The 72,089-nt window shown below is 36.3% G+C and overlaps 1 pseudogene across 1 annotated transcript; it reads right to left on the bottom strand.

Annotated features, from left to right (window-relative positions):
• Positions 1–55,527: 55,527 nt before the first annotated feature.
• Positions 55,528–60,231, bottom strand: LOC147498938 (putative aconitate hydratase, cytoplasmic; annotated as a pseudogene). Its single transcript, XR_015195649.1, has 13 exons — positions 60,094–60,231; positions 59,869–59,921; positions 59,489–59,633; positions 59,273–59,400; positions 58,991–59,047; positions 58,796–58,875; positions 58,637–58,712; positions 57,936–58,122; positions 57,743–57,810; positions 57,540–57,658; positions 57,298–57,419; positions 56,466–56,564; positions 55,528–56,012 (listed from the first exon to the last, which is right to left on the bottom strand). The product of XR_015195649.1 is annotated as a putative aconitate hydratase, cytoplasmic (transcript).
• Between the last annotated feature and the right edge of the window lie 11,858 nt (positions 60,232–72,089).

Here is a 72,089-nt window from a genome sequence, read left to right as displayed (position 1 = left end):
ATTCATATCTCAACTATCTATACATCTCACTAGCAAATACATAAGCTAATATATGCATAATAATCAATCATCTAAAAAATAAACATATAACAATGAGTAATACTATGAAATATAATAGCAGGTCCGTTTAAAAAACTTCGGAATAGCGTCCTTAAGTAGGTCCTCACATAAATGTCAAGACAAAACCACTCTGATTTTTCCACTCAAGTTTATTTTGCTCCAAAGGTCGCGGTGGGCACACTTTACCTTACAATCTCAATGACAACAAGGAAGCCGGTCGATCAAACACATCTCGCCACTTACTATCACACTAACCTATTCCCTAATTGAGCTAGAGGTCTTTATTAGGTATTATCATGGGATTAGGAGATGGTTTAAGAAGGAAGGAAATGGATATTCAAAAGGACAAGTCCGAGATAATAGAGTCTTCATATTATGTAACTTAGAAAAAACCTTGTTATTTCCTTTTGCTTCTATACTTTGTTTCCATCCTTAGCCATATTTTTTTTTTTTTTCTTTTCTTTGGCTTTTGACTCCTTTTATTCTATTTTTTGGAGTTTTATTTATTTCTATATATATATATATATATATATATATATATATATATATATATATATATATATATATTTTTTTTTTTTTTCCTTTTCCTTGATGGAAACTTCTTTTCTTTTCCTCAAGCAACTAACTAATTTTTGTTTACACGTGTTTTCTCTTCTTCTTTCTTCACTCATTCTATTCTCGGACTTATTCTAAATTGGGTAGGTTGATTTATTCTTTTTTTATTTTGTTTTTGTTTTTTGTAATGGGTAAAGGAATTGTGGTTTATGGAAGGCTAAAGAAAGGCTCGAGGGGCTTACTAGCGGAAAATAATTCATAGGTTTGAATTTCTGGCTATATCGATCCAAAGAGGGCCTAAATTCTAAGCTTAGGATATGGCATAGTGATCAAGCAAGTGGGCGTGTGATTTCTCTATCCGGATTTTACTTCTCCCTTGTGTCATTTCTCAAATGTTTTATTTCATATAAGGCTTTAGGCTATATTCTCCACGATTTATAGAATAAGTACTCTAGCCTAGATTTCAAAACTTACTACTAACAATCATAGATACTCATGTAATAAATTTATAGATAGATGCAAAGATTATTACCTACATATTAACCTAAGTTTCTAACAATTATTCTCGATGCAAAAGCTATGTGAGACATCTAAATTGTTAAGAGCATAGAAAGAAAAACAATACCAATATTCCTAAGTGTATAGCATACTTTTTTATTTATATTTTTGAATTTTTGAAATTTTAACTAGAAAAAAACAAGTGCATATTATACATATCTATATCCTAACATGTCTTAATTACCGCGTTTTTATGGCCCCCCAAACAAGAAGCATGTTTTGTCCTCAAAGCATTTAAATAAAGAGGGTAGGAAAATACTATTGAGCGCGTGAAATTCGGAACATCTGCAAAACAAGGTTAAAACATACAAATATAGTAATATATAAAAAAAAGCGGACGAACTCTATAAGAGTTCCACCCATTATGGGGTTAATGTAATGAAATTGCTTGGGACATAAGCGCATTAATTAACTTAACTAAAACTTACCTGCACCCCCCCAAAGCATTTACTCGTCATCCTCCTCTTCTATATGAGGTTCTTTCGATCCCGCCATGCCATAACAACTTGCCACGCCTTCCGTCGTGTATCATCAACTAGTGCTAACCTCTCTGAGTGTTACTTGGTCCGATGGGGTGTAAGGGGGCAACCAAATGTGGTTGCACCTGCCATCCCGCCAAGTCATGGCTCGGAATGATCTTACCACCACGATTGGTGGGTCTCATGGTTTCGACCCTTTCCCAACTGCGGTAATATTATGTGAGAATATGGGTAGGCAAGCGCCGCATAACGCGGGCAACCAAGACAGGCATAAGAAGGTACTTATGCCTCAAGGTATGGCCTCTCGCTTCAGAAAGTAGCAACTAAAACTTCGGGGAATGTCATACCGACGACGTCCCTCGCCTAAAGCAAAGAAAACGTCACCGGCGGTATTATTGGCAGAAGTAAACTGCCGTTCCCCTAGAATGTTCATCATGATGAACAACATGGTTATGCCTACATTCAGCGATAGGCTACTCAGGGCGATGTTATATTGGTCTTGGTCCATGATAAAAACACCCCTCCCCATAATACTCATGGAAATAGGCATATTCATATAGGTATGAGTTATCCGTCATATATCCTCACGCGGCATAGGGTCGGTAATGGCAATCCCGAAACCAAAAGCTATCAAGTGCTTACTGAATTCCATAGTCGTCCCATCAATAGTAAGGAAAAATTTTGTTCTCCTTCTTGGGTACAAAAAAAGTAATATTATTATAGAAGAATTCAGTTAGCTTAGGTGAAAAGAATCGCCATCACTCACCGAAGATGCCGCCATCCTAATCGCACGATCCGCCATGAACGATGCTCCATAGGTATCGGTTCCCATCAAGTCTTCAAATGACTGTTCAGGAATCACTATAGGAGGTGTCATCTCAAAACTACTCTGTAGAACAGCTGCGAAAACCTGGAAGAAACCTCAGAAAATTGGAATTTCCTGTGCTTACGGGAGGAGGAGCGGGCGCTGCATTATAGAGGCCTTGGGGATGCGCGCTCGTTTTGGAATTACAGATGTTTAGGCCAGTCGCTGCTCTGCTTGGAAGCCTTGAAAGCTTCAGATTTTTCGATTCTGATGTTGTAGGGCGAAGTCGCTGCTTGGGCGGCTGGCGCTCGACAAAAAAATTTATGGCAAGTGTATAGGGCGGCAGCGCTTCGTAAAATCAAGTGTTTACAAGAAAAACAAGCGTAAAAAGCTTGGAGTGAAAGGTGAGATGATTGTGGGGGTGTAGTATGGGTTGTGAGTGTAGAATGATGGAAGTTTAAATAGGTTCTGGGTTTCCAAAATGAATCGGCAAGTTGCCAAATTGTTTTAAAGGCAATTTCGGAAATAGAAAACTCGCCAAACCCGCGAAACTAACCATAGTTTTGATTTCCTAACAACCCTGGTATCTTTTTAAACTTGGTTTAGAATATTAACTTCTAAACTCTCCTACATATCATGCTACCACTACAAAAAATCATAGATATGCCGATATCGGGCCTAATTTTCAACTTTGACTCCAAGACAACCTTACGAAAGATGATCAAAATAAATTATATTAAAATAATATGAAATCCAAGCAATCTAAAACAAACAACTTAATATTTAAATCTAACTACTGAAATAAAATTCCACTAACAAAACAATAAAAACAATGAAATAACAGACAATAACCGATGGTGAACACCTAGGCGTGTGAAGAAGATGGTCCCCTGGGATGGAGACCGGTTACGTGGTGAAGAATGGCTTGAGCCATCTGGCCTTCTTGGCGACGCTCATGCCTCTCGGACTTCGAGAGAGACAGACTCATCCACGAAAGTGGCATCGCGTCGTAGCATCTCTATCCGAACAAGCTACTGTGCTTCCATCCTCGATCTTGAGTATCGCATCTTGGGCTTGGTGATTCGGTGGATAATCTCCAAGTTAGACAAGATATCTTCCTCGACCCTTTTTCGAGCATTTCAACTCTCGTCACGAAAAGTTCGTTTTGCTTATTTCGGTACAATTTGTCTATGTCGGATATCTTCACAGATCACGATAACCGCATCGCAAAACCGGTTTGCGGCGATTATCATTCGTTCTAAATTAGAAGTATGACTATCGAAATTATCCTCAACCAACCATGTCATATCTTCCCCTTCATTATGCGACTCAACTTCATTCTCTGCAGACAACGGCCAAGTCTCTTGGATGCATTCCTTATAAATACTTGCATTAGAATGCAATTTGATCTTAATAAGAGCAGATTTAGCGGCATGCTCTAAATGAAACATAATCTTAGTGATCAATACGGGAAGAGGCGCCATGCTCTTTCCCACTCCTCTAATCACATTCAAAATTAAATCGAGGATGCAGAAATTACACTCATTCGTTTGCAAAATCCAGAGAACGTGCAGACACTGAAGTCCGATGTCGCTGACTTTGTCTTTCCCGAGGACGTTCCTACCAATCCACTGAGCTACAGCCAGTTGATTGGTTCTCGAATCGTCTGGCGCGCAATGAGATCGTGTGTATTCACCCTCTATGACCGTATCTTTCATCAAAGGGGAACTCCAGTATCTTTGGGATTCCGAATGGTCGTATCTAGGTTGGTTACAAAAAAGTGATTCCTAATAGTTCACCAACAACTCTGCCGTTACTTCCCTCCTCGTTCTGCTATCCTAATGAAAATCCTATTTCCCTCCAATTCTCGTTTCTTATAAAACTGTTCTACCAAATCATAGTGATAGAACTCATCACATTCGAATCACCACGTCTATTCCAATCCTCTTAATCATATTGGCGTCGTGGAAATGGTGCTTGAAATGGTCGGCCTCAAACGTGCTCCGGCAACATTCTTCGTCGTGGCGCCATTGAAGTTTGAACCGATTTGGGGTTTGTAGATGGTGGTGGATGCAAGTTTGATGAAAACCAACTAAACACAACGGTGGTGGTTATGGTAGGTAACGGTGGCAGGTTTGAAGACTTGAATTGGTGGGTGTTTTTTCTTGGTGGAAACGGTTGGAGATTGTGTTGGTGTTTCACAAAAGCGGCGTGGGTGGTCTTTCTATTTTGATGTATTCTATTTATTTTTATTTTTTTTTTTTTGGTTGCTAGGGTTTAATTTAAATTAGTGAAAGGCGGTTTGAGAAGATGAAGTCGCGATTATGTTTTGGAGGATGGGCGCCGTAGCGGCGCGTAGGTGCTTGGCCAGCCAGTTGGAGCCAAGCCAATTCGATTTTCGACTTTTAAATCGATTTTAGCGAACTTCAAACTAAATTTCCCTTCCGTTATCGGTCCGATTTTTGCGAATGAGATATGGAAATGATCAGGAGAATTTCCAATCCAATGATCCATAAACTACTCTATTCCGACCGTGGGTGACATATAAGATAGTGGAAAACGCCTCGAAGTCGCGTGCATGGCGTAAGTTATCTTAACGAATGAACACTAAATTAGATGGCGTCAACCCCAATGAACTATATTAATGGACCTAAGCAACACAAAATAGAAAGTTCGAGCAATCCGGATGGAAAGACTGATTTCCCACCCCAAACAAATTTTTAAACACAAAATTTGTTTTAACATGGGTTGTTTAAAGTTGATTCCCAAGACTTGTTGGATTGCTAGTTCTCTGGGTTTAGATATATATCTATATCTAAAAATGAAAACAATTATTATTATTATTATTATTATTATTATTATTATTATATATATATATATATATATATATATATATATATATTTTTATTTTTTTTTTTTTTATTTTATTATTATTATTATTATTATTATTTTTTTATTTTTTTTTTGGAAAAACAATAAGCAAATAAAGACATAATTCACAACATAGAAAAACATGACTCAAAATCCGAGAAAAACATGCAAGAGTGGAAAGCGTGAACTATGTGAACCGTGGACTTAGGATCCGGTACTTACAGCCACACTCCCATAGGGAGGGCCGGTTACCTTAATGGTACACTTACCATTAAATGGAAGTGAAAGGAAGTACATCAATGACAAGGTCATTCCTCATATATAGGGTCCCTGTAAAAAGGACTTCCTCTATATCGGGGGCGAGAAGTTCGTGAAAATGTTTTAATCGTTGACCGTTAACTTGAAAGGTGCTTGTTGTCCTTTGGATTTACCAAGGTAATTGCCCGTAAGGGGTGACTTTGACGATAACGAGAAAAGGACCCGGACCAAGCGGGTTTTAGTTTCCACAGGAAAATATGTAGGCGGGGAGTTGTAAAGCAAAACCTTTTGTCTGTTGAGTAGAAGTTCGCTCCACTCCTACCCTCAAAGACTTTTATTGTTTTCTAAGTCTAAGAATCACCTTAAATTAACGAGAGCTTTACTTAAATGTTACGCTAATAAAGACGCTAATTTAAATAACAAGATATAATAAATAACAAGATAAAATATAAACTAAGGTTAATCTACAAAAAGCTACCAAAATACGCATTGTTTGAATCTAGATAACTAAATGGGAATTGAATCCACCTCTAATCCAACTTAACAACCTAGCTGTGAAACAGATTCAATTCTCACGCTCTTACTGTGAAATTTCGAAGTTCTAATCCCTAGTGTTCACGGCATTCCTACCGGATACTAATCCAGATGTGAGGTCATTCCACCCATTCTCATGGCTTAAACACTCCACCTTCTGTGAGTGGAATAGATTCTACAACCAATTCTATACTAACCACTAAGTTTTCATCAAGGCTTCATCAACCCCTCTAATGGAGGTTTTAGCCTTGAGTCATTAAACTAACATTTCCCATTGAATCTAAACTAAACATAATATAAGAAATCGAGATTTACTTACTTAAACAATAATGAATCTAATTTAATGGCTGGAATGAAATAAGAACAAGAATTGAAATTAGATCTAGAATGGAAATGACCAAATTCAAATTGACAAACTAACTATTTTATTTATCTAATCAATCGCAGAACAATGATTCAAAGATTTAATCTAAAACAGAATTGAAATGGAACTAAAACTTAATTAATTAATAAAACTAGATCTAGAATTCTATATATATAATTTAGGGTCTAACTAGCTACCATTAACAAATAGCTAAGCTTTTGTTTTTATACATCCGTGATCCAAAAATCGTGCGTGGGCTTGGAGCCATGTTTTGGGCCGTAGAATCAGCCCAAAACCCAATTCTTTCAAATCAAAAGGCCTCTTCAAACTGCAGTTGGCTTCAGCAGACTTTTCGTCCACTTCTACTCCTCTGATTGGGTCAAGGCTTGGTCCATTGGAAAGCTCTTTCCGAGCCGGTCGTTTTGACATAAGGTAGGCCCAATTCAAGGTTTGAGTCCAAAGATATGGTCTTTGGAAGTTCTCTTATCTTTGTCTTCATTGTTTACCTTGCGTGGACTTTGACTTTTCATCTTTTGACCAGGCTTTACAAAGGCTTTGTCTTTTTTGAATCTTGGCTTTTAATCACTGAACTCCTTAGTAACCAACCATTGCTCCTTTATCTCATCAAAAGTGCACATTCCTCACATTAATTGACTTTGAAGCCCGAAATACATAAAACACGTGTCGGTATTATTTTTTACTTATTACTCACATAATTGGTCTAAAAAAGTATGACTGCTAAGGGGTTAAAACTACAGTTTTGGGCTCTTATCAACCACCCCAAACAGCATTTTGCTTGTCCTCAAGCAAATATGAGAAATTAGCATAAGTGACCAAAAATGGAGTTCTATCTCTACTGCCTCACTGAGTGACGATTGCATTGACCATATGCAACAAGGCCTTAAACCACTAGGAATTCCCTAGTGGGCCGAAGTTATAGCCTAAGGAGAGTTTTCCATTGAAGGTACTCACAAACTTCATCTATACTTACAAATCGACTAAGAAATAAAACTATTGTTTTCTCATTCATATCTCAACTATCTATACATCTCACTATGAAATACATAAGCTAATATATGCATAATAATCAATCATCTAAAATAAACATATAACAATGAGTAATACTATGAAATATAATAGCAGGTCCGTTTCTAAAAACTTCGAATAAGCGTCCTTAAGTAGGTCCTCACATAAATGTCAAGACAAAACCACTCTGATTTTTCCACTCAAGTTTTCACGCCCAATGCGGTGGAGCAAGCACCACTTTTACCTTCTGATCTCAATGACAACAAGGAAAGCCTGAGCCCATCAAACACATCTGCCACTTACTATCACACTAACCTATTCCTAATTGAGCTAGGTCTTTATTAGGTATTGCGGGGATTAGGAGATGGTTTAAGAAGGAAGGAAATGGATATTCAAAGGACAAGTCCGAGATAATAGAGTCTTCATATTATGTAACTTAGAAAACCTTGTTATTTCCTTTTGCTTCTATACTTTGTTTCCATCCTTAGCCATATTTTTTTTTTTTCTTTTCTTTGGCTTTTGACTCTTTTATTCTATTTTGGAGTTTTTATTTATTTCTATATATATATATATATATATATATATATATATATATATATATATATATATATATATTTTTTTTTTTTTTTTCCTGGATGGAAACTTCTTTTCTTTTTCTCAAGCAACTAACTAATTTTTTGTTTACCACGGTTTTTCTCTTCTTCTTTTCTTCACTCATTCTATTCTCGACTTATTCTAAATTGGGTAGGTTGATTTATTCTTTTTTATTTTGTTTTTTTTTTTTTGTAACGAGGGGGTAAAGGAATTGTGGTTTATGGAAGGCTAAAAGAAAGGCTCGAGGGGCTTACTAGCGGAAAAATAATTCATAGGTTTGAATTTCTCGCTATATCGATCCAAAAGAGGGCCTAAATTCTCGCTTAGGATATGGCATAGTGATCAAGCAAGTGGACGTGTGATTTCTATCCGATTTTACTTCTCCTTGTGTCATTTCTCAAATGTTTCGCTCATATAAGGCTTTAGGCTATATTCTCACAGATTTATAGAATAAGTACTCTAGCCTAGATTTCAAAACTTACTACTAACAATCATAGATACTCATGTAATAAATTTATAGATAGATGCAAAGATTATTACCTACATATTAACCTAAGTTTCTAACAATTATTCCATGCAAAGCTATGTGAGACATCTAAATTGTTAAGAGCATAGAGAAAGAAAACAATACCAATATTCCTAAGTGTATAGCATACTTTTTTATTTATATTTTTGAATTTTTGAAATTTTAACTAGAAAACAAGTGCATATTATACATATCTATATCCTAACAGATGTCTTAATTACACGTGTTTTATGGCCCCCCAAACAAGAAGCATGTTTTGTCCTCAAAGCATTTAAATAAAGAGGGTAGGAAAATACTATTAGCCGCGTGGAAATTCGAACATCCGCAAAACAAGGTTAAAACATACAAATATAGTAATATAAAAAAGACGCAACTCTATAAGAGTTCCACCCATTATGGGGTTAACAAAATGAAATTGCTTGGGACATAAAAGCGGATTACACTAACTTAACTAAAAACTTACCTGCACCCCAGCATTTTACTCGCCATCCTCCTCTTTCTATATGAGGTTCTTTTTCGCGATCCCCGCCATGCCATAACAACTTGCCACGCCTTCCGTGCGTGTATCATCAACTAGTGCTAACCTCTAGTGTTACTTGGTCCGATGGGGTGTAAGGGGCAACCAAATGTGGTTGCACGCCATCCCGCCAAGTCATGGCTCGAATGATCTTACCACATCGATTGGTGGGTCTCATGGTTTCGACCCTTTCCCCGATCCTCGTGTACGGTAATCTGACGTATGGGTAGGCAAATAATGCGTAAACCAAGACAGCATAAGAAGGTACTTATGCCTTCAAGGTATGGCCCCTCGCCTCGACGGTAGCAACTAAAACTCGAGAATGTCATACCGACGACGTCCCTCGCCTAAAAGCAAGGAAAACGCCACCAGCGTATTATTGGCGGCGTAAACCGCCGTTCTCTAGAATGTTCATCATGATGAACAACATGGTCAGCCCTACATTCAAATATAGGCTACTGCATGCATGTTATATTGGTCTTGGTCCATGATACGAAACACCCTCCCCATAATACTCATGGAAATAGGCATATTCATATAGGTATGAGTTATCCATCATATATCCTCACGGTGCATAGTGGTCGGGGTAATGGCAATCCCAAAACCAAAGCTATCAAGTGCTTACCTAATTCCATAGTCGTCCCATCAATAGTAAGGGAAAATTTTGTTCTCCTTCTTGGGTACAAAAAAGTAATATTATTATAGAAGAATTCAGTTAGCTTAGGTGAAAAAGAATCGTCATCACTCACCGTAAGATGCCGCCATCCCCATCGCCGCGATCCGCTCGCGAACGATGCTCCATAGGTATCGGTTCCCATCAAGTCTTCAAATGACTGCTCGGGAATCACTATAGGAGGTGTCATCTCAAAACTACTCAGTAGAACAGCTGCGAAAACCTGGAAGAAACCTCGAAAAATTGGAATTTCCGTGCTTACGGGGAGGAGAGCGCCAGCTTCGTATATAGGCGAAATCGCTTCGTAGGGTTTTGGAATTACACAGTGTTTGGCGCAGGTCGCTTTTGCTTGAAGCGCTGGCGCTTCGTGAGATTTTTCGATTTACGTTGTTGTAGAGGAGTCGCTCTGCTTGAAGCCTCGACAAAAAAATTTATGGAGCGTTGTATGGAAGCGCGGTAATCGTTCGTAGAATAAAACGCTGTGTTTACAAGAAAAACAAAGCGAAAAAAAGCTTGGAGTGAAAGGTGAGAGATGATTGTGGGGTGTAGTATGGGTTGTGAGTGTAGAATGATGGAAGTTTAAATAGGTTCCGGGTTTCCAAAATGAATCGGCAAGTTGCCAAATTGTTTTAAGGCAATTTCGAGGAAATAGAAAACTGCCAAACCCAAAACGGAAACTAACCATAGTTTTGATTTCCTAACAACCACGGTATCTTTTAAACTTGGTTTAGAATATTAACTTCTAAACTCTCCTACATATCATGCTACCACTACAAAAAATCATAGATATGCCGATATCGGCCTAATTTTCAACTTTGACTCCAAGACAACCTTACGAAAAGATGATCAAAATAAATTATATTAAAATAATATGAAATCCAAGCAATCTAAAACAAACAACTTAATATTTAAATCTAACTACTGAAATAAAATTCCACACTAACAAAACAATAAAAAAAAAATGAAATAACAGATTACCACCGATGGTGAACACCTAGGCGTGTGAAGAAGATGGTCCCCTGGGATGGAGACCGTTACGTGGTGAAGAATGGCTTGAGCCATCCGCCACGGGCGACGACGCCATGCCTCTCGGACTCACGGTGAGACGGACTCATCCACGAAAGTGGCATCGTCGTAGCATCATCTCTATCCCAACAAGCTACCTTCCATCTCGGTCTTGAAGTATCGCATCTTGGGCTTGGTGATTCCGTGGATAATCTCCAAGTTAGACAAGATATCTTCCTCGACCCTTTCGAAAGCATTTCAACTCGGCCCCCAAAGTTCGTTTGCTTATTTCAAGTACAATTTGTCTATGTCGGATATCTTCACAGATCACGATAACCGCGATCGCAAACCGGTTTTGCACATTATCATTCGCTCTAAATTAGAAGTATGACTATCGAAATTATCCTCAACCAACCATGTCATATCTTCCCTTCATTATGCGACTCAACTTCATTCTCTCGCGGACAACGGCCAAGTCTCTTGGATGCATTCCTTATAAATACTTGCATTAGAATGCAATTTGATCTTAATAAGAGCAGATTTAGCGGCGACTCTAAATGAGAGCATAATCTTAGTGATCAATACGGAAGAGCGCCATGCTCTTTCCCACTCCTCTAATCACATTCAAAATTAAATCGAGGATGCAGAAATTACACTCATTCGTTTGCAAAATCCGAGAGAACGCGGACACGAAGTCGATGTCGCCGACTTTGTCTTTCCCGGGGCGTTCCTACCAATCCACCGAGACCCGGTTGATTGGTTCTCAATGGTCGTCCCGCTTAACGAATGAGATATCGTATTGTATTCACCCTCTATGACCGTATCTTTTCATCAAAGCGGGAACTCCAAAGATCTTTGATTCCCGAATGGTCGTATCTAGGTTGGTTACGGCGTGATTCCTAATAGTTCACCAACAACCGCCTCCGTTACTTCCTCCTCGTTCTCTATTATCCTAATGAAAATCCTATTTCCTCCAATTCTCGTTTCTTATAAAACTGTTCTACCAAATCATAGTGATAGAACTCATCATCGAATACCACCGGTCTATTCCAATCCCTCTTAATCATATTGGCGTCGTAAAATGGTGCGAAATGGTCGGCCTCAAACGCGTTCTCGGCCGACATTCTTCGTCATAAGCGCCATTGAAGTTTGAACCGATTTGGGGTTTGTAGATGGTGGTGGATGCAAGTTTGATGAAAACCAACTAAACAACGGTGGTGGTTATGGTAGGTACGGTGGCAGGTTTGAAGACTTGAATTGGTGGGTGTTTTCTTGGTGGAAACGGTTGGAGATTGTGTTGGTGTTTCCTGAAAGGGCGGTGGGTGGTCTTTCTATTTTGATGTATTCTATTTATTTTATTTTTTTATTTTTTGGTTGCTAGGGTTTAATTTAAATTAGTGAAAGGCGGTTTGAGAAGATGAAGTCGCGATTATGTTTTGGAGGATGGGATGGGCGCGCTGGTAGGTCTTGTAGCGAGTTGGGCCCAAGCCCATTCGATTTTTCGACTTTAAAATCGATTTTTAAATTAACTTCAAACTAAATTTCCCGCTTATTATCGGTCCGATTTTTTGCGAATGAGATATGGAAATGATCAGGAGAGAATTTCCAATCCAATGATCCATAAACTACTCTATTCCGACCGTGGGTGACATATAAGATAGTGGAAAACGCCTCGAAGTGCGTGCATGGCGTAAGTTATCGCGAAACGAATGAACACTAAATTAGATGGCGTCAACCCCAATGAACTATATTAATGGACCTAAGCAACACAAATAGAAAGTTCGAAAGCAATCCGGATGGAAAGATCGATTTCCCACCCCAAAACAAATTTTTTAAACACAAAATTTGTTTTAACATGGGTTGTTTAAAAGTCGATTCCCAAGACTTGTTGGATTGCTAGTTCTCACGGGTTTAGATATATATCTATATCTAAAAATGAAAACAATTATTATTATTATTATTATTATTATTATTATTATTATATATATATATATATATATATATATATATATATATATTTTATTTTTTTATTTTTTTTTATTTTATTATTATTATTATTATTATTATTATTTTTTTATTTTTTTTTTTTGGAAAAACAATAAGCAAATAAAGACATAATTCACAACATAGAGAAACATGACTCAAAAATCCGAGAAAACATGCAAGAGTGGAAAACGTGAACTATGTGAACCGTGGACTTAGGATCCGGTACTACCACCACACTCCATAGGAGGGGGCCGGTTACCTTAATGGTACACTTACCATTAAATGGAAGTGAAAGGAAGTACATCAATGACAAGGGTCATTCCTCATATATAGGGTCCTGTAAAAGGACTTCCTCTATATCGAGGGGGCCGGTTAAGTGAAAATGTTTTAATCGTTGACCGTTAACTTGAAAGATAATCATTGTCCTTGGGATTTACCAAGGTAATTGCCCCGTGGGGGTGACTTGATAACGAAAAGGACCGGACCACGGGTTTTAGTTTCCACAGGAAAATATGTAGACGGGAGTTGTAAAGCAAAACCTTTTGTCCGACCACAAACTCTTTGGCGTGAGATGTGCTTATCATGAACACGCTTTCATGTTAGCTTTATAATCCTTCAGCGAGATCGTAAGAATCGCTACGGATTTCTTCAAGCTCATTTAATTGTAACTTCGTTTGACACCACTTCATCAATATTAAAGTTAAGGCTTTTATAGCCCACGAGCCGCACGGTGCTCTAATTCAACGGGCAAATGACATGGTTTCCCAAATACAAGTCTAAAGGGAGACATACCTATAGGAGTTTTGAAAGCAGTTCTATACGCCATAAGGCATCCGATAGGCGCTTGCCCAGTCTTTCCTATCGGGGTTTCTTGTTGTTTCTAAAATCTTTTGATTTCCCTATTAGAAACTTCTACTTGGCGTAGTTTGTGGATGATAAGGAGTTGCTACTTTGTGTGTAACTCCATACTTTTTCACTAGGGATGCAACAACTCATTTGCAAAATGTGTTCCACCATCACTAATGATGGCTTTAGGAATGCCAAACCGACGAAAATATATTCTTTAATAAAAATACAACGGTCTTATGGTCATTGCTACGCAAGCTAGGGCCTCTATCCATTTAGACCGCGTAGTCCACGGCAACTAGAATATAAATATAACCGTGGGAAGCGGGGAAAGGGCCCATGAAATCAATACCCCAAACATCAAAAATTTCTACTATCAAGATTGGATTTAATGGCATCATATTACGCTTTCTCGTGGATTAAGCCCCCAGTTGTTGGCAACGGATACACGCCTTGCAATGCACTTGGGCATCCTTAAAAGGGTAGGCCAATAAAATCCACATTGAAGAACTTTAAGGCTGTTTTTCATTCCACTAAAGTGGCCACCACACTCTTTGTCATGGTAGAGCGATAGAACTTCATTATATTCCCAATCGGGAATGTAACGACGAATAATCGATCCGCACAATACTTAAAAAGGTAGGGCTCATCCCAAAGTGGTATAACTTGACTCGGCCAAGAACTTCTTACGTTCATTTCTTGACCAATTTTAAGGCATAACATCAGCCGCTAAATAATTTCACGATGTCCGCATACCATGGTGATGAAAAAATAGCATCTGACGATGCTCATCGGAAAAGAGTCCCGTATGGACTCATAATCACTACTATCGTCATTTGTAAGTCTAGATAAGTGGTCGGCAACTTCGTTTTCGACCCTCTTTGTCCTTTATTTCTAATGTGAACTCTTGCGGAGAAGAATCCATCGGATTAATCTGCTTAGCATCCTTCTTTGCAAGAAGGTACCTAAGGCTGCATGGTCCGTGTAAACTAAAGTTTTAGAACCAACAAAATAAGGATGAAACTTATCTAAAACATAAATGACAGCTAAGAATTCTTTTTTCAGTAGTTGTATAATTCCGTTGGCGTCGTTTAATGTTTTACTAGCATAATAAATAACGGTGGACTTATTATCTAGTTTACGTCCCAAAGACGACACCAATTGCATAGTCACTAGCATCACACATGAGTTCGAAAGGTTTAGACCAATCGAGGTCTGTATAATAGGTGCGATGGTTAGAGCTTTTTAAGGTTTCAAAAGCCTGTTTACGGTTAAAATTAAAATCAAAGATTGCATCCTTCAAAAGCGGGTTAGTTAAAGGCCTAGCTATTTTGAAAAATCTTTAATGAAACGCTATAAAACCCCGCATGGCCTAGAAATGCTCTAATCTCACGGACCGGTCCGTGGTTTAGGTAGAGGCTATCTTATCTAGTTTGGCTTTATCTACTTGATGCCATCACTAGATACAATATGACCTAGTACTATGCCCTTTTGACCATGAAATGACACTTTTCCCAATTTAAAAGCGAGGCTCTTTTCTTCACACCGCGTCAAGACCTTAGACCGGGTTAGACAAGCATTCTCAAAAGGAGTCTCCATAGATAGAAAAATCATCCATGAACACTTCCATAAAGCTTCTACCATGTCACTAAATATATGAAGCATATATCATTTGGAAGGTACCGGGGGCATTACAAAGGCAAAAGGCATTCATTTATAGGCATATGTTTGAAGGGACATGTGAAGGTTGTCTTTTCTTGGTCATCAATATCAATAATAATCTGAAAATAGCCGGAGTAGCCATCCGTAAAACAATAAAAGGCATGACCAGCTAGGCGTTCTAGCATCCGATCTATAAATGGTAAGGAAAGTGATCCTTTAGGTGTCATAGCATTTAAACGTCTCAGAATCAATACTGATTCTCCATTTCATAGGACCTTGGTGACAACATAGTCACCCTTCCCGTTCACGCACCATGGTAACTCCCGATTTCTTAGGAACTACATGAATGGGACTTACCCATTCGCTATCGGAGATTGGGTATATAATACCGCGATCGAAAGTCATCGCGAAGACTTCTTCCCAACCACCTTTTCATGGCGGGGTTCAAGCGGCCGGCCGAGGTTCACGAAGAAGTCTTCGCGTTATCCTCCAAATGGATCTGATGCAGTGCAAACATTAGGTCAATTCCCTTAATGTCGGCTAGGGACCAACCAATCGCAGACCGATGTTCCCTAATCACCCTTATTAAACATGTCTCTTCATCCTTAGTTAACAGAGAAGATATAATTATCGGGTGACTACCATCCGGATCAAGTTGAATATATTTTAACTCCGGGAAGAGGTTTAAGACACGGTGTGGGCGGAATGTCCGTTGATGTTTCATAAGTGTCCTTATCTTGCGTAATGAAGACTTGCTTAGGTAGCAAGTCTTAAGTATCGATATATGGAGCAACCCGACGGGTCTACAATTGGTGTGGACTCGGGGATGGTGTTGACTTCCTCTAAGTAGGAGAGTCATTTACAAAATCAAGTTCCAAAAGAAAGGAATTTGTACATATTGTTTTCGGAAATGTATTGTTAAAATAATCTTGAGCTAAACTCTCGATCATGCTAACCTCCCCATCTACGCATCGAATCGGTAATCGCTGTTTCATCATTTTAAAACATTTACCTCGGCGGAAAAGATGGCCAAAAGATAAGGACATCTTTCCATCGCGACAATTTATAAAGCGTTGGCGCCAAGAAGAAGGCGCCCTAAGATGATCGGTCTGAGTCATTAGCGACTTACGTATCGAGGATAACAAAATCGCCGGGATAGTAGAAATCCACGAACCTTAACAAGCACGTTTTCCACTACACCTTTAGGATACTTAATTGACACGCTCGCTAATTGCAACGCGTTATTTTTGTAGGTTGCATTTCCTGTGACCCATTTGTTTATACAAGTAATACGGGGAGTAAGTTAACACTTCGCCCGTGTCTAATAAAGGCGGTCGTCGTGTGGGAATCTCCTAAGGTGCATTTTGATGGGGCGACCGGGGGGTCCTTGTACTTAACAATTCCATTATTTTCGGATAAAGTTGGGAACCGCTCAAAGTTAAAAAGCGTCTTTAGGTATGTTGGTCTTACACCTAGTAGTGCACAACTCTTTAAGAAACTTAAGCGTGGTTAGGTAGCTTTTAATAGCTTCGAAAAAGGAAGGTTTATCGTTAGATTCTTGAAAACGCGTTCCTAATTTCCTCAAAGTTTGTATCCCCGTTAGCATGGCTAATTTTTGAGGAACGGTGGTTTCGGCTCTATATTTCGCATATGGCTCTACTTGCTGTGTAACCTTGGCTTTTCGGTTTCTTTGGTTTTGATTTAACCGGTACCTCTACCGTGGTAGGCTCCTCGGTTTCTATTAGCGTATCTAGTTCGATATCTTGTGTAGAGAGTCTTGATGGGGTAAACTATAGGCGTAGTTACTTTGTTATCAACCACTCTTCCGAGCGGAGTAGTGATGGCATTTAGGTCACCTACGTTGTAGTGTCCGTACTAGAATTACCGTTTACCTCAAAGCGGTTTGTGTTTGCTGTTTTAGGGTTTGGTATCGCTTGTCACGGAAACACGCCTTTTGGTTGGGCTTTAAGCTTGGGGCTAACTTGTTGTATGCCCCGATTTATGGATTGTAAAATCTGTTGGTTTGATTGAGTCATTGTCCGGAAAAGTTGTTGGGTAACTTGTATAAAGGCGTCGATACGATCGGTTGTGTAGGTGTAGTAGTCCGCGGTGGTGCGACCGAACTATCTCTCGTTGATTATTTATGGGTGGGTTGTGATAGTTATTATTATTAACCGTAACGATACCTCTATTGGTATTATAATTATTATAATTATTCGACCTTGTGCTTGACCTTGTCGTGGTTAAAACTTGGTTGTTATAATTATTATAATTCCCTTGACCTTGTCCTTGTCCTTGTCCTTGCCTAGGTGGAGCTTGGTTATAATTGTTTGCTTGCCTAACGCTTTTGATTATTATACCACGGAGGTGTTACTTGTTGATTATTTCTCCAACTTAAGTTGGGATGTTGTCTCAAGGGCGTTAGGAATAGGATAGTTATTAATAGAGTAAACATTATCTTGTTCTCGTGGTTGTTGTTCATAAGCTAGAGGACAATAATCGTCGAGGTGCTCGGACTCAAACAGAAATTACATGGGTTGGAGTTTACATTCATGACGGGGATAGGCTTTTGTTGAGCGAAATAGCCTCTACTTTTTAGTTAGAGATTCGATTAAATTTTTAAGTTACGGATCGGTTTTCTTCTCAAACATACCGTGACCTTGACCGTTGAAGAAGAACTAGGCGGCGGGGATATCATCACTACCCCCAATTATTATTCCGTTTAGTTTGGTCTTCTAAAATTTGTAAGCCTCAGAGGCTCCTTTACTTAGGAAACTACCCCCATTCATTATGTCAAGGACTTCTTTATGGTGGTGTAGAAGACCTTTGAAAAGGCACCTAACTAACGGTGTCTTTAGCTAAGTTATGATGTGGACACTCTATAAGGAGATCGGTGAAACGATTCCATGCCTCGAAAAATGATTCATGAGGATTACGTGGAAAAATGAATCTTGGAAAGCATCTCATCCGTCTTTAGGGGTGGGTAAAAATGTTCCATAAACAAACAACAAGTTTAGCCCACGAGTCCACGAAATTAGGCTTGGTTAACCAACGAAGACGCCGCCTTTATCGGGCTAATGTGAAAGGGAATACCCTCGGTTTAATTTGTTCCGCACCTACCGTAGGATGATGGAATGTTGTAAGGACTTGTTCAATCCTACGCGATAATGGCGATAAGGTTTTTCATGGTCTAACCCATGAAAAACGGGTAACAAATTAAATATGTTTGGGGGATTCAAAATCCCCCATCGGGTCTAAAAACGATGCACGATTTAGGGCTATCGCCAAGGCTTTGTAAAAAAGTCGGAGAGAGGAGTCTCTTTCTTCCCCATTATGTCGGTGGTGTGTGTGAAATAGTAGCTAGAGGTGTAGTGTGTGGTATACTAGATAGACTTGTTTGTTGCCGTGTAATTACGTTTGTTGTTTTGTTCGACCCGGACCTTAATCTCATGCAAGACTAAGTTGAGCTTAACTAAACATGCAACACTCCAAACAATTCTCGATATACTAGTAGAAAACCTCTAACCGGAAATCACGGGTATGGAAGAAAGGAATACCTGATTAGTCCTTGCTTCGCTTATGAATAGCGTCTTGTGTACGGCGTGTTCGGTGTATATAAGAGATTAGAACACTGAAAAACTTGACAACTCGAAGTTGAATCAAACCCGGTGGAAATCCGAAATTTCAGCTAAAGCGCTGGCGCTGGCGCTATCCGTCTCAAGCGAGTCGCTCGATTAAAAGTCGAAGTTCGATGTTTGGAGCGGTCGCGCTTGGTATGGTATGGGCGCTGGCGATTGGTAGATGAAATTCCAAGTAACTTAGCGCTGGTCGCTCTCTCTTGAAGCTGGCGTATTTTTTTTCTCTCGAATTTGTCAAAGCTGAAATGGGCAACCACGCGATGAAACAAACAAGGGTGGGTGGGTTTAATGGGACTTAAAATGACTACTTCTACTATGAAAACAATGCTAAAGTGCAACTAAGATAAGATGGCCATTTGATAAATGTAAAATGAATAGTTTACCTACGAAAAGAACGATGAATTCAAAACATAAGTAAACTAAAACTGCTGGTTTTATCTCAATTATCAAAGCTTCTACTCTCGATGCGAATTGCACTAAGTGGAGTAGGAAGTTCGTTCCACTCCTAGTTCCCTAGCATGGATTGTTTTCTAAGTCTAAGAAATCAGTCTTAAGTCTAATGAGAGCTTTACGAAATGTTATGCTAATAAGACGCGTTAATTTAAATAACAAGATAAAATATAAACTAAGGTTAATCTACGAAAGCTACGGAAATACGATTGTTTGAATCTAGATAACGAAATAGAGGGGAATTGAATCCACCTCGAATCCAACTTAACAACCTAGCGTAGAATGTTGTATCTCAATTCTCACGTTCTTACGGCGAGAATTTTGAGTTCTAATCCCTAGTGTTCATGGCATTCCTACCGGATACTAACTAGCATGTGAGGTCGTCCACCCATTCTCATGGCGAAACACGACCTTCTAGAGTGGAATAGATTCTACAACCAATTCTATACTAACCACTAAGTTTTCATCAAGGCTTCATCAACCCCTCTAATGGAGGTTTTAGCCTTGAGTCATCAAACTAACATTTCCCATTGAATCTAAACTAAACATAATATAAGAAATTGAGATTTACTTACTTAAACAATAATGAATCTAATTTAATGGCTGGAATGAAATAAGAATAAGAATTGAAATTAGATCTAGAATGGAAATGACCAAATTCGAAATTGACAAACTAACTATTTTATTTATCTAATCAATCAGGAACAATGATTCAAAGATTTAATCTAAAAGCGAGAATTGAAATGGAACTAAAACTTAATTAATTAATAAAACTAGATCTAGAATTCTATATATTAATTTAGGTCTAACTAGCTACCATTAACAAAGAGCTAAGCTTTTGTTTTTATACATCCAGATCCAAAAATCGTGCATGGGCTTGGAGCCATGTTTTGGGCCAGAGAATCAGGCCCAAAACCCAATTCTTCGATCAAAAAAGGCCTCTTCACCGTAGTTGGCTTCAGCAGACTTTTCGTCCACTTCTACTCCTTTGATTGGGTCAAGGCTTGGTCCATTGGAAAGCTCTTTCCGAGCCGGTCGTTTTGACATAAGGTAGGCCCAATTCCAAGGTCTGAGTCCAAAATATGGTCTTCGGAAGTTCTCACATTTTGTGCAATGTTTTACGCCTGCGTGGACTTTGACTTTTCATCTTTTGACCAGGCTTTTACAAGGCTTTGTCTTCTTGAATCTTGGCCTTTAATCACCGGCGAACTCCTTAGTAACCAACCATTGCTCCTTTATCTCATCAAAGTGGCACATTCCTGCACATAATTGACTTTGAAGCCTGAAATACATAAAAACACGTGATCAGTATTAACTCTTACTTATTACTCACATAATTGGTCTAAAAGTATGACTGTTAAGGGGTTAAAACTACAGTTTTGGGCTCTTATCAGTTGTAAATTTATCCTCTATTCCAAACTTTTTTCGAAACAATTTTTTGACAGGTTAAAATATGTTCGATTGAGTTGAGTTTTTGTAAGGAGCTTCTCCACCATGAGAAGAACATTGTCATAGAAAATCAGGCCTCAATTCATATGATAAGTCCACTTTTGGTGGTGGAGTTAATTTGGAGTCATTCTAAGGTGGAGTTCATTTGGAGTCGATCCCTTGATCTCTCCACGCTCTATATTTTATCCTCTCCACACCCCGTTCCAAGTTGTGGCATATACACCCCATTAGTTAGGGTGCATTATTGTCAACTGTTACATCGACAATCTGCTTGCTCTTATTCTTTGTTTCTCTTCTCGATCTTTTCTCCCACTCCAATGGTTTATTATTATGCATATATATCCTCTAGCTTTATCTCTATCACCAATCGCTATAACAAACCCGCTTTTGTTACGTTGCATTAGAAAACTTGAAGGAATAAATAGGCCAAGTAAACTACAAACTTTATGCAAATACACACAATATATAAATTCAATTTTTAAGTCCACAATTTTTTTTGGATTCGTTTACAATGTGGCTCTGAGAATGAGGAGGAATAGAGCCACATTCTTTATGAGCACATTATGCCCACATTTTCGACATACAAATGAATTAAGGTATGGTTTTTGGTGGAGATGATCTCCCCGCCATAAAGATATATTATTCTCACAAGAAATCATTATATTTGGATATGTCTAACCATGTAAAATTAGTGTTCATTTTTGCACTTTTTATCTAACGGTCCAAAATTTTTGTCAGCATGTTAAATATTAGACTTCTTTGAATGAGCTGAATTTTTGTGAGTATGTTCTTCATAGTGGGGAGATCATATCTACAACAATTTAGCCCTTAATTCAACTTTTAAGTCCACAATTTTGTTTGGATTTGTTTACAATGTGGCTCTAAGAATGTACATCTATCCCTCCTCCCCCCATATATAAAAGGGTTAATTTGTTCAAACCCCCCACTTTTGTCACCACTTTATAATAAACCCCCCCACATTTGTAAACATCACGAGATCCCCTCCGCTCTGTCTAACTTCTATCCAAGTTCCGATGGTATTTCACCTAATACCAAAAGTACCCCTCAGTAATGTACATTGACTAAATTACTCTTGAAGATTTCTTTTGTCGTTTTCTCACTTTATTACATAAACTATCCTTTAAAATAGCGGGAAAACTATTTGGGTTTTTATTATAGTAAAACTCTCTAATTTTATTGAACCCTAGTACTTAACCTCTGTCTGACGATTCAACACTCTCTGTTGACGACATTCTCAATTCTTCTCTCCAACTTCGATTCAACGACAAGTGAAGTTCGATCTACTAATTCCACTCTATTTTTCTCTCTCTTTGCAGTACGATTCAACGGCAAGTGAAGTAAGTTTGTTGTAAACCAATTTTCCCTTGTATGTTTCTATTTTTATGTTTTTGATACATGAAAGTATGATATTTTTTACTTTGATTTGTATAGTTTGCTGTAAATGTAGGGTGTTTACACAATATTGGGGGTTTACACAAATTAACCCTTTGTATTATTGTAGAAATTGTAGAGTATGGTTTCAGGACTTAAAGATTTCATTATGGAGGATAGCTTAGAGTAGATTCAAAGAAGGGTGTGAAAGTGTACAATTACGTGGGTGGGGATGTAGTTGATTCTTCATTATTGGATGTTGATCTTGCAAACTTGATGGACATGATTGCATGGATCAAGTTCCAGGTCCTACTAATCCTGTAATTGAAATAGAGTGGGTTGATGGTGAAAATGTAAGAAAAATAACTTTTGATGGGGATTTGTTATACATGTGGGTGCATGCAAAGCCTGATAGGCGTAGTTATACTCATTTGTATTTGAAGTTGACTGAAATGATAACTATGAGTAGTGATAGTGATGGGGAGAGTTTCCACAATGATAGTAGCCCCTCAAGTGGTAATGAGAGTGAAAGGGGTTTCTGGGGTGATAATGAAGAAGACTTGTATAATATGGTAGAAGAAGAAGAGGAAGGGGAAGGGGATGAAAGTGTGGGAAGCATGCCTATACATGAGGGTAGAACATACATAATGGGAGAAGTGTTTGACTTAGATGAGTGGCCTGAGGTGGAAGTATATGACAAACTTGACAAGTTGACCAATAATAGTTCCCAAAGGCCCAAACTTTTAACATAGTAGAAGAAGAGGAAGGGGAAGGGGATGAAAGTGGGGGAAGCATGCCTATGCATGAGGGTATAACATACAGAATGGGAGAAGTGTTTGACTTAGATGAGTGGCCTGAGGTCGAAGTATATGACAAACTTGACAAGTTGACCAATAATAGTTCCCAAAGGCCCAAACTTTTAACATGGTAATTATGATTTGTTATATGCTAAAGTACCTGAGATGTGTAGGCAACTGCTACTTTCTAACCCTGAAGTATTACAAAATGTAGTTTTCATCAAAACTATAAGAGTTTTTAATGTTGTTGTATATCTTTCAAGGCATGTATAGATGGATTCATAGTAGGGTGTAGACCTCTCATAGGACTTGATGGGTGTTTTATGAAAGGGAGGTATGGGGGTGTTTGTCTATCAATTATTGCACTCGATGGTAATAATGGGTTGTTTCCTCTAGCATTCTATATATGTGGTTCAGAGAACACAGAAACATGGACACATTTCTTGAATATTATGGCTCCACATATCAGCAGACACCCTGCAAAATTAACTATTATTTCTGATAGGCAGAAAGGGTTGATTAATGCAGTTGCAACTCATTTCCCTGATTGCAACCAAAGGTTCTACTTCACCATATGATGAAGAACATGAAGACCAAGTTTAAAGGCCTAGAACTTGAATCATGAAATGCTGCAAAGACTTTCTCACCATTAGAGTTTGTGAAGCTTCTAGATAAAGTTACTAAAAGAGATGACAATGCAATAGAGTATTTGATGAGTGAACACCCTTCTCTTTAGGCAAGATCTCAGTTTGATGTAACTACTAAGTCAGATCATCTTTCAAACAACTACACTGAAGCTTGGAATAGTTATATCTTAGAAGCTAGGGACAAGCCAATTGTTAAGATGGTGTCAGCTATTATGGTTTTACAAATGAAGTTGTTGTATGATAAAAAGGAAAAATGTGACAGTTGGAGTGATGATGAGTTGGTGCCTATGGTTAAGAATATCATCAAAAAAAGAGAATATGAAATTGGCCCTTATCATGTTAGTCCTTCAGATAACAACACTTACGTAGTGATGCTTACAAGTGGTGTTTGGTGGAATGTAAGTTTAATTAATAGGACTTGTGACTGTAATGAATGGCAAGTTACAGGGAATTCCTTGCATTCATGTTGTGGCTGTGATCAAGCCAAGGAGATTTCCAATAGCTCAGTAAGTTTTAATTAAACTTTTAATTCATGTTTTCAATTTAATTTATTTAATTTAATTGGGTTAATGGAAGTTCTAATTCATATAGGTTATGTACTCCTTCTTTTACTACAAAAGCATACAAAGTTGCTTGTAGTGGACATATAACACCATATTTGCATGAAGATAAATGGCAAATAGTGAGTACCCTACAATGTTTGCTACAATGTTTATACTTGTACCCTATAATGTTTTATTGTTTTATATGTTTATTTTTGGTACAATCTACAGAAACTGATTGGGTCTACGTACCCACCAATCAAAACCAGACAACCAGGGAGGCCTTGAGTTAACTAAAAAAGGGGTGATGATGAAAATAGAAAAAGATGTTCTGGGTGTGGAGAGCATGACCACAATATTAGAGGCTGTCAAGGTGGACCAGTTAGTGGCAATGATGTCATTAATGCTCAAACTGGAGCCCAAGTTGGAAGAACAAGAGGAAGAGGTGGGAGACCATTCAATCCTTTTCTTCAAAGACCATTCAATCCTGAAACTAGATCTGAAGTTCCTGAAGGTGAAGGTGGGAAAGGGGGAGGAATGGGTGGTAGAAAAAGAAGGGGAATGGGAAGGAGTGTTGAATGCCAGAGTGAAGACCAAGTTTTGGAAAGCCAGAGTGAAGGTGAGTCAGGAAAAAGAAGAGGGAGAGGGAGACTAAAGGGTGTTCAAACTCAAAGTCAAGGTAAGACAGAAATAGAAAGTGGTGGGGGTGTTCAAAATCAAAGTCAAGGTGAGACAAAAACAAGAAGTGGTGGGGATGTTCCAACTCAGAGTAGAGGGAGAGGAAGAGGAAGGGGTGGTCGAAGAGGGGGAAGGGCTTCACAATCACAGACTTCATATGCTACAATGTCATAAACTCAAGCCTCATGCACTGATGGACAATATGTTATACCTATTTTGAACATACCTAGCATGCCTCCTCCACCAAAGAAAAAGAAATAACAAGGAATGATATCAACTCAAGCATCATGCACTGGTGGAGCTTCACAACCTACTAAAGTTTGGAAACTATGACTGAAGTGTTTGATTGGGTATTTTGTATGGTTCATGGGTTGTTTTTAATTTTTGATGGGATATTGTTAGTTACTTTAATTTTGGGTCATATAGTCCTATGTCATTCTAGTACTCTATTTTTATGTTGTTTGTATTCTTCTACTACTCTACTGCAGTACGTAATATTTTAAGTATTTGAGGCCCTAAGTATTTTTATGTTGTTTGGAATGTTGTAGTGCTATTCTTATGCAGTTATTGTCATATGGTATTGAATGAGTTTGCAGTGCATGTTAGGTGCATGAGTTTACAATTATTGTCATATATTTGGTGCATGTTGTTTTGTTTTTGTTATTTGTTAGGTATGTTACTATTACTAGTAATTGCATAATGAATGTGCTGACAGAGATGTGAATGTGCTGACAGGAAAAAAAAAAACAGAGAAGTGAATGTGCTAACACAAAAAAAAAAATTGTCATTAATTTAGAAGTGATAGGTTCGATCTTAATAAGTTGTGTTACATCAGAAACATTGCCCTCTATTTGCATCTTCACAGGGCCATCAATACAAAGCTTCAATTTTCCCTAGCTCTTATATATTTTTCCCCTTCATTTTGTCATGTGCACTTTCTACATTCAACTCTCCTAGAACTTCTTCAAACAACATGAAGCCTCTGCATATACAGGGGAACCATTACAGCTCAAAAACCTTTTTCCTTTGCTATGTTCCACTCCACTTAACTTAACTTTCATGGTTTGTCCACAACCTTTGACACAAGGATAGTGTAGCCAAGGATAGTCAGGCTTCTAATGGTCACATTTTCCACAATTAAAACAAGTTGTGCTATTTGACGTTATCATTTGTCTCCTGAAAGCAGAAAACTTCAAAATTAAAACAACTTCACACCTTTGTCTAGACCCCCCAAAAATGGATTACATTTTGTCTAAACCCCCCAAAATGTGTTTTCAACAGACGACGAACCAAAAAGAATAAGGGTAAAGAATCAGAGATAAAAAAATTAGGGATCCCAAAAATTTAGGAAGATTAAGCAAGAAGAATCCCATAAAAATGTTTTCCTACCCCCATCAAAATGTGTTTTCAGCAGACGACAATATACGATGAACCAAAAAGAATAAAGAATCGAAGATAAATCCCAAAATTTTAGGAAGATTAAGCAAGAAAAAAAGTTAGGCATTATCAAACCTTGCTTGAGCCACCACCACCGCCACCCATCATGACAAATAACGTTGTTACTCTAGAATTAAAAGCTTCTAAAAAAAATGCTTCTAAAAAAAAATGAGGAAGAAAAAAAATGAGGAAGACGAGTTGTATTTATCAACGAAAGAATGGTCAAATATGTATGGGGGTGGACCAAGGGTTATAATGGGTATTTCATAACTGGTCTTTTTTCGGACAAAGACAAAATTTGATAACTGCTCTTTTTGAGGGTTAGTTTTGGTATTAGGTGAAGTACCAACATAACTTGGATGGAAGTCAAACGGAATGGGGGGGAGAAAATCGTAATGTTTACAAATGTGGGGGGTTTATTATAAAGTGGTGACAAAAGTGGGGGGTTTAGACAAATTTCCTCTATATAAAACTATTGTAACTACACATAGGTAGAGAAAATGATATTTGAAAGAATCAAACTTGTGCTTCTTCTGTATCATAAATTTCCTTACACTATACTTATGCTTGTAGTGTCTATGTAACTTGATATGCATGTTCACTTGACTCCAGTCTCCATTGTTCAAGTGAAATTTGGTGAGAAGAATTTTTTGTGAAGAATGTTAACTGAGAGTTTGAGAATAATTGAGCAAGATAAAGGGCAGCGTATTCTTGGTGGGAAATTTCGTATTTGGAATTTTATAGACTTGTGTTTTTCTAATTCAAATTGGGCAACTGGGGTGTAAGATTAATCATAATGGGATGTGGAAAGAGGTGCAATGAATACTACTCAAGAAAAATAGTGGCAAAAAAAAAAGTGATGATGTCAGCACCAACTCTATTAGATACCTCACCCTCTTAATGATAATATTTTTAGCTAAACAAAAGAGTCCCTAATTGTACTGATTGCACCCACCTTTACACTTAGGTATGGTTTTCTTTTTCTTTCAAGGCACAAAAAAAGAAGAAAGAGAGTGTTTTCTTCTTTTTCTTCCCGTCACAGTGCTTATATATAATTGTACTATCCGATTTCTCTACCCCCGATCTTACAGGTCTTTCTCCAGGAATAGTGCTTATTCTCACTGACCGACTGAACCCGAGTGGGTTGCCTACGTACCCCTCTTTGGGGGATCAAGCCGAACCGTAGTTCTTCTTCTTTCCCTCTCCTCTCTTCTCCTTTATATATCTTCTCACCACCTTATTTCTCTAACCGCTCCCTTATCCCCTGATCCTCTTTCTCGTCCCCCTCCACTAACTGTCCAACTATCTCTTGATATATCACGGCTTTGCTATCATACTCCCATATGCCCCTTCACTATTCCGCCTCCCTTTGGGTCACTGAAATCCCACTGGTCCCTATGCCCCTCCAAATTCCGCGCCCCTTACATGACTCGCAAACTAGATCACGTGCTCCCTCTTTCTCTTACCTTACGCTGCCTCGGTCCCGAAGACATGTCATCTTGATGGTCATGAATTAGGCTGATACAGATGCCCCCTCTCGGGTCCGTTGACAAAGACGGTGGACCCGAGAAGACCTTGATTTGCTCTCACTCTTTCAACTCAACATATTGTCCACGAAGGGTCTCATCCCCTTCACACTTACTCATGGAACTCGATATCATGTCCACAAATGGCCTCATCCCCTCCATTTCTCTTTTGTAGAACTCAACAACATATCCGCGAAGGGTCTTAACCCCTTCGCTCTTATTCGTAACATTTAACATCTATGTAAGAGACTCATCCCATTCTCCTCAGCGCTCTGTAAAACTCCACAACATGTTCGCGAAAAGCTTAGCCCCCCGCTCTCTGGTTTAGAGACAGCTCATTTTGTCCCAAGCTTGGTTCGGACTCTGCAATCCACGAAGGGCTCATCCCCCCCGCTCTCTATGACATACAGTCCGTGAAGGGCTCGTCCCCCCCCGCTCTTTGGCTTAGAGGCATTTCATTTTGCCTCAAGCTTGATTCGGACAAACATCCCCGCTCTCTAGCTTAGAGGCATTTCATTTTGCCCCAAGCTTGATTCGAAAACCTAGTCCCGAAGGGGCTCATCCCCGATGTCTTTAGTTAGTTGTGAAGGATGGGGGCTCATTTGATTTGGACATCTAGTCTGCCAAAGGCTCATCCCCCACTGTCTTTGGTTAGCTGGGAAGCTTTGATGGGGCAACCTTCGGTTTGCCCCCCAGTTTGATTCGGACATCTAGTCAGTGAAGGGCTCATCCCCCGCTGTCTTTGGTCAGCTGTGAAGCCTGATGGGGGCAGCTCGGTTTGCCCCCCATTTTGATTTGGACATCTAGTCCGCGAAGGGCTCATCCCCCCGCTATCTTTGGTCAGCTGTGAAGCCTGATGGGGGTAGCTTAGTTTGCCCCCAAGTTACTTTCGTTCATAGCCCAATACTCATGAAACAATTGGAAGAAGTATGCTCTCTACTTCATTGATATAACATTTAACACAAACTATCATTCCTCAGCTCACTTAGCAATATCTAGAAGTAAGCTTCCTCTCTTTAAATTGAAAAACTAAACAAAGACTCCGAGGTTTCCCGTATAGCTAGTACGTGGCTCGACTCTGGTCTTACTCAATGTTATATCATGCAATATGCATTTAATGCAAACAGTAAACTCTTTGATGACAATATAGTGTATGCAAATAAGGTAGTAAATGAGGTGAGATGGATCCATCTCCCAATACCAACTCAAACTCCGCTTGGTTCCACGGTACCGCAATTCTTTCTCTTTCTCTGTAACCTGAAACTTTCATGTTCGAATATTGTCCAAATAACATGTGAGATATAATGAAGGACATTTAGCATAAGTGTATGTATACAAGAAATAACAACGATCATATGCTCAATACTATGTATAATCCCTCGACCCCCGGTGTACAACCACGTTTCTCATTCATGGTCCATGACCTCCTAGAGCGAATAGGTTAGGAATAAAAGGTGCGGGGACAATCCCAATATGTCCCCTCACACATCTCTGCCAAGGGCCGAGGACAAGGTTTGCTTGCCCCGGTGTAACTATGGCGGCCGAAAGTCACTACTCGCCCCCACTATGTATATGGGAAACAAGTTACACCGACTATGCCTCTCGTTTTTGTAATCATCTTATCATCCGTATTCAGACACTCCAAGCCGTTGATCTCAGCCCCAATCTATTGATCCCATTGCTCCTTTGTCTCTAACTTCCTCGTTGTCGATATTGTTACGTTGAATGCTCTACAAAAACTAAACTCACACATAACACATGGGGGAGGACTATGCTGCCCCTTGTTAGACCCGTCACCATTCTGGCAATACTCGGCGTGATTGTCAAACCCCTTTTTACCATCCCGCTCAAACCCGAGGTGGTACACCGATCCCGCTACCGCGATCCACACACTACTCCACATCCTAAATAGCCAAGAGGCCCAATAACCTCCAAATATGCCCATTTCGCTAAGATCTGAAAATCGCATAGCAAGTATTGCATGCATGTGAAACCGGCCAACTAAATATCAAGAATCTAAACCAAGACACATGACCACTAAATTCGGCCAAACTTCAACTAAGAGAAAATGGCCCATTTACAGCCCCATACACGAAATCAACCCATAAAGAAAACTAAATCCAACCATTTTGAAGAATTCAAAGTAGGCCCATATCTCATATAAATATAATTGGAGGCTAAAGTAGAGCCTAATACACACTGAAACCAAACCGACCCATATCATCACCTCTTGCACCCATTTCCATAATCAAATCAGATCTGAGTTGGTGTGTGCCCATATTTAATAGAAAACAACCTAACCAACTAGAAACAACTACCTCACGTGCTTCAATTTAGTATTTTGATTCTCTGTCTCTAATTAGTTCTATGAGAACAATAGAGCTATGAAATGAATTTCTCAACGCAGTTTAATGTCCCTAATAATATTGTGAGATACGACTTATCTTCTCTTTCCGACGGCTTGCACTACACCGTGACAATCACCTTGTTATCAATTTCTTTTGCGTCACCGGATCAAGGCTCCTCTTCTTTCCGCTAACCAAGGTCCCTTCTTTTTTTGTTATACTTGCTGAACTAGGATGCCTTTTCCTTGTGTTTGTTGCTGAATACAAAGGGTATTAGTGGTTGCCACCCTCTTCGCCTCATCCTCTCTATCGATCTACTGTGTTTAAAAATCTACTGCGATGGTCGTGATGTGAGGGTCCCCACAAATGGCGCCATTTGTACTATCCGATTTCTCTACCCCCGATCTTACAGGTCTTTCTCTAGGAATAGTGCTCATTCTCACTGACCGGCTGAACCCGAGTGGGTTGCCTACGTACCCCTTTTTTGGGGGATCAAGCCGAACCGAAGTTCTTCTTCTTTCCCTCTCCTCTCTTCTCCTTTATATATATTCTCACCACCTCATTTCTCTAACCACTCCCTTATCCCCTGATCCTCTTTCTCGTCCCCCTCCACTAACTGTCCAACTATCTCTTGATATATCACGGCTTTTCTATCGTACTCCCGTATGCCCCTTCACTATTCCGCCTCCCTTTGGGTTACTGAAATCCCAATGGTCCCTATGCCCCTCCAAATTTCATGCCCCTTACATGACTCGCAGACTGGATCACGTGCTCCCTCTTTCTCTTACCTTACGCTGCCTCGGTCCCGAAGACATGTCATCTTGATGGTCATGAATTAGGCTGATACAATAATACTAGTCTTGAGCACATGGATTCCCACATTTCTTTTTCTTTTTCTCTTTTGATTTTTTTCTAGTGAGGCACACAACAAAGTTACAAAATGTTAAAAATAAAATAAAACATAAAAAGACAAAATTGTGCGGACACTATCACAGCTACCCAGCTGCCTCATATAAGCCACATTATATACAACTAGCAAATATACACGTGCTTTGCACGTGGAAATCTTAGTGAACAGCACACAGGTTCATCTGTGTTCATTATAGACTAAACAGTAAAGCTAAAATAAAAGTTCATGTACAAACTATTGAGATAGAGTACAGAGACAGAAGCCACAAAAGAACCCATGTGAGAAGACTAATATCATTTACATATACATAGTAAGTAAAATTTGAACCAGTGAAGCTCCTTCTGTCGGGCAAGTTCTTTGTTGAAGTATTCAGTTGTAGATAGTCACAAAATGTCACAGTTGTCAGAGCAAGAAGAGATTTGTATGAATGATTCATTAGAGATAATTGAAGAAGTTCCATTTGTAGATAGTTCTTGCATTTATATTGTCTTCCTGGAAAACTTAATGTTTAGGTATACACATCAAATTATTCACAATTAATTAATACAAAGAGCTCATTGGAGAGTATTTGAAATGGAGAATTGCATTAACTTATGTATTTGATACAAAGAGCTCATTGAAGAGTCGAAGTCCAAAACTATAGCCATGTTTTTATGTGTTTTTATCTGACATATAGATTGAAAATTAAACCAAACAAAACCAACTGATGCAAAAATAGGAATATCGGTACATAACTTCAGTCATAACTGACTTCACAACAAACATTTAACATTTTGTATCAACTCCACGTTTTATGATCTAAGTTGGCATTGGATACAAAAACTGAATTGATGTAACTAAATTGATGTACTTGGAACAAAGCTCTCCAATCAAGATAGGAAGGTAGGTCCATTCTCAGTAGCAAGTCGAGTGTGTTCTTGACATGATGAACAAAATGTGTGTCCTAGCTTTTGGCATATGGAGCATCTCTTGCTGCAAAGAGAAAAGCAGACAATCTATGAGTTCATGTGAATGGGAAAAAAAAAACAAATGCATGGTCCCGTACTCCCGTACATGTACATCTCAATTAGCCTCTAAATTATGCATGCTCACTCTTGCTATTCTTTGTGAATTTAGAATATTCTGCCTCCGCTTCCACCAACATACAGAGCCAACAACAATTAGCAAAAATGCAAAAAACACTCCGAACGCGATGCCTATCTTAGCAGCAATGGAAAGATGTGGACCACATATAAGTAGTCCAAGTATGCCACAAAGATCTGCATTAGTAGTAAAGGTATATATGTCCACAATAAGTTTTCTTATATTCAAATCATTTAATTTAGAGTTAATTATAGGCTTTTAAAGAGTCAATGTAGTATACTTGAAGCTAGCTGTATGAAGAAGTCTTCCTCCAAACACAACTGGGACTCTTCCAGATAATAACTTGTTATTGGGATTTCCTGCAGCACGATAAAATAGATTAGAAAGTTTTTCTGCATATTTTTGTACATAAGAAAGCAAACCTATGTTGTGTACTAACATTCTTGCTATTGTTGTATATGAATGAACTGGAAAACATAATGAACATAAATTGGTGAACATAACATGCTTTGTATGTCTTGGGATGCATGATGTGTTTAAATAAGAAGATATATACATATCAAAAGAAGAAAAAGAGAAAGAATCAGGCTCACTTTAACATAGTTTGCATGTCCTGCACAATCAACATGTGTATAGTGTCGGTTAACAATCTCATACTCCACATGGGACTGCAAAAACACCATAAAATTTTAGAAAGTGAGATATATTTCCAAAACAATGTATTAACACCACTGAAGAAAATTAATGCTTCTACAAAACATATATGCAGTACAATAACACGTAAAATTGTAATACTTCTCTGCCTCTTTGCAGGAGCTTTGTTGATCTCATCAAGGAGAGAGCCTTGGCTTTTCCCTCTTTTGTTGGCACCTGAGACAAAGCGTGTAACAAATTTAGTCATTCAAAGTCTACTATGTTGCGTACGCATCAGTCATTGTGTACTGAATCAATCCATTATGCACTACACCCAAAGCTAAACTTACTTCAAAGTGCCCATTTTTTCTTCAAAGTTTATTACTAACCTTGAAGGCAATTCATTTCTTTGATGGGGTCAAGAGGCAACCTTCAATTTCTAATAAATAGTATCTGTAAAATGGATGATGCAATTCATTTCTTTGATTGGTGAAGAGTGTTTTTCTTTTTTTTAGGTGAAGGAAGAGGTGATGGAAGTCGAGCAGTTTTTTTTTAAGCTGGAGAGAAATAATGCAAACACGTTGTAGAAAAACTACGCCATAAATTTCAGGAAACAAAAAACGACAAAATTGCGGACAAAAGGCTCCAACAGCGGCTCATCAAGCCTCTTATATAAGTAGAATAGATAATGATATGATAACTCACAATGAAGACCAAAAGAGAAGAACCAAAATCAGAAGAACAATTGCTCCAAAAAGTCAGACCAAAATCAAACAAATTAAGTTAAGGTAATTAAGAACTCAACTTATGGATACCAACTACGTGGGGGTGATTGTTTAATCCTACCCTTTCTTGGCATTCACTAATTGCATGCTAAAAAAGTCGTTACTTAAACTCAGGCTACCAAACTTCATATATGTATATAGCTTTTATTATAAACTTTAACCACAATGTGATATTTGCAAAGATTCTAACTGATGCCTAAACCCTAATCATCGTCCCTATCTTGACTAAAATACATAATCAAATCGGATTCAATGCAACATATGCATATAATAAGAACACATGCCTAAAAAATTGTTTTCTATTGCTGGCAAGCCGAGACTCTTACATTCACAAACTTACACGGTTGACATCAGGGTATTATGGAACTCACTCATAATCAAAATGGTGTCAGCATGGCAATAGAAGTAGAGATTTAAATATTTAAACTAATTCTAATGAAACTCACTCATGATCCATCGAAAAGCACACGTCACTCATAATAATAATAATAACCTTTGAAAAATAGCTAACGAAAAAAAATTATTAAAAATCAACATTTGGGGATTCTAGAGGATTATATTACGTTGACAAATCTTAATGGATTTAATGGAGGCACTATTTCCTTAAATAGGAGTGGATACCGACAAATATGGCCAGTCATGGGGTTCACAGGGGTATGGAGTGATCAAAATTAACCTATGCTCAAAGGGTAAAGCAAAAAAGCTTGAGAAAAACAATATCGTTGGATTGAACTACAATTAATATAATCTTTTACACATAGCACAGGGAGCACCCTATACCAATAAAATGCACAACTTAACAAAAACATTAATACTAAGTTCCATATTCAATGGGCTAGCTACAAAATTGTTTTTACGAAAGCAAAGAAACAAACACAATACTGCATAGGTCAACACAAAACCAATGAAGCTTGAAGAAAATGCAGCAAAATAAGCTAGCCTCTTGAGAGGACATCATCATTACAAAGTGAAGATTTAACGAAAATGTAATGAATCACCATCTCTGTATGACAAAAAAGAAAGAACCCTTTTTAAGTCATGTACCATTCACATTGCAATCATTTACCAAAAATGACAAACCCATTCAAACGACGTTGTTATTAGGTCTACAAATTAGTTAGGGAAGTACTAAAGGTACTCTATTGAGAGAATCCATAGTAGGATTTTCATAAAATATAGTCCGATTAGAATTAGAACTAATCACAAAGTAAAAATCACATACTAGAGTAATGGCATGGCGAGAAAAAACGGAAATGAATTTTCCTTATTTGCCAGAGGAAGTAAACAAAATAATATAGCGTAGACTTCCGTGTTTCTTTTTGCTTTGACTTAAATCTTTCAAACAACTTTTACATGTGAGATGGAGATCATTGCATATATGATAAACAAGAAAATTCTAACTGTGAGACGGAGATTGTCACACCCCGAATTTCAACAGAATTCGGAAAAACAATATTTGTTCCCGACTCTTCGATCTTCGAGGTATGACACACTCTCAACTCCCAAAAACCCATAAACAGTTTAAATATGCGGATAATTAAAAACCAATAAAAATATAATTTTAACTTAAACAAAAGTCATCTTCATTACAAAAATTTACAAATAAGATTAGGTTACAAATCTCTTTTCAATAACTTTTTATTTAAATTTACAAATGAAAATACAAATAACCTTGTCTCAACTGAAAATCTATATCACCTCAAGGGAAAACAAAACATATCCTGAAATGCAACGCTAACGCAAACCACAAGCAGCAACCAACCTTCTTCAACACTAAACTTGTCAAGATTTATCAACTATGTTCATTTAATGAACACACATGATAAGTAAACATGCAAATCGGGACATCATTATAAAAATACTGGTGTGAGTATCTCTAAAATACAACATATATTTATACATATACATACACAATCCATAAGGCAGTTAGTTCCTCCACCGAGGCGCCTTAACTTCCAACAACTAATACAACATTCTTAACTACAATAAGTAAGGCAGGTAGTTCCTCCACTGAGGCGCCTTAACTTCCCACTAACCACACAACAAACCATACGCATAATAAAAAGACATTTAGTTCCTCCATGAGGCGCCTTAGGTTCTAACTAAACTAATAACCAGCCAATCATATTCTATACTTACCGCATTTCATGCTCAATTACAGAGTGGGTCGTCTCTGCACAAATAATTAGTTTGACCCACCCTTCTACAAAACCATATACAATCATCTATCTAAGGATATATCATTAACCAACATATTACCATAATTATATTAATTAAGGCTTTCTTTGCGTGTCCCTAAAATCACGTCGTATCTATGTCTTACCTAGTTTCCCTGGCTACCACAATCGCTTCCCAACGTCGAACATGTACATCCACATATCTCCCCTTACATAATGAACCACTCCGTGCGTAACTACCCTGAGCGGGATGCTGCACACCAGGTAACCCTCACACGAAAGCCATTATGTAAGTACTGCCACTATTCGACATAAAATATCGCGCGTCTCGTTCTAATTTTGCAAACGGAATAATCAAGCCACCATTCACCTCGCCCGGAAGGGCCATTCGACTTCTTCAAACGAAAGCGCCGGAAGGGCCATTCACATTTCACGCTAAATTCAGCACTGAAATGCCAATCATATCACATACACCCATCACAAGGGCCAAATCACATGAGTTGTGGTAGCTAGGTTCTAGGATTTTCGTTACGTAATTTATTCAGGTGTTATACCTTTATATCTCAGAATAATTCTTATTCTATCTCATGCCAGTATACTTAATTGTACTGAAGCTCAAAGTTTCTCGTTATAATACAATCCACATTATCACGTGCCAATACTATTCATTGCACGATATCTAAATATCTCTATATCAAATCTTGAAACTTATTATTTCACGTGTCAATTATATATTGCACTACACCATATGGAATATCTCAGCCTTCATACATACTACAATTCATTTAAGTAACAACTCATAATAATACTCAATCATGTAATGTATTCGTTCAATATATTTATGTAAACTCAAGTTACCCTCAAAGGCACGCATTATTTCCATTTGTGCACAATATAAATAGTATATAAATAATCAAAATATAAGTCCGTTCCACCAAATATCAAAATGAAACGACTTTAAAAGAAAGAACAACTCAAGTTCAAATATCACGCATAATTATTCGAGTCCAAATCACAAGTCAAGTCAAACTGATCAGCCGTCAAAAGCCCAAAACTAAAGTCCATGAATCTGAGTCCATATGTAGTTTAATTCTCATAAAAATGTACATATTGTTTCGACCCCCACCTACGTGGCGAACGTCCATTGGTAGGAATCTCCACTTTATTCGTTTAATCGACAGGGCTAAAGCCCAATTCGCAATACCATGAATCGATGTACAGGCCCATTAACTCATGTGTCTAAGGCTGAACCTTAGCCACATGGCTTGCCACTAATGTACGTTAAATTATGTCCAGATTCATTTCTTATCAAAGAGATAATTATCAATTGAGAGTTATAGTCTATCACAATTACTCAAGCTACAAGATTACTTGAGCTACAAGGACTTTCTACTCTACCTATATAAATACTAAACTATTTTTCATTCAGAACTACGTTCTTGAGACTTGATCCCACTGATAATTTGGGTGCGTGAGGCAACCGCAAGGTCTGATCTCATCATTCCCCGATCACCATCATTTTTCTAATTACTTTTCTATGTTCTTCGTCTTTTACATCAACACTTGGTGTTTTGATCATATTTGGTCGAAACATAATTGGCGCCGTCTGCGGTTCTTATGCAAAACCGACGATCACGTTCTACAAAAGTTATGATGAATACTCGACGAGCCTAAGTTCTCGATGCACTTACTGACGATCATCGCGAATGTGCGGTTCCAGGTCAACCTGGCGGTATCGAACTACTCCCTCCTATTCCTTTTCAACATCCGATTGTATACGACCCGGCTACCATTCCACCGATGCGCCAAATTATTCAGCACGAAGTTATTGCCTCTGACGATTCTTCGTCATCTGTTGCGGATAATGTCCGTCATATGTCTCGAGGCATTCTTGTATTGAAAATATTACACTAACCTTATTTCATGCTGTCAGACGTCTTAAGCTTATTTCAAAGAAGGAATAGTCGAAGTTTATACTTGTCGAATATCCGCTGCGCATGGTTTTTTCACAACGTCTACGGATCGAGTCGCAGAATGGAAAAGTTACCTTAGCGTTTACAACATTGTCTCTGACACTCATACAATTAAACAACGACAAACTTTGGTTTCGCTAATGACTGATTTTCTTATTAATGATATTCCTATATCGAAAGCATTACTCGATGAGGAAAACATCAATCTCTAATTGTCATTACCTCCCGGGGGCGATGACTTGAAATATTTATCGGATATATCAGCTAATTGCTAGATTTACACCGATAGTTCGCATAATAAGTCCGCCTCCGGTCTTGTTTGTGTCATCTTGAAGCTAAATGAAGACATAATTGAGAGGTCTCTACATTGGGGATTTGACGCATCAAATAATATGGTCGAGTCCGAAACTGTCATTTGTGGTATATGCACAACTCTTCAGCTGGGGGCGACTAAGTTACGATTAATTATTCTAAGTTAGTCGTTAGCCAATTTGAATGATAATATGCGGCTCGCAATGATAGAATGAACGTTTATTTAGACTTCGTTCAACGAATTGCATGAAATTTTACATCTATCATTACTGTACAGTATCCGCGTTATAATGTAAGGCATCCTGATTCTATCGCATACTTATCCGTGGAAGATCAAGTCATCACTATTATGACAACCCTGTATTAACCACTTATGCTGTAAGATGATTCCAACGAGCTTGGCACTGATAATGTCTCGGTATCTACCGACGACGATCATCACGGTGACGATGCTCGAGGGAATTCGATGACTAAAAAACTCTATCACAGCAGCACAAGTCTCAATCCTATCCTTCGTTGTTTGGGCAGAACGAACAATTTACTAGGCCTCGAAGAAATTCATTTAGGACTATGTGAACACCACTCCCGGGGGCAAAGTCTCGCTCACATAGCAATGACCAAATGGTATTGGTGGCCATACATGCCAAAGGATGTTAAACGTTTGTCCGAGAAGTGTGTGCCTTGTCAAACACATGATATATGATATGGGTCAACTTCCCGTGACGAAGCGTCATCCAATCCATAAACCTTGGTCATTTGCGAAATGGGGCCTTGACATTGTTGGTTATTTCCGACAGCCCCTGACAGTGTTCGTTTAAACTCGTTGTAACAAATTATTTTACTAAATGAGTGGACAAAATTAACAAGTTGAACGAAAACCCGAGTTCTAATGTTATAATTTTGTTTCCATCGCAACATTACTATCGCTTAGTCGCTATATAAAATCTATCCACGCTTTTCGTCGATTTTGAGCGGCTTTTCTGCATAAAATCCTGGCTTTAAATTACCACGTTTAATTTCGATTCCCGTCTAAGTTGAACGCTTTTCTTTCGCCGCTTAGTCATTATTATCACTACGACAAAATCGTTAAAATTTCCACGTTTAATTTTGTCGGTTACCTAAGTTGAACGCTTTTCGCTTTAGTCGTTACTATCGCTACGATAAAATCGGCCGAATTACCACGTTTAATTTTCATCAATCTTTTACGCTTTAGTGAACGATAAAATCTTTACCACGTTTAATTTTGTCAATCTAAGTTAACTATCGTCATTACTATGGCTACAACAAAATCGGCGAAATTACCACATTTAATTTAGTGGGTCTAAGTTGAACGCTTTTACGCGCTTAGTCGTTACTATCATCGCGATAAAATCGTGAAATTACCACGTTTAATTTCGTTAGTCTAAGTTGAACGCTTTTACGCCAGTCGCTATCGCTACGATACTATCGCTTACCACGATAAAATCGTGAAATTACCAATTTTGCGTTTAATTTAGCATGGGGGCGTTTTTCTGAACGTTTAAGTTCTATTTTCATTTCAACTACATAAATCAACAACATTGTCGTCTAATTTTGCCAACAAAATTCAATAGTAAACCCTTACATTTTTATTTTCCATTACAAGGCTCTTTTTCTAATCATAATCGTTGGTTTGGAAAAAGCCAATGATTTTTATCGTTCTATTTCATTTCAACTACAAAAATCAACAACATTTTTTCTAAGGCAATGTTACAATCTTTCAAATGTATGTTATTCTTTCATTCTTCTAACAAAATTCATAGTAAACCCTTACTTCTTTCAAATTCGGATTTAAAATTATCTTCACCTTATTTATTTTTTACAAGGCATTGAGATCTTTCCGTTCGAAACTTTTTTCGCAGACTTTTCGTAAATATCTTTTGCTCATCATACCTCTGTTTCAACCTGCAGCAAAAAGAAAAAATTCGTCAATCTTTCTGACTTAACCAAAATCTTAAGATAACTAGTAATTGACACCACTTTGTCGTAATCTTGACATTTTTTTGTCATGTCTTAAACTTATATTATAAGTGTGGTGTAGTCATTAGCCATATACTCTGATAGTAATGACTGTGATCGTAATTCAGTGATCGTCATATCGATAATTCTAACATACAATGAAGAATCAGTATGGGTACTCTTCAAATTTTGTGAAGGCAGAGGGGGACCAGAAACAGGGCTAACAGGGGCTATTTAACAACTTAGCTTACAACTTTATACTTAGTTACAAGTTTAATTCATACCGAGTTTCCTTGACTTGAAATTCTAGTTCCGCGTTTGTCCCCGAGATTGAAGACAATCTAATATTCTAATCTCATGCGTCAATTAGGGAGTACACATTTTTGAAGATTAACACACTAAATTTTCAGTTAGGGAATAACTATCACATATAAACAATTTTTATATACTCAAGATTGTGTATTATATACCAGGAACAAAACCTGAAAACCTAAAAAAAGTCGATCTTTGGAATAAAAAAATCATAACAAAATAGAGATTCTTCAATCGACATACGTGAAAGTATGAAACTAAACAAACCAATTACTTAAATCTAATAAGATACTATCCACCAATTACTCTATCAAAAAGAATAATAAATAAGTTAAACACGTAATTATTATGTAAGAAAGAGAAACATTATTATATTACCATTGATTTCACAAAAGCTAGAATCCAGAGAAGGCGAGATCAGAACAACGCTTTGATGTTTGCCATGATCTTCTTCTTTCTCTCGACCGTTTGTGGTTTTTAGCGTGAGAAAATTATGAAGCGAACCTTTAGAATTGATCCAATAAAGCTGTACTCACCCTTGTATATTTTTCTTTACTTAGTTTTTTTCCGTCTACTGTTACTGTTTTGCATATGGAGCTTAGCTAGTATTTATATAATATTTCTTAGATCTAGTTTTACATTGTCGGATTCTTATCTACTCCACACTCTTACCTACTCCAAATTCTTATCTAATCCGAATTCTTATCTTTCCGAAGTTGGCATCCTCGCTAAATTCTTCACCTTCGAATCCAATTCGAATTTAACTTATTTTTCTTTCTATTATTATTAAACTGCCCTTACACTTAATTTTAATTGTATAATCCTAATATAAATCTTCCGCTGGCATGCGTCATCGAAATCAATTTTTGTATTATTACATAATGCGTTCGATACAGTTTCGGCCATCAATTTCTGTTGCAATTTTTTCTGTGCATTTTTTATTTTTTCTATGCATTTTCAGTCATCTTTTATTTAACTACATTGCGTCCCGTATACATTAGTTTGACATTATTTCGTTCCCGATAATTCACGAATTTTTCCCGACGACTATCCATTTTCCTATTGTTTACATTCACACGACACTTTGTTATACATTCCGCTCACTCTTTTCTTATTCCATTTTTTCCTCGATTTTTCTTCTCTTCTTTGCCATATGAATTTTATTCGCATGCCAAAGAGGGGGCGGTGTTTCGACCCCCACCTACGTGGCAAACGTCCATTGGTAGGAATCTCCACTTTATTCGTTTAATCGACAGGGCTAATGCCCAATTCGCAATACCATGAATCGATGTACAGGCCCATTAACTCATGTGTCTAAGGCTGAACCTTAGCCACATGGCTTGCCACTAATGTACGTTAATTTATGTCCAGATTCATTTCTTATCAAAGAGATAATTATCAGTTGAGAGTTATAGTCTATCACAATTACTCAAGCTACAAGATTACTTGAGCTACAAGGACTCTCTACTCTACCTATATAAATACCAAACTATTTTTCATTCAGAACTACGTTCTTGAGACTTGATCCCACCGATAATTTGGGTACGTAGGCAACCGCAAGGTACAGTCTCATCATTCCCCCGATCACCATCATTTTTCTAATTACTTTTCTACGTTCTTCGTCTTTTACATCAACACTTAGTGTTTTGATCATATTTGGTCGAAACACATATCTAAGTCTTATAAGAATTCCCCTCTTATTACTTGCCAGTATTTATATTATTTACACACTACTCACGTCAAATCTTAATTAGATAATTACAAACAAAATTATACTATTTTCGACAATATTTTATTACAATATTTGTCCATATTCTTAAATATGTGAAAAAAAATTGAAAAAAGTCAACATGTCATTGTCAAAGTCAACCTGTCGTTTCCATGTTCAACAGGTTCAGGGTCATAGCCATGGTTCATGGCTAAGGGCAAAGGTGCATGGCTCTTGGGCTCATGACTAAGGAAAATGGTTCGGACCTAACTAGCCAAGCCCAAACCCAAACCTTAGAATCCGGCCCCAAAAACCAAGGCCCGAAATCGAGGCCTAAAAGTCTAAACCCTTAAAGACTCACCTTGACCCATTTTAAGTCAAATGGGTCGGCCCAAAATAAAAATAGAATCTAGCCCAAACCAAAGAAAATAGAAACTGGCCCAACACTCTACTTAGTTTGGCCCAAAACAAAAGAAATAGAAAAATGGCCCAAAGCAACTATGTGGTCCGGCCCAACTAAAAATAGAAATCTCGGCCCAGCAACTAAACCACCTAAGGCCCAAGCCCCAAGACCCAAACCGACCAACAGTGTCATCTTCTCCATCAGCCACCACCAGCACTAGCTCGCGCACCGGCCACCACTCTTCACCTCATCATCACATCGGTTCGACTCCCCATCAAAACCCAACCAACTTTAATAAACACCAAATCCTCAAATCATTCAATCCATATTTTTCTTCAAAACTAGATCTAGAATTCGCTCCGCCATTAACGCCGGATTCAAAGCTTCAATTCGCTCTATTGGCAAGCACCCAATCATCCCCACTACCACCAAACATCATCCCATCAAAAATCAAAACGTAATTCACAACATCAAGACAAAAAATATATATATTACTCCTAGCCTGGGCGATCTCGCCGCCATTACTAACTGTTCAAGCATTCTCCAAGCTTCAACAGCACACCCATTCCACCCTCAACTGCCAAACATAAAACCCTTACTCCCCCCGACATCCACCAACCAATACAAAACCACCACAACAATTTAACCACCAATCCGAAACTGTATACCAGTTTAACCTATTTACTGGCCGATATTTTTCTTTGGGCTTTAGCCGCCATTAACGGGCCCAAACAAGGTTCGACAGTTCAAACCTCCATTTTTCCGAATTTCAAGGGAGTTTTAACAATACAACAAACACGACATCGAATAAAATAGGATAATAAGCAGTATCAATAGGCCAAAACCTTAGACAGAAAAATATGTCGGTATACACCGATATACAGAAAACTATAGTTCGTGAAATAGCAAAAATAACTACTCACCTGTATTATAAGCTCCACAAATCCTTCATAGTCCGAATCGTCGCACTCCAACCTTCTAGCAAGCGAGCTTTTATCTCCGCCTCCATTTTTATTATTTTTTTTTTTATATCAGAACCCTATTCTCTAGAAAAATATGAATATATACCTGGGTTTGAAACCCAAACCCAACACAGACTCGGGCCCATAAATTAGGCCCATATATCCCAAATCCAATCCAATCAAATTTTAAATAAATAAATTAATTAATAAATACGTATTTTAAATACGGGCATTACAGAGATCATTGAATGAACCAACTACAAACAGTGAATTATTTTTTCATCATCGCAATCTCCACTGTCAAGCAATGGGTTTCTACTCAGACAAAAAAATAAATTGAACATCTAAAATTCAATGAACATGAAAATAAATAGTTCAATTTTAAAAATAAATTTAAAATTATCAATTTAAATAAATAAATATAGAAATAGTACCTGAAAATCTGGAATATATCAACAAAAGATTTAACCCAGGAGCAGTTGGTCTAACTTTCTTTTCTTTAACAACATCAGCAAACCGACAGTGACAACCGAACGACCATGAAGATTTGGAGAATTGGTTGATGAGTTGAAGCAGAAAAAAGGATTTTTCTTAAGTTCTAGAAGGCCGACAAAAGAAAGAGGTTGAATAGTTCTGGTAAGCTGAAGAATGAATGTTCTCTTCTTCTTTTTTTTTTTTTTTTTTTTTTTTTTTTAAGTTCGAGGAACGAAGGTTTTTTTGAAAGGAAAACACGTGTCATAGAAATAGGATGTGTTAGAACCGATAGACAGCTTATATGGCTAGCTAGGCCACGCCACTTATCAGTAGATATCTCCTGGTTTACAGGTACACTGAATAGATCGAGTCGTGATATCATGATTCTGCAGGACTCTATTAGGTCTTGTTTTCAGCTGATTCCGGGATTACAGTGAGGTTTGGCCCATATGCCATGTTATGCCCTGGCTATGAACCTAGGCTAAGCTTGTAGATATGAAGGGTCCAGTCTAGGTCTCATGCCCAGAGAACATGCCCAGTTGGTTGATTATACCCCAAATGTGTATTTTATTACATTTACAATGTTTCAAATATGTCATTCTTATGCTTAATAAACAGACAACTCATAGTTTTTGCTATCAATTGCAGATTACACGCCTTTTCAGACTACTTATCGTAAAAGATACACTTTAGCACCAAAAGAAGCTTTATTAACGTTGCGTAGGAAGAGTCGAGCTTATATGAGAAAGTGCGAAAAAGTCAAAGTAAAAGTCAATGATTAAGGACCCAAACCCAAAAGACTGAAGATTATGGCCTTGTCTCAAAAGTAGCCTTACATAACCAAAACTTGCTCAAGAAGAAAACCAAAAGCAAAAGCAAAAAGCATAAAACATAAAGGAAAAAGCAAACTCATGAGGTATCTTGCATTTAGGAAAAAACATAAAGCAAACTCATGAGGTGTCTTGCATTTAGGAAAAAAACATAAATCAAACTCATGAGGTGGCTTGAATCCAAGGGAGAAAGGCAAATCTGTAACTTGTAAAAGGTGTAGTATATAAATGATAAGTTCCCAAAATTGTATTTTAAAACCCTTAATAGCATTCTATTTAGGCCAATTATGTTTATAATAAATAAGAGTTAGTATTGTTTATGTGTTTTTGTGTGTTTCAGGTCTTGAAGTTGTTTATGTGCTTAAAGACGCCATTTTGCATGGAACATGAGTCAAGATGATTGGTAGAAGAGTTCTATGCTTAAAGCCCAAGAATCAATAAGAAAAAGTTTGTGAGTATTTTCTCTAGAAAACTCTCACAAGGCTATAACTCGTCCACTAGGGAATTTCTAGTGGTTTAAGGCCTTATTAGATATGGTCAATGTAATTGCACTCCGTGACACGAGACTAGTTAGGACTACATTTTTTGCCAATTATTTTAATTTCTCATATTTTCTTGAGGACAAGCAAAATGTTGTTTGGGGGTGTTTGATAATTGTCAAAAACTGTATTTTAAAGCCCTGGTATTCTATTTATGCCAATTATATTTATAATAAATAATAGTTAGTACTGTTTACATACTTTTGTGTATTTCAGGTCTTGAAGATGTTTATGTGATTAAAGACGTTATTCTGCATGGAAAACGAGTCAAGATGATTGCTAGAAGAGTTCTATGTTTAAAGCCTAAGAATCAAGAAGATTTTTTTTCAAGCCCAGTCAAAGTTGGGAAGTTAAAGTCAATCCGGGTAAAAAAATGACAAAAAGCCATCAGAACTTCAAAAAAGCGTATCTTTGAACTCGGACCTCAAAATTGGTCCTACTTTATGTCAAAACGACCGGCTCAGAACAAGCTTTCTAATGGTCCTAAACTTGTCCCAATCAGAACTGTAAAAGTAGGCGAAAAAGGTACTAAAGTATTTTCCAACAACATTGGCCCTTTTAGACTTAACCTAGTAGATTTTGGGCTCACTTTAGAGGCCCAAAGTCTAATGACAAGTGAAATAAATTAGATGTAAAAACAAGTTGTTCTGACATGCTAAAATCATTCTATCAATCAATATTATACTCTCTAAACATCATAGAATAAAGAGAAATAATCATGTTCTCCACTCTTGTTTGCACGTACTTGTAATAAATCTAGATTAAACAACTATTAACTAACAAGAGAGTAATATGAGGCTAAGAAAACAGTAAATATAAGGTACAAAACAATAGATTCAATTGAGAGAAAAGGATATAGAGAAGGTTAATCTACCACGCAATTCGATTGACTATTAGTTAGTCATTGAATTGTTTGTTGATCCCTAGTAAATACCAAGTCCTCTCGGATCAAGAATTCACTAGTATGAGAGTTTAGCTCCACCACAAATCTCTTTGGTGGTGGGTCTAAACTTTAGTTCTCCGTTATGAGCTCTATCTTTAGTTACTCATAACGAAGAACTTGACATTCTTGATGCAAAACAATAATACTAATAGCTAATCATCCTCACGTGGCTTCATAAACCTCCTCTAATTGAGGTTTAGCCTTGTATCATAGGAATCATATTAACTAAATAATAATAAGAAGACATAATAAAGTAAAGAAAAATTGAATAAACAAGCTTTTATTGAAAGGTTTCTAATGGAGGCTACAAACTAAACCTAATTCTAACCCTAAACTAAACTACAACAACCCTAAACTAATTAGAAACTAAGGGGAGGAAGGAGAATAAGGGGGAAATAAGTTTAGCCTTAACCCTCTTTATATAGGAGAGGGTTAAGGTTATATTTTCGTGTATGGGCCAAAAAGGGGGACTTTGGGCCTCTAAAGTGAGCCCAAAGTCCATTAGGTTAAGTCTAAAGAGGCCACAACTGTTGAAAATTACTTCAATGCTTTTTTCGTCCATTTTGACAGCTCTGATTGGGACAAGGCCGGATCCATTGGAAAGGTTATTCTGAGATGGTCGTTTTGACATAAAGTAGACCCAAGTCCAAAGATACGCCCATTTGAAGTTCTTATAGTTTTTTGTCTTTTTTCTACCCGAATTGACTTTGACTTCCCAGTTTTGACTGGGTTTGAAAAGGTTTTTTCTTCTTGATTCTTGGGTTTTAAACATAGAACTCTCTCAGTAATCATCTTAACTCGTTTTCCATACAAAAATGACATCTTTAAGAACATAAACAGCTTCAAGATCTGAAATACACAAAAACACGTAAACATTATTAACTCTTATTTATTATAAACATAATTGGCCTAAATAGAATACTATTAAGGGTTTTAAACTATACTTTTGGGTGCTTATCATCTAACATCCAAGCCTATGTGTGAAAATGTAAACCTAATCCTCTCCTATATAAAAAGGATTAAGGTTAAACTTAAAGTTCTTCTCTCCTAGCTCTCCTTTCTTTAGTTTAGTATAATTTAGATTAGTTTAGGGTTAAGTAATTAGGTTTTATAATTGTAGCCTCCATAAAACCTCCATTAAAATACTTTCAAGTTTTTAGTTTTAATACAACTTTATTTATGATTATGTCTCTCTCTTCTTATTGCTTTAGTAGAATAAATCCAATGACACTAAGCTAAACTCCCAAATATATGGGGTTTATGAAGTCGTGCGAGGATTATAGCTAATTAATTATAATTATTGTTTTGTAATTAGAACTTCAAGTTCATTGTTGTGAGATTTTAGAGATAGAACTCATAACAGTTAACTAGAGATTAGAATCCCTACAAAAGAGAATTGTGGGGGTGCTAATCTCTCATGCTAGATGAGATAATCATATATCTATGATTTGCTATGATTAGAATCCCCACAAAAGAGAATTACGGCTATGATTAGAGATAATCATAGGTTTGCTAGGGATCAATAAACTAATTCAATAACTCGATTAATAGTTGATAAGCACCCAGAACTGTAATATAAACCCCGTAGAGACATAATATTTTGGTTAAATATGTGTTTAATACATATAAATTAATTATATTTTTGTGTTTTTACAGGTTTCGGCATTCAAACGACAAAATACAAGCAAAACCTGCGGTTTAGCACATAATACGGTCGAATAAAGCTTGGTCTTAAAATCTTCCGTCTCAGCTGTTTAAAGCTCACAGATGCTAAAATAAAGCTCATGGACAAGTCAATAGTGCTAAAAAATAAACCAAATTCTGGAGCTCATATTTTCTTGTTCTAAACTCCAAATTCTACAAGTGACAAGCCCAAAAGATCAGTGCAACATACTCTATCCAATGCCAGCTTTTGCAAAAAGTCAACTTTCAAGTCTCACTGGTAAAAGCTACTAGTCCCACCACAGAAATGAACCCCACCATGGAAAAAACCATGAAACAAGTTAAAAGGACAAACCTAAACCCTTAAGTTAGCCAAAGGAGTCATTTTGGGTCAAGACTTGGTCAAACTGACCTAAAACAACCCGATAATCATGAGAAAGTTCAAACGATGACATCTTCCATCTCCTAACTCTGATTGAAACATATGACTTGTCAAAATGATTAACGCAGAAAACTCTATGCAATGGTATATTGCTTCTACAAAATAAACGAATGGTTTGAAATCAGAGATAAAGCCAAGCACGTCACTATTCATCGATGACAACGTAGATATTTTAGATTGTTTAATATTTAACTTTTTATAAAGTCAAAAGATGAATAGTTCCAAATAGTGTCAAATAGTGTTGAATAGTGATCAAATCTCAGTCGTTGGATCAGATTTATGAGATCCGATCACGACCGTCCATTCAACTATAAATAGAAAGGTCTAGTTTTAGTTTTTCTCATTGAATTATTAGCATTCAATCATAGGATTTAGAGTAGTTTATTGTTGTTCTAGTGTAATGAAAATTTTAATTTCCAGTTTTTAATTAAGTTTTATTTTCTATTAATTAAAATAACACTTTAGTTATGCGATCTTAGAGCAGAAACTCTGCCTGAGTGAGGATTATCTCCGTTAGATAGGGTGTTTCGATAATTATAACGATTAGGAATCGAGTAAGTTCACCCAGAGATAGAGTTCTTAATCGATTACACATGCTAATAACGCTCGTTCAGAGATGAATAGTCGTTATTAGGGATAAAGAAATGAGACTAACTCTTTTAATAGAGATATGATTCGCTCAAATGGATTTTCTATCTCTGAACTCAAAGTCTATTTTCTTTTATTTTCATCATTTTCTCACCTAAATTCACTTTCACAAATTCACGTGATCAGATTAGTTTTGTTTATAAATAACGTTTTGCAATTTTATTGAAATGTGAATGAAATGACAAACCCGACCGCTGTTTTACAAACTGATCAATAATTATTTGAATTACGTGGTGGAACAACCCCTCTCTATTATCTCTAATTCATCATTAAATTTATTGTTTTCCAGCACCCATATATTACTCTCATAATCTAATTATTAGTTATTTTCCATGTTTATTCATTAAGTGTTTGAGAAGCAAGAGTGGAACAGCCTCGTGACTCATCTATGCTATAGATTGTGTTATGATAGTATATTAGAATTAAGTATTGTTAGCATAAGAATAAGTAGAGTAATCTACTGTTTTTAAATTTATCAATAAACCAAAAAATAAGAGAAAAGAGAGCACCTAGAATTAATTTATAGTCATTTAGGAATAGTATAGAATTTTAATTCAAGTCTTTTATTTGCTTTATTTCATTTTTGTTGTTTATCAAGTTCTTCAATCTAAGTTGTTAACAAGTTTTTCAATCTTGTTTCTCATTCTCTCCAAGTTTTTCTTCATTCAAATCATTTCAATCAAGTTATTCTTCTTCATTTCAAGCTTTTCAATCTTGTCTTCATTTACATGTTTTCAAATCCATCCATTAAGTAGAGTGACACTACAAAACTAAGAATCTACCTTCCCTTCTTCACCAAACACTCTCCATCTTCAAACATAACTTTTCATGGAGAACCTCACATACTCACCACAAACTATTACTTCAAATAGCGCCGCCATCATGGATTGAACCTGTTTCAAGCCTGGATTGAGAATCTAAGAGGGAATTATCCTTCTCCCACATCCAAGTTCTTATTTTAATTTTTTTTTTTTTTTCATCATTTTTTTCATTTAGTTTTCATTATTGATCTACTGTGTTCTGCATCTAGGTCCATTGTTGAATAACTGGAGAGGAGTTGGAGTTGTCGACGGAATCTGGAGCTTGCTCACCAAAACCAAAGCCGCGACCGCGCCTCCACCAAGCCGTGACCGCCCCTTGGCCCCTGCCATGTCAGCACCAGAGCAACAACTTCCAGTCGGTCAGGTCTACTCGATCTAGTCATTTCAACAACATATCCAGATTTTGTAATAGAGTAGTGCACATCAGTAAACTTTGTTATGATCTATATATAAACGAAAAAAAAAATAGTTTATAATATATATATATTAAAAAATAGTTAATATTAGTTATGTTTATATTAAAAAAAGGTAATCACTTGGTTAAATTTAAACAACTTATTACCAAGAATTAGAGTTTTAATTGTCTTGGGAAGTTTGAGTACGTGTGCGAGGAGAGTCGTGTATCATACACTCGCACACTTCGAATCAACTTGGTAACCAACACTCTAATTACAATTTTCTTTAGTTAATCTCATTAGTATATTAGTATTAGTTTTATTTTTATGTTTTGGGCTCTTGAAGGCAAATTTATATAATTATTAAAACCCGAACTGTGGGTTTTTTAAGTAGGTTTTTTTAACCGAAAATGGAAATGCTCGAACGGTTGGGTCTAATTCTCATAACACGCGCCAACCAATGTCCACTCCACCTCAAACAGTGTGTAAGCACGGCTTGAGAGGTAATCTCTTAACTTAACCTCCTCGAATCTCATGTAAAAGGATACCTTGAGTGTTACAAACATGCTTACCTGATTGTTTGAGTTAAGTTTTCACACTGTCTTTTAAATTTCGCACATAAGGCTAAACCCAAGCCAAATAACAACCATTGGGGATCATGACCCAATGTAGTAACCAGACGTTTCTTGTTTACTTGAGGCCTAGACAAACAAAAATTAAAATCAATCAACTAAAGCCTAAAATAGTCCCGCTCCTCCAGAAAATGACAAAAAACATAGCCACGAGTATTTAGAGTAGATAATTACCAGATTCCGGTGGACCAACTACCTTCCTCACTTTCCTCTCCTAGATTCACCATGAGCGAGTTTCTTGTTAGCACACCACTTGGTGAATTGATTATTTTACTCTTCTAAGCTGTGTAGTAGATCCCACCTAGTTTTGTGCCCAACTTTTCTTTTCGAACAGGGCATAGTAATCTACAGACCAAGCAAACATTTTCAAATTTCCAATACGCATAAATGAATTTCTGCTATTTGTGCATCATCCTTGTTTGAGTATCCATGGCTTATCAATATGCATCTCAACCATCAAGTCCTTATCATTGGGCGTTTCAATGCCCATCATATACTAAGTTCAAACCTACTATGGGAAACTCTTATAATTATAAACCTCAATTTTCAAATTTCCCTAGTACCCAATACACGCAAGAGTTTTCTAGTCATACAAACAATTCATGGAGTTCACCCACAATTAGTCAACCATCATTCATATATCCACCAAGTCAGTCAGAGTGCGGTTTCACCCAAAGCCCATTACCATCCATGTCAAATTCATATCCCACTCCACCATCTATCACAGACCAACTTTACCGGGTAATGGCCGAGCAAACAATACAAATTCAACAAATAGCAACTACCTTGTGTTTTTTCCAATCCAGTTCAAAAGATGTCACATCTTAGGCTAATATTCTTCCCACCAATCCAGAACCCATCCAACAAGAGAAACAAGGTGTTACTATAACAAAGTCAATTGCTAAAGCCCTTCCTGATATTTATGACCAATTAAAACTCCATCACCATCCACCTAACTATTGTGTGAATTCCATATCTTATGATGATGACTATATGCATGAGAAAACTCTGGCAAAAGAGATTCTAGAGCATATGTTGGACTCGGCACACTTGGACAATCAAGTGCCCGAGAATGAGGATATAAAATATATGTTGGAAAGTGGATTTCAATTTAATTAGTTTGGTCATTAAAGACTTATCGATGGAACAAATTTGTAATATCCTTACGATTACAGATATGAACCACAATTTTGTGGATACGCCAAAACTAGATGAAGAAATCTCTGAGTCATCAAGATCATGTGAAGAACCACCACCCAACCATCACCATCCCAATTTAACACCTCTTGAAAGCCAACATCTATTCATCAAAAATCCACCAATTTATGAAGATTGCACCACTAAACCATTTCAAAGAAACCTCCAATTCGCACTTGAGCCAATTGCCTCAGAGGTCCTTCATAATTTTCTCAATCTTCCCAGTAAAGAGACTTTGCCTAGCATACAAACTCAAGAGTCTATCATTCCAGTAGTGGAGAGCCCTAGTATGTGTCATATTTTAGCATCATCCGCCTTCCTCGTAAGACACTTGTTTACCTTCTCCATTTTTTGTTCATTTCATTTGAATTCATTTATTTATGTTTTTTTCTAGGCAAGAGAAGAAATGTCAAAAGAAAGATTACGTTACTTAGAAGCCATGGTAAACAAATAAATAATAAATCCGGTTAACTAGTTCCCACTAGATGACCCAATTACCTTGTATTTTCTCCAATCCAGTTCAAAAGATGTCACATCTTAAGCTAATATTCTTCCCACCAATCCAGAACCCATCCAACAAGAGAAACAAGGTGTTACTATAACAAAGTCAATTGCAAAAGCACTTCCTGATATTTATGACCAATTAAAACTCCATCACCATCCACCTAACTATTGTGTGAATTCTAGATATTATGATGATGACTATATGCATGAGAAAACTCCGGCAAAAGAGATTCTAGAGCATGTGTTGGACTCGGCACACTTGGACAATCAAGTGCCCGAGAATGAGGCTATAAAATCTATGTTGGAAAGTGGATTTCAATTTAATTAGTTTGTCCATTAAAGACTTATCGATAAAACAAATTTGTGACATCCTTACTATTACAGATATGAACCACAATTTTGTGGATACGCCAAAACTAGATGAAAAAATATGTGAGTCATCGAGATCATGTGAAGAACCACCACCCAACCATTACCATCCCAATTTAACACCTCTTGAAAGCCAATCTCCATTTATCAAAAATCCACCAATTTCTAAAGACTGCACCACTAAACCATTTCAAAGAAACCTCCAATTCGCACTTGAGCCAATTGCCTCAGAGGTCTTTCATAATTTTCTTAATCTTCCCAGTAAAAAGACTTCGCCTAGCATACAAACTCAAGAGTCTATCGTTCTAGTAGTGGAGAGCCCTAGTATGTGTCATATTCCGCATCATTCGTCTTCCTTGTAATACACTTGTTTACCCTCTCCATTTTTTTGTTCATTTCATTTAAATTCATTTATTTATGTTTTTTTCTAGGCAAGAGAAGAAATGTCAAAAGAAAGATTACGTTACTTAGAAGCCATAGTAAACAAATAAATAATAAATCTGGTTAACTAGTTCGCACTATATGACCCAATTAGGATCCCTCCCCCCCCCCCCACCCCCTAGATGGGAAATTAGGGTCTCCCCCCCTAAACACACGGTCAACTTGGATTGACCGTTAACTTTCAAGTGTCAAGCAATTGAAAATTACACATGCCTTCATTGTTTTCAATAAGAAAATGTTCAATTTTACTTAGGTGGGGCAGTTGTGTCATTTTCAGTTATTTGACCTAAAAGTTAACAGCCAAACCAAGAGGGGGGAGACCCTAATTTCCCATTATCTAGTTGGGGGGAAATCCTAATTTGGTCATCTAGTATAACGACCCTAACCCGACCCTGACCGACCCGAAAGCCCTATAAAGCCCTCACAACTAAAGCCCTCCAGAGTTTAGAGCATGCATGTTGGGCTAAGATTCTAAAACATAGGCAATCTAATTCAGCCCTCATTAGGCTTGGATAACCAAGCCCTAACCGCCCCTGTTTCACTATAAATTTCACATACCATAATTGTCCAACTCTTTGTTAAATATTTTCAATTAAAATAATATTGTCCTTTGTAATTTATCACTTACACCCAAGGGTAAACCCAATAACTTGTCTTATATATAAAAAACTTGTCAACGTAAGAAATATAAAGAACAATGAGCACTAGCCTAATAAAAAACCAGACTTTATTCCTTTGATCGTCAAGTCCCAAAGTCCATAACTTATTATTCTCAATTTCTTTTCTCTCACTTATTTCTTATAAATTATATTTTTATTCACATCCAAAACAAGTCTAAAACTAAAGATTTCCTTCCACACCATTAAAGCAAAATCTGAGCGGACATTTGTAACATAGAAACCAAAAACAACCTTTGTCGAAAAAATGACATTTGTAATCTCAAATCTTTCTCCATCACTTGTTCAAAAGCCAATATTTTCATTTCCATATACAAAGCTTGAATCACTTTTAAATTAGAAGAAAGATAATATTATATTTGTTTGAATCTATTATAGAAATAATTTATGATATTACAAATAGTTTAACAACTTCCATTTCCCTTAACCAAAACTATTATGTTTTAAAGATATATCTATTACTTCTTCCTTTAAAATGATAATATAATTATTTGTCTATGTATTTCAATTTAAAATATAATTTTAGTGAGGTTTGAGTACTGAGGAAGAACAAATTCAACTCTCCGATGTCTTGGTTCATTAGATTGTGGATGTGCATTTTAAATTTTGGACTTATACAAAATTATTCTTAGATTGGTTGGACTTTAAGTTTGTAGATTATCACATTTTTGTAATATAAATAAGTTTTAAACCGTGTAGTAAAAAAAAAGAAAATATATAGGCCCGGCCCTAAAGCCTTTAAAGAGGGCTTAGGGTAGGGTAAGGGCTTGAGGTTTAGACTTGTGACCCGGCCCAATCCGGCCCTATGCTGACTTTAGGGCCGGGTCGCCCGGCCCTAATATTTGAAGGGCTTTAAATGTTTAGGGACGGGCTAGCCCGACCCGGCCCATTGCCCACCCCTAGTAGGGGGTAATACTAGTTAACCCGATTTATTATTTATTTGTTTATCATGACTTCTAAGTAACGTAAATGAATTTAAATGACTCCTAAGTAATCTTTCTTTTGACATTCTTCTCTTGCCTAGAAAAAAACATAAATAAATGAATTTAAATGAAATGGACAAAAAAAAATGGAGAGGGTAAACAAATGTGTTACGAGGAAGGCGGATTTGGAGATGACAGAGAATTGGGAGCGATCTAATTGGTTTCCGCTAGCTGATAAGTTTTTGAGAGTGAGTGAGGGGAAATGATGAAGGGACTCAATTTTTTTGTTTTTTCAAATACACGACACTTTTATACCAGACAGGGGGCTATTTGCACACACACTTAGTTGACTATTTGCAGCAAAGATGAAAAAAGCCCGGATTTCATGTTCCCCTGTGCTTACTGTCATCTTCTGGGGATTAAACGTTAAGTGATCCACAATTTAGCTATTTGGGTCAATAGCATACATTGCATAAAACTGTCCCACTGAAAAGACATTGCCACGAATTGTAGGAATATATTTGATTTCAAGTCTACTGTAGAACTTCATAATGTAGCTTTTGACGCTCAAACCATACAGATAACTAACGATTTATAACAGTATAGGTTAGCTGCTTCCACGGGAATATTTCTCAAAAAATGGTTTCCGGCTTTAGCAGTGTAGGTAACAACAGGGTCTATGATCAAAATACATTTACAAGGATGAACTACGACTCTGACAGCAGTTCTACTTAAGAATTCGTTATATCTCAAGAAAAAAGCAACTAGATAGAATAATTTGAATCTGCTCAAATAATTTGGAATTACCATATATAAGATCCACATATTAATCAACCTCTCTTTCCCAATTGAAATGGGATGTAAGCATGTAACCAGCTATGTTTTTCTTTGCTTTTACTCAGGACCTTCATATTTCGAACAAAACAGGAACGTACAAGATGAGCAAAGAAATGTGATGCACCGCTCTGTAGTTTACAGTTCTGACGATACCAACCACTTACTGCTTGATCAGATTCTGGATGACATGGGAGAATGCCTCATCGAAATACGCCAACTCCACCTATTACCACAGGAGATCATAACATTAGAATGCAATTAAACACATTTGAACATAAACTATTAGTCTCCTCCCTAAAAAAGGGTGGTTGTTCGGCACATTCCCAATCTTAATGCAATGAGATCCCAATGCAAAACTAGTATTTTAAATAAACAGATAACAAAATATCAAAGAACCTATAAAACCCATGGTCATGTTCTTAAAATAAGGAGGCTCGTGAATGTAGGTTTATGTTGGGTCCCACAAATACAGTGTGTTATCTGGGACTGACAGTTGATTCCACATGTGGTTGCCTTTTGTGATAGCATCATAAGTGCTCTTGAACATAGCTGGCAATACACTGGATTGAACAGCCCGAACATTGCCATATTAAGTTATTTGCCATAAAAATACCCCTCAAACCAACAATAACTTCAGTAGTATTGTATACACCGTCACCAAAATCTCAGTGCATACCTCAGCAACTTCTTCTGTAGATGGCCAGATATCCCTGAAATAAACACTTTTACCATCCTTTCCTACTCCGATTGGTTCCTTCTCAAAATCAATGTCAACCTGAAATTTGATATCATTAATAAAGGACAAGAACAAACAAGCATAACCAGTCCTATGACTTCATAGTTCCTCATCATACTTTCTTTGAGAAAATAAAAACTGCTGAAATAATTTCGAAAATAAGGTAAAGTTTGAAATGGTGCCCATCTACCCTATCAAGTACCAACCATGGTAATAGTCATGACAATAACAATACCAACTATTTTCACAAGTATCAAATGTGTAAGATAACTACAGTTTCAGGGAGTGGCCAAAGTAGAAAAGAGTCTTCGGTTTGGAACATGGAGCAGAACGGTCTTTGGTATTTCTTATATGAAAGATTATAAAATGGCTCACTTAAACAATAAAGAGGAAACTGCATCAAACCGCAATTTGGATGTTATTTGGATGTTATTTATTACTACCAAAAGTGGAGACCCCACAGTAAACCATTCATTGAAGAAATAGCAAACTTCTGATCTAGTAATCAAACACTCAAATACTGCTGCCTCACAAAACATATGTAACAATTGGTCCAGTATCCAACTAAACAACATATTGCACATATTAAGGTAATCTTAGCCATGAAAATGCAAAACAACAATGATATAAGAGCAGACATTTCTTGTCCGATTCTATTTTCTGATAACCCCATAATACTATCTTAAGCATAGAATCAACACAGTAGAATATATGATAGACACATGAAATGAAACAGTCAAAAGGGCATTATCCATTGGAAATTATGGCATACCGTGCCAGCAAGGGCATAAGCAACCACTAAAGGTGGAGATGCAAGATAGTTGGCTCGCATCAAGGGATGTACACTGCCCTCAAAGTTTTGATTGCCCGAAAGCACCACCACAGCGAGGATGTCTGCAAGTACATATCACAAACACACATCAGAATCTGGCCTAAAAAATAAAGACAGAAAGAGGGGGGAAATTACAAATCTGAGACTGCCAAACTATACTCAAATGGAAGGCAGATCATTACCGTTTTCTGCAATTGCGGAAACAACTGACTCATCAAGGTCCCCAGAATTTTCGATACAAGTTGTGCAACGATACCCAACAACATGGAATCCTTGCTGGCTCAAATACTTTTGCAGGCCACTAAGAACAGAAAACACAAGAAGAATTACTATCCAACTGAAGCATAATAATAAACTCATGTCTGAAAGAAATTGCAAATGGTACCTCTGGAGCAAATACTTTGTAACCACTCCTGAACCCGGAGCAAGCATCGTTTTAACCCATGGTTTAACCTGATGAAAATAACCATGGTCAAGGGTTTAACGTTATAAGATGATGACCATGGTCCAAATGCTATGTGAGAAGCATAAGATTTCTTAGCACTTGAATCCTGAAGTCGTAAGCAACGGCATCTAACCTCAAGACCTAACTCGCAGGCCTTCTTTGCTACCAAACCAGCCCCCAAGTATCACACTGGGGTTTGAAGTATTTGTACAGCTGGTAATCGCAGCTATAACAACACTACCATGCTTGAGTTCTGCAGACTGGCCATGAAAGGAAAACTTTGTAACTTTGTCTTGTGATTCTTTTGGTACAGCAAATCCCTGCAGAATAATATTTTGAGTCTTCAGAGTCTATATCATGAATTTAGTCAATAAGGAATTGAGAAGTACAAGAACTCAAGGTATACCAATCAACACCACATTTTCAAAGATTTATGATTGACCTTTTTATAAAGAGTTCATTGTGTCCAATATAACATAACAATCCCAACATAAACTAAACCAGAGACCTTTTTTTTTTTTTTTTTTTTTTTGCTCAGTAAATAGAAGTAATATATATCTGACATGGGAAAATCCCGGCTAGAAATTGATGCAATGAAATAGAGAAATTCCAAATCTTGTCAATTTGTCATTGACCAAAGTGCCACCCAGATGGCCTTCTTGAATATATTCTCTACTTAAAATAATTTAGTTTTATAAGACATACGCCTAAATAATTTGACATGCTTGCTTCATGTTTGTGCCAAGGCAAATCCAAGCAATCGGAATCCATATAAAACAAATCATACCGGTTCTTAAATTCAAACAACAGAATTTTAATATATCCAAACCTCACCTTGAACCCAACTTTGTTATCCAGACAAGAATGCCAGTCAGTCTTCATATCCTTCAAAGGAACACAGTCATGAGGCCTATCACACGATACCATGAAATTAAGAACAGACCACATAATTAACAGAGTTTCACACAAGGACTTGTCAAAGTCAAAACATACCGCTTTGGCCCAGACATACAGAGTTCAACCTCTGACAGATCAAGTTGTAGATATGAAGAGTATGCCCTATCTAGCTGAGGCTGCATTATAGAATTAAAGGGCAGAGGACGATGTCAGTCGGTCAGTTGCATCTCAAAACAAGAGTTTGTAATTTAAGTGGATAATTAAAAAACTAAAACATCACATCTAAGCTACCTCACTATAGTCAACAAACATATTGTTAGCACGCAAGTACACCTCTATCATTGCCACCTGAAAATGGTACAGGATTAAGATACATTATCATCAAAAACACATTTCACAGACTAATTTTTTGAGAATTTCTATATTGCAAACAGACTATTTTCCTATATAAGAATAGTGAGAGGAGGTCGAAACTAACTAAGCCGAACTCTCTTTTCTCTCTCAACTTTCTTCTTCATTAGCAATAATATAATTTTACTCTAACAACTATTGAGGTTAAAGAGATAGACTCACAGCTTCATCACTTCTTCCAGTTAATTTCAGATACTGCAATGTGACACGGCCCATCGTGGCTCCATACTCAGGTGACATATTGGCAATGGTAGCCCGATCAGCCAATGATAACTCACCCATACCTTCACCTACACGCCAAAATAGATGGATAAATTACGTACAAGAAATTATAAATGTATGGCAGCTGAAAATTCAACTCCAAGGACAAAGAATTACCATAAAACTCAACAAATTTGCCAACAACACCATGCTTCCTCAACATTTGGGTCACTGTTAAAACCAAGTCTGTAGCTGTGACACCATTCTTCAATTTCCCAGACAACTTGAATCCAACAACACTAGGCAGAACCATGCTCATTGGCTGAAAAAGAAATGCATTTTTAGGAAAACCACAATGTAATATACATCATTACATCTCTCATACACAAAATGACAACATGTTCATCTGAAAAACTAGGTGTACAACAAAGTGCTCCCATTTGATTTATTGCATTATTCAGCCAAATTTGTGCAGTAAGATGTCCTCGGGAAACAGAAGCTGTTTAAGTTTCTATCAAACACAATAAATAATTAAATGTGTCCATAACAGCCTTTACCTGACCAAGCATTGCTGCCTCAGCTTCAATTCCTCCAAGGCGGACACTTAATCCTACATCACCACATCAAAATTATTGAAGTGTATTACATAAACATGTGACAACTGCAGATTTTATACCTAAGTAGTATTTAAAATACAAAATATTGCTAGTGTTCCAAATTCCTCAGAACAATAATCACTTTATGCAGTGTTCGAGAAAACATTTGTGCATTCTAAAACTCACTTTTCAGATACATGAAATTCAGATTACATCAAAGTACAGTGAGCTCTATCTGCAACCCAAAAACTTGTCCTTTTCAACAATTCACTCACAAAATTCAAAGTAGCATTTACAATACAAAATAATCAAACGATAAGCTGAAAACAATCATGAATTGGTATACTAAGTATTCAAGTAAACACTAGTGCATTTCAAAATTCATTTTCCAGATTTACAACTCCAAAACACATTAAAAAGAAACAGAGATCACCGTGAATCAACCACATTAAAATGAAATAACTAATATCTTTCAACAATTCAACCACAAAACTTCAAACTAGCATTTAGAATATGAAATTTCAGAAGTCTTTCAAAATTCTATGAATCAATACCAAAATATGAGCTAAGGAAACACTCATGAATCATTTGAACCAGCATACAAGTAAATATATGTGTGATTCACACTTCATTTTTAACTTGTTGAATAATAATGACAATTGACCTGAAAACAATCGTGAAATAATTCATACTCTTTATTCAAAAGTACCTATGTTACATGGACACGCCATATTTTGAAAATAATCCGTGTTGGATACGTATCCACGTGTCCGTGTCGGACACACACAGACATATATAGTATGTGATATACCTCAATATTTCATATTTCGCCGTGTCAGGCACTTTGTGTCCATGTCGGATACAGACACATATATCCGTGTCAATTTAAGTTAGCTCAAAACAAGTAATATGCACGTCATATTTCATTTTTCAGATCAATTGTTAATCTAATCACAAATGAAAGCTTCAACAAATTTTTTTACCCAAAGAAGCAATCTTACGTTCAAACTGATGAATCAAAGGAGGAGAAACAGCAGTACTTCTAATCTGCAAACTAATACTAATTGGAGATCTCCAATGATTATTATTATTCAACTTCAAAGAAGAAGAATAACTCAAAACAACTTGTAGTGATTTAAAACCAATAGAATAAGAACTCAAAGAACGATTACTAATCAACAAAGAAGAAGGTGATTTAGAAGGTAAAGTTCTAAAAATGGAAGAAGAAAACGTTGATGAAAACCTAACCCTAGAACAAGAAGTTTTAAGTAGTGAAGAAGCAGATGAAGAAATGGTTATATACATGACGATCAACAATGGATCAAGACAAGTTGTTGTTGTTGATCAGATTAGCAGAGATAAAATGAGATCCAGAAAAGAATATACTTTTAAGTACTTGGAATTTCATTTTCCAAAAAGTTTGATGGATATCCTAAACCAAGGCAAGGATATCTTCAATCATATGCTTGCTTGAAGAAAGACTGGGGAAACATCTTCCCTTAGATGCATTTCTCATAACTATTTTCCCAATCCCTATTCTGTAAGAATATTTGCTCTCATATGCAGGAGACGTGTGTTATTCCAAGAACCAAAACAATAACGACACCAACAATTAAAACAGTGTAAAAATTAGAATTTTCTATTAACACCGACAAGAGAAGCTAAGATGGTGGGAGTTGCACCACTACAATGGAAGATGATTTCATCCTAGACATAACTCAATCAAATTTAACTAAAAAAAAGATGTGAAACAATTAAACAAGGGGTGCTTCATTTCACAATTACCTTTTGCAACTACTATAATAGGTACTGCTCAATTATAAGGATGAAACAATCAAACAAGTACATAATATCTTTAGTCCATTCATCTTGCACTATCAAGTCTACAGAGAAATTTTCACAAACAAGAAAGAAAGATATTACCCCATATTACCCCAAGTCCCTTAGCTGTTGCTGCTTGAGAGCTGTCCGCAATTCACAAAACTCCTACATGTCTTTAATTATAAGAATTCATAAAATATATATATGCTATAAGCAATAAGAGTTTAAAGTCACTTACCGATCTCATTTGCTTCACAGTGTTAAGGGATTTCTTTAGGTCTGACAGTAATACAGTGAAGCAGCAGTCGACTCTTCTCACAATTATCATTTTCCTTAGAAAGATCTTGAATAGCATTGCTCAGATTCTGATACTCGATCTGTAACAAAATAAAGATGACGACCGTTACAGTAGATGATAATAAAAAAGTGGTTTATGCTTCAAACAAAAAAAAAAAACTACCTTCAGCTCAGCAAGATCACTGCTTGAGGCTTTGAGCTTATCATCACTTTCACGGATAAGTTCACTTAGGGGGTGTTTGTTTTTCCTACTTATAAGTAGGGGTGTTCATGGGTCGGTTCTTACCGGTTTCGGTTCTGGGTCTATTTTTAGCGGTTCCTATCCGGTTCGGTTTTTTGGGTTTTTTTTATATTTTGAAAACCCGGACTCATACCCATTAATTAAGTTGGTTCCAGTTCCGATTTCGGTTCCTTATCGGGTTATACATTTTTATTGCTAAAATTATTTTTTTTAGTTATATAACCGATATAAAAGTTGGTTTACAGGGACTATAACACTTGTCATCGATATTTTTGTCTTCTCATAAGAAGTAATGGTCCTAAATTCAATAATAATATTTGAAAGTTATCTAAAAATTTTAAATACATTCTCATACATTATATGTATGTGTATATTTTAAATCGAACATATGTATATTATACTATACGTAATGCGTCATATATAGAATAAATATCACATGTACCACAATTGTTAGTTAGGATTGCATGTATTCGTTATCTAATATATATATATATATATAATATATCAAGCACGTACACGTTCATGTATTAGTTAATATAGACAGTGCATAAATTAATTCATAGTATACGACTATACGTATAGACGTAGACACATAAATATTATTATTAATATTTATAATACACATATTTAATGTAATATTATAAAAGATGCATTTAATAACACACATTCACTATTATGCTAAATGTTATATATATTTAGTATAATTTTACACCTAACAAATATAGACTATATATAATAATAATGTTTGGGTTTGCTTTTATTTAGTGTAATATAATACTAAATTCTATATATCAAAATCAAACTAATCGGTTTCGGTTTCGGTTCGGGTACCCATCGGTTTTTTACTATTCGGTTCTAACGGGTTTGGTTTTTTATCGGGTCGGTTCTTAAAGACCTACTTTAAATGGGTATAACATTTTAGGACCCAGACCCACTATAAATGGTTCCAGTTCCAGTTCGGGTTCGGGTAATTTGGTACCCATGCACACCCCTACTTATAAGTGACAAACACTTATAAGTGCTACTTATAAACACTTATAAGTGCTACTTATAAGTAGGTCCTAAAATCTGTTTGTTTTTTACTACTTATAAGTGGCACGGGTGTTTGTTTTTTCAAGCACTTATAAGTGGCGACATTAGAATTTTACCCATATTTTAATAACACATATACTATATTGTCGAAGTTAATGACGATCATATAAGAAATCAATTTAATAGAAGTAGAAATAAATTCATATAGACCATGCATTAAACAATCCACAATAGACATATTGTTTATTATGATAATCATGAAATACTATTGGAAAGACATTAACTTTTTCTCATTTACATCAACTCATTTGTTATTTGGTTAGTTATGTAATTTTATATGCATCCATGGGTAGTTATGTAATTTTATGTCTAATCCCAACTTATAAGTTGGCGTAAGTAGGATTTTCTCACTTACAACTTTCGGCCCTACTTATAAATTTTTTTTATCGTTGGCTACTTATAAATGGGAAAAAACAAATGGGTAAAAACAAGTGGTCCACCACTTACAAGTGCTTATAAGTGGTCTAGCACTTATAAGTAGGAAAAACAAACCCCTTTAGTCTTGTGTCATTTTTATTGAGTGTTACAACTTGGTTCCTCAATTCCTCATTTTTTCTTGTCAGGTCATCTTCTTGCTTCTTGAGGACATTCATCTCTTGCAACTACAAAAAAAAAAAAAAAAATGGTTGGTATTAAAAAAAATTCATTGATACAACTATAAATGAGAATTCTATCACTCACCACATTATCTCGACTCTCAAATTTCCTAGTCCAAAACCCATATGTAAGCATCCACTCCCTTGTCAATGCTATGGTCGAGCAACCTACAGTGAATATAGATAGAATATGGGCAGCAACGATGAGCTGGTTTGGAATTTTTTCTTCAGAGGTATAAAACATAACAAATTCTAATCCGATTCGTCCGCTTCCCAGAGTTGTTTCCATAAACTTTAGAACAACTGTGAATGTGTTCAGAATTTTGGTTTCGGAACATAACTCGAATAAAACCCGCAAAACTATCAGACCTAATAATACAGCCATCAGAATAAGCTGAGCACCCTTGACTTTTAGAAAAATCATATCAACAAAAAATAAGCAAAAGAAATTGCTGCTGATAGAATTAATATTCCATACTGGAAAAAAAAACACACATTAATCAAAATATATATATAATCCAATAAAAAAAAAACACATGATTATTAATTATAAATAGTTACCCTCGATCTTGGAGAAGGAATTTTTGTATCCAAGGGATCATAACCCCAAAAGCCTCCATGTAGGGGCGGCTCAAGATAATCGGGGGCCCTAAGCAAAGTTCGAATGGGAATCTTCTATGATTAATATATACTAATAAAAATTGTTACATTTTTTTTTTTTTTTTTTCTCATAACATCTTATTGATTTGTTTACGTTATTTCATATGATCCCAACTTTTTCTTTTTGTCTTTCTTGAATAGTCTTCACACAAACTTGAAACTTCAATTGATTTATTTAACAAAAAATTGCAAATAGAAAGAGAGAAGGTAGAATAATTATATACCAAATAAAACAAATATAGAAAGAAAGAGAGATTATAGGAAAAAACCATAAAAGACAAAAATATGATATAGATAAGATTGAATTATTGGCGTTATATATACTTGATTATTTGTTATAGGGTGATGAAGAACTTTAATAAGTTATGGAAGCGTGCTACTTTTTGTTGGAGAAGACGAGAGAACCGAAGGAGTTTAAGTGTTTAACACTACTTCAACAAATAAAAATTGTTACATCTTTTTTAATTTTTTTTCTCACAACATCTTATTGATTTGTATACATTATTTCATATGATCCCAGCTTTTTCTTTTTTCTTTCTTGAATAGTCTTCGCACAAAGTTGAAACTTTAATAGATTTATTTAAGAAAGAATTGCAAATAGAGAGAGAGAATGCAAAATAATTTTACACCAAATAAAACAAATATAGAAAGAAAAAGAGATTATTGGGAAAAACCAGACAAAAAAATGATATAAGTAAGATTGAATTGTTGGTGTTATACTTAATTATTTGTTATGGGGTGATGAAGAACTTTAATTATATTAGTTATGGAGGTGTGCTATTTTCTGTTGGAGAAGGTGAGGGAACCGAAGGAGTTTAAGTGCTTAACACTACTCTAACAAATAAAAATTGTTACATTTTTTTTTTTTCACAACATGTTATTGATTTGTTTACGTTATTTCATATGATCCAAACTTTATCTTTTTTATTTCTTGAATAGTCTTCGCACAAATTTGAAACTTCAATGGATTTATTTAACAAAGAATTGCGAATAGAGAGAGAGAGAGAGAGAGAGAGAGAGAGAATGCAGAATAATTATACACCAAATAAAACAAATATTGAGAGAGAGACAACGAGATTATAGAGAAAAATCATATAGAAAGCAAAAAAATAATATAGGGATATTTAGACTTTGGTCCTAACCATAGTTGGTTTATTAGGGTTTGGTCCAGAAAAGCTTGAATATTAGGGTTTTTAGTCCTAGTTTTGGTTTTGACCAACTGAAATTCATCACTACCAGTTCTCATGCCATGAAAAAAGGCAAAATCGGCTTACATTTTCAAAATGACAAAAGAATACCCCTCACGTGCAATATCCGTGTTTCTATTTTATCAAATTTAGTCGACCGCGTTTCGACATATGACTTTTTGAATTTGATGTGACCATCAAATCTTAAATTTTACTTATCATCTCGAAAATATCTGAGATGTGCTTACTTGAAGAGGTTAAAAACAGGGCCATTTGGAGGAGGGTTTTCAAGAGGACCAAGAAGGGGCAAGGAAGCTAGTCTCATTGCGGCAATAATAAGGAATCATGAAATCTATAATAACCTGAAAAAAGTGAAGAGTTGAATTGGTTGAAAGGAGAACTTCTTAGATAAAATGGGTGTTCATCTTTAATTTAAAAAGATAAGGGCATTCATGCCATAAAAGAAACGGATCGATGGCGTTATTTCAAGATTGGGCCAAAGTGTAATTAGAGAGAATGCTAAATGGATACTAGTTGTGATGATAGTAGATGTTTTGATGAGAACGAATTCAATCACTAACGGGCCCTTAAGTTCAATAAGGTAAGACAACTAAAAAGAAGAAAAAGAAGATTAAAGATATGAGATCTATTATAATGAATGATATTTCAGTCACAAAATCTTCACAAAAGTTTGGTGAAAAATTTCATGCATTACAAGTTGTTACAAAAGTCAAAAATCACAATGAAAAAAATAAGGAATGAGGTTTTATAAGAATAATGAACAAAATAAGGAATGAGGTTTCTAAAGTTTTTTTGGGGAGATGGTCAAGGAATGGAACCATAAAATAGAAAGTTATAATGTTGAAAGCCACATTAGAAGAAGCAAATGGTGGTTTTGCCTCAAAAGTGTATCTTATGGGAAGAAATGAAGCCAATCTGTTCTTATGGAAGACTCTCCTTCCAACCAATTCCAAAATTTGGAGGGCCTTAAAAAACAAACCCAGGCGGGATGTGCAAGAAATTGTTTTTAGTTACGTTCAATGATTTGGGGATGGAGAATTTAAAAGTTGGTTTTGAACTTTGAAAATCTCAACACCCAATCCAGCCAACATTCCATATTGTTCTTGACAATCTTTGTGAAAAGATATCAACTCTACTCTTAGATTAAATTATGTTCTCGAGAATATAAAAAGCTATGACAACCACCTCTACTTCAAAGCATAACTTTCGGACATAGACTTATCATCTAATACAAATTAAAAACTTGAGATGTGTTTGTAGTACACGGTTTCTCGAGATGGCGCATTTTAAAGATCCGGCCGCCACACCCAAAAGTCAAAATCGGATGTTGACATGTCTCGACTAAATTTGATAAATAGAAACGTCATTCTTGGTGATATTGCACATGAGGGGTATTATTGCCATTTTGAAAATATAAAGCTGATTGACCACGATCTTTCTTGTTCAAACCCCAATTTTTTTTTTTTTTTTTTTCTTTCCTCCAAACTCTCAAAACCAAAACTAGGACTAAACCCTAATATTCAAGCTTTTTTTTCAAACCAAACCCTAATAAACCAACTATGGTTAAGACCAAAAAAATCTAAAAATCCCAATAATATAGGTAAGATTAATTGTTGGTTGATATATATTGATTATTTGTCATGGGGTGATGAAGAACTTTAATTAGTTATGGAGGTGTGCTATTTTTTGTTTGAGAAGGCGAGGGAACTGAAGGAGTTTAAGTGTTTAACACTACTTTAACGTGATTTTATGGTTTCCAATTTGCCAATGTAAAAACGTTTATCCAACAGTTAAAAATAAATGAAAAACAATAGTAGGTTTTGGTTTTAATTTTTTTTCTTTATTTCAATGGCTGGATTATATTGTGGGGGGCCTTGGGCTACGGGGCCCTAAGCGGAGGCCTACTTTGCTATATGGTTGAGCCGGCCCTACCTCCACGACCGTGAGAAATATGATAAAAAGTCATCGAGCCAAAGATACAAAGATCAAACCAAAACATCGAGGGGTGAAATGAAGAATGAGTTTGAGAGACGGGACGGAGTGAGGAGAAATGGAGGAGAGGGGTGAAGATATAAGAGATTGCGGACAGGACAAACAACATTCTGGGCCACATTACCCCCCGGCCCAGAACGTTCGCTCCGCTCACATGATAATACACCAAGTACACAACTATTCCTTTTCTTTTTGCTCTCCCTCTTTTCTCTGTTTTCATTCTAGGAGGGAAAAGGAGAGTGGAGTTGATGGAAATATGAGTGTCAGTTGTGTGAAAAAGTACAGAGATTGGGCTGAAGCCCACAATTCCAATCGGATAAAAGACATAGACTTTTGTAATTATGTCAAAAGCCCACCCGGTCAATTTTTTTGGTTATATTACAAATTTGTCCCTCGCCCCATTTTCCCCAAACATAAGTCTAATCCGAAAACTAAAAAACAACCCCTAATTCCCCAAATTGAACCGAAAGTGCAACATGGAAACCCCAAATGAAAAAATTAACGATAATTCGATCGATTTTGTGCATCAAAAACCAGGATCTACTCAAAACAAACGACAACCAACTACTAAAAAGGTGATAAACTAAATTTTAATGTTCATATATATGTTTAAAATCATTACCTTTAATTAACATTCAACCCAGTGATCATTTCGGTTATCGCCACATTGCAACAATGAGATAGTGATGAGAGTGTTGGGTCTAATGCAACATAAGTGTTGCACTGAAATCAACTCTGCAAAATAGAAATACATTTACGTCATTAGTCGAATATTTTGGTTTATGTTTTATTTTGTGATTTGGTTGAACTTGCTTCTTGCGTATATAAACATGAGGCTTAATTGCTAATGTTTGTTGTTTGATTTTACATGTTGTTTTCTACTGCACAATGTCAATTACAACTGCAATAACCACTGTCAACTCCCACTGCAATATAGATGTTGCACTGTCAACTCCCACTGCAACATGGATGTTGCACTGTGAATTAACACTGCAACATCCATGTTACACTATGTTGTAGTGTCAGTTACTATTGCAACAACCAATGTCAAAACAAGAGCTGTCAAAATTCTTGAGAACAAATTGGGGGTGCGAGAGTCATTAATGTTAACTTGTTAGTGCATTTTTTTCTCGTAGTACTTCTCTTAGACTCTATATTGATGATAAAAAAGTATGTTGTTTAATTAATCAACTTGAACGAGCTATAAAAATGAGTTATCTATCTAGTTACTGATCTACTTACAATTGTATAATTGATGTTATTATTACAAGTTTCCAAGGTAATTAAGTTTTGTTTGAATTGCAAAAGATTATCTAATTCTATCCTTATTTAAATTGTTGCATTGGATTTGTTCATAAATTCACAATTTTGATTCGTTATGGTTTCATTTTATATATGAAAAAAAAAATTAGAAAAGATTAGTTAAAATCTTTTGAATGTGCATGGTTGTTCATTGCAACATAAGTGTTGCGTTGAATGTATTCTTGAAAAGAAAAAAAATATATCGTTGGGTCGAAATTGATGTGTCAATTGTCACTGCAACATGAGTGTTGCACTAAAAGCAATACTATAACTAGGAATAAATCCATTTACAGGTCAAATAATTATGTTGGTTGCTTTTTTATTTTGTGTTTTAGCTAAACTTGTTTTTTGTGTAGAAAGTGTCGAGTCCATTATATTTGGCCGATTTGAATTGCCATATATTTGGTAATTAGATATTGTACTCATATATGAATGTTAAATAACTTAATGGCTATAAACAATAAAAAGTATATTTATTATTACTTTTTATTCAAATGTACTCTTAATATTGTGTCGCGATGAAGTTAGCATAAAAAAAATGGATCTATAGCTCAAAAAGGTAGAGCATTTGGGAGAAGAAAACTAAATATTAGAATCCCAAGAGGATGGTGGTTCAAATCCACCAAGATTATTTTATATATAGGGTTAACGAGTATTACCCCTCCCACACACACACAAAACACGGTATATATATTTCCCATCTATATATAGTTTTATATATAGTTTTATTATCATTTATCAGGTGTACACTGGATACTAAATGTCAAATTAATTATTTTTGTATTTGATGAAATTTGTATATTGTTAGAATGTCAGTCCAAATATAGATTTTTTACAATGTCAAATGAACTTGACATTGATTTTTTCCAATGTCAAATGAGTTTAACATTTTTATGTCATTGCAATAGTAATTCACAGTACAAATTTCATGTTGCAATATAGTTGACAGTGCAACATCCATATTGCAGTGGGATATTGGACAAGAACTATGCATAAGACTTAACTTGTTCTCAAACATAACTACACTAGATACAAAATTAGTTAGATTTACACAAGTGTTGTACAAATGTTTGCAGGTAAGTAGTAATTCACAGTGCAACTTCCATGTTGTAGTCGTAATTCACAGTGCAACATCTGTGTTGTACTGGGATATTAGACAATAACTATGCATGAGATTTATCTTGTTCTCAAACATATATAACTACACTAGATACAAAATCAGTTACACTTACGCAAGTGTTATACAAATGCTTGGGTAAGTACTAATTCACAATGCAACATCCATGTTGCAGTGAGATATTAGACAAGAACTATGTATAAACTTACCTTGTTCTCAACCATAACTACACTAGATACAAAATCAGTTAAACTCACCCAAGTGTTGTACAAATGTTATCAAATATATATATATATATATATATATATATATATATATATATATATATATATAGGGGGTGGGATAGAGCCACCATCCTTTGTAGCCACATTCTAAAATTAATCTAATCCGTCGATATTTCCAATCCTACATTGGATCGGTTTAAATCAAACACCTCTCCATCTAAAACGCCAAGGGTTTTCTCTATCCTATTCTTCTCTCTCCAAATTTATCCAAATCTAAACCAACACCTCCAAATTCAACACCTAAACACCTCCAAATTCAAACCCGAAAAGCTAGATTTGTCCTTCTCCTTTCTCCAAATTGAGACAATCAAGCACAAATTGGAAGAAGGTATGTATTTTTGTTGATTTTCAATTTTTATTTTCGATTTTAATGAAATGGGTTCGGTAATAGTAGAAGAACAAGTTGTGAATTGTTTTGTTTGTTTTAAGTTGCAAGTATAATTTTTATTTTTATTTATTTTTTTCATTTTTAATCAATTAACTATTTTTTTTTAGACCTCGATGTTTTTTTACTTTTTCGATTTGGTTGTTATTTTTTATTTTATTTTTAGTTGCAAGTATAATTTTTAATCAATTAACTATATTTTAGACCTTGATTTTATTTATTTATTTATTATTTTTTCAATTTGGTTGTTAATTGTTTTAAATGTACCAAATCATATACCGTATACCAAGTTGACAAGGTAAATCTTCAAGACAATATATAGTATTTGCAACAATTTCGTTTTCCCTAGTCGACTGATTCCATAGGTAGATGGTGTTGTTCTCATTGACAACTTATCGAGATTTTTGTTTAGTAGTCCGTTACAAGCTGCAAATTAAACATGAAAGTGTTTGGGCGCCGAAGTGGTCTTGGGCTTGTGCTCTTCTGTCAAGTTGCAAACGATGTCATGGGTAGTATTCAACTGTTGGTTCCTTCTTTGCAAAACAATGGAACTTTACCGTAAATGGGGCGTTATGCAAGTTTGGAATATGGGCACTATGGAAATCCTACTTTACTGAGTTTGGTTTAAGGTTTTCTTCTACTTTTGGATGTCTCAGATATTCATTCATGAAAGTCGGACTCATAGCTTCTATCATAGTTTATAACGCCAAAGATTAATAGTGACCATTTCTCTTGTTATGTGCTCACTTTGTATGCATAGTGTTTGTGAATTGAGGTCCAGGATTCTTGTTTAATGTCATGAAACTTTAGCTTTTTTAGGTGGCTCCATCGGGATGGTCCGAAGGGGAATGCAAAGGTAAAGTTGGATGGTTTCCATCAGATTATATTATGTAGCAAAACGTTAAGGATTCCAACTAGTAATGTATCCACTGAAGTTGGATGCTAGGTGCCCTTTCACATTTTGCTTATGTGATGTGTCATTGTGGTAAGCAATATTTCTCTGCCATTAATATAAACATTGTCGAGGCGAAGAAGTCCACTCCTCAAGAGATAGGGTTAGAGACTTAAGATTTCTAAAAGAAACAAAACAAAAAAAATTGAGAGTTAGTGCCCAAGGATTAAAACTTAGAAATTTTTAGTTATTGAATCTCCTTAGGTTAGATGTCACGATTGGTCTGAATTTGTTT

This window comes from Coptis chinensis, chromosome 5 (genome assembly GCF_015680905.1).
Source record: "Coptis chinensis isolate HL-2020 chromosome 5, ASM1568090v1, whole genome shotgun sequence".
In the NCBI taxonomy this organism is placed as follows: Eukaryota; Viridiplantae; Streptophyta; class Magnoliopsida; order Ranunculales; family Ranunculaceae; genus Coptis; species Coptis chinensis.
The sequence above is the reverse complement of the archived record's forward strand: the minus strand, read 5'-3'. Positions and strand labels throughout refer to the sequence as shown.